The following is a 72,089-nucleotide window of genomic DNA, read 5'->3' on the forward strand; positions in this document are numbered from 1 at the left end:
AGGTCAAGCACAGAGAAAATTTCAACTTAAAGAGCATTTAAACAAGTATCCACTAGAGGATTGAGAAGCCATCCTTATACTACATTTGCAAGACAGAAACTTCGCATTTTTTTTCCTTAAGAAAGATTAAACAATAATCCGCTACATGCTGAACTGACTCTGAGTGCCTTTAAAGAAAAAAAATACGTAATTTGACTATATTTTATTATCAGTGAGATGGCTGAGGAAAGGGAGACAAATACCATATAGAGTACAGTCTTATGAACTTTCTCACAATATGATTTAGATTATGTCATCACTAATTAAAACAGAATTCAGAGACAGAGACTGTGACATTGTGGAGCTTCAGTCAGCAAGAACAAAAAAATAGCATTAAAATGTTAAAAACTGAATGAATATAATTTTCATTAACTGCTGATCTAATCTGATAGGTTCCTTTCATTCACTAGTGGTTGGCATGAATCTCAGCATGTAACTTGGGTGTAGAAGACAGATCCCTTTATTTTCTATAACCACTTAATTTCTGACTTTGAGTTTCAATGGGCTACTGGAAAATGTTAACTTCAATTACTCTTGGGGCTCTTTCTCTTCCCCAGGGTTGGGCCACAACCCAGTTTTTTTTTTTTGTTTTTTGGTTTTTTTTGTTTTTTTTTTTTTCAACGTTTATTCATTTTTTGGGACAGAGAGAGACAGAGCATGAATGGGGGAGGGGCAGAGAGAGAGACACAGAATCGGAAACAGGCTCCAGGCTCTGAGCTGTCAGCACAGAGCCCGACGCGGGGCTCGAACTCACGGACTGCGAGATCGTGACCTGGTTGAAGTCGGACGCTTAACCGACTGCGCCACCCAGGTGCCCCTCACAACCCAGTTTTTGAGGCTTTATGCTTTGCCTCTAGTTCTAGGTCACCAGATCATCCTGGGGGTTACTCGGTGTCCATTCTTCTGGTTTGCATGTGTTTGTTCCCGTTTGCTGACAGGATAAAAGACTCTTGGCTACTTCTACTTCCAGAGGAGAGAGGAAGTAAGGAGAGAGACTGAGGAACCCAGTCTAACTGAATGACCTGTGTGAAGTCCTTGAGAAAGGAGGCTTACATCCCTGTTGAGAAACTGAAAGATCAAGATGCCTAGAGCACAGAGAATAAGGGGGAGATGGACAGAATCACAGCTAGATCTGCCACTGGGCCTGTCTTCTTACTCATCTTGCTGATTCTGCCTGCTATTTCTATTGCCAGGACACCAAAGTTGATCCTGAGTTTCAGAGAACCACAGCCCAGAAAAATTTGTTTCTAGGAATGATGGGAAGGGTTAAACTCCCATCCACCCCTTGCTTCTCCAAGACACACTTTCTACTGTCAAGAATCTCCCATTTCTTTTTTTCATAATCATTAAAATATTTTTCTAAGGATTTAGATGTACCATGTACCTTCTCAGAGTGCATCTAATGGAGATCCATTCTAGCTGAATGGCAGGAAGGGAAAGGGATAAAACTTTAAGAAAAAACTATATGTCACTATCTCCACATATTGTCCATACTCATTTAACAGCAATAATTTAGTACTAACAATGTGTCAGGTACTACACTGTGAATTCAGAGATAAACAAGGCATTTACCATGACTTGGGCTTTCTCATGGTCTTGTGGGAGAATATAAAGAAAAAAAGGACCATAACAGGGAATGAATTTATATTCAGAGTGTATTTTTTGTAGCCTCATTTTAGATTTGTGAATTTTAGGGACTAAATAGAGTCAAACTATTAGAAACCCCTCAGATCCTAATTTCACAAAATCTGAAATTCCAAATGGGATTGGATTTCAGAGGTTCCTTGATCTACTCTAAATGCCCTCAACATCACCCCTAAGTGATCATATAATCATTGCTTGAAGATTTTCAGATTTGGATAAGTCCATTCAATTTTTAACAGTTCTATTCCTTAGAAATGTCTTTCTAATGAAATAAAAATTGTACTTCTTATAATTCTACTCACTGGCCCTTACTCTGCCCTCTGGAACCAAACAAAATAAGTTTAATCAGTCTGACACTGTAAAAGTCTTATAATTAATTATGGGGCTATGTTTGACACTAACATATTTCTCAAAAATTGGGTGCTTAACAAGATGGCCCCCAAATGCAGAAATTCATCATGATGATTTGCCTAGTAATGCCTCATAATTAATGTTTAGGAAATTGGATGTAATTTATTATTCTTTTTTGCATTTTACTACATCAATATAAAATGCATTATGATGGATGTTCTGAATTAATATCATTAACATAGTCACATGCAATGGAACAGCTTTATTTGTAGCCAGAGATTCACCATCATATTTGTAATATTTATGCTTTTCAAAACCCAACTATGTTTTGTTTACCAAATTGGGATGTATACAGACTCTAATATGTTTTCAAACATTTTTAAGAGAAAATGCACTGAACTGTGTCATTTTTTAAAGAGCTAAAGAAAGGGGTCAACTAAACTGCTAAGTCAGGGACTCTTAAGGTGGTGATAAACCTGGTATGGTCATCAGGGCATAGGACATAGGGTGTGGCCTTAAACTTTGCTGTGCTAGAAATACAAATTTCTTATTTAATGTAAAATTGAATAGCACTTGGAAATGGACTTTCATTAACCAAACTCTCAATACGTGCAATGAGGTATGTATGGTTCAGAAACCATAGTTCAGGAAAATTTGTTTCAAGAAATGATGGGATTGCTTAAGCTCCCCCTTAGCCCTTTGCTTCTCTAAGACATATGCTTTTCTATTCCCAAGAAACCCCCTTTTCCTCTTTACTTCCTCCACAACCTTTAAAATAGATTTGTAAGGGCCTACATGTTTTCACATACCTCCTCGGAGTCGATGTAATAGAAATTCAGTTTCTAGTTAAATGGCAGAAAAGATGGAAATTAGATTTTTGTAATGTTAGAGAAACTTAATGCCTAGAGTTCAGGGTACTGAATTTTCTCTCTCAGGGCACTTAGAAGGCCAAAAAATAACCAGAATGCAGCTTTATTCAAGAAAACCAGTTATTCATAATCTTACCAGCTATTTGCTAAAAACTAAGGTTAACACTCGGGGCGCCTGGGTGGCTCAGTCGGTTAAGCCTCTGGTTTGGCTCAGGTCATGATCTCGTGGTTTACGGGTTCCAGCCCCGTGTTGGGCTCTGTGTTTGACAGCTCAGGCACAGAGCCCGGAGCCTGCTTCGGATTCTGTGTCTCCCTCTCTCTCTGCCCCTCCCCTTCACGCTCTGTCTCTCTCTCTCTCCTTCAAAAATAAATATACATCAAAAACAAAAACTAAGGTTAACACTTATGAATTCTACTTGTGATTTATTAAATTATTCCTCTCTAGTGCTTTATGTCTACCAGATCCATTCACCCTACTCTCTGGACAATGCTGGATTATACATCAATACATTATTACCATTCAATTATTAATTTTTGTGTTCTTCATGAGAACTGCCTCCCTACTTTAACTCATCATCATATTAAGCAGGCAACAACACAGCTTCCTCCTTCCTTTCTCCTTGCTGAGTCTCATTAATACCCCTTTCAGATACCATCTTATAGATGACAGAACCTATTCATTTTATATCGGTTTTATTAGGTTATATATCAAAGATTGAGCTTTCTGACCTGACCTTGTCTCTAAATTAAACATACAATTGCACAGTCTTTCTGGAAATTCTAGTAAGAATCAACAACAAATGTTAAAAACCTAGCTGATCATTGAAAAATTTCTGAAGTCAGTGAAGCTTATATTTAGCCTAATCAGACTTAATTATTCCCATTCTTTCTTTATGTTTTCTCTTGAAATCTCATCAAAGATTAATGTAATTATTTATCTTGAAATTCACATAACAAATGAAGTAGTAATAATCAACATTTTAAAAGTGACATGATTAAGATTATCAAACACTTTAATATACATTATTTCCTTTGATCATCACAGCACTGGTAGATGACGACAGGTAGTGACTTTTAGACTAGAGTAGTGGTTCTTGGAAAGTGGTGCTTATACCAGCAGCATCAATGTCACCTGGGAACTGAAAACGCTGATGCTATCCAGAGGTGCTGAATCAGAAAGTCTGTTTCTGTTTGTTTGTTTTGAAATATAAATGCTTTTCCTCAACATGAGGCATTCAAATCTTTGAGGCAGAGTGGTGGGAGGTTCCCCATTAAGGTGCCTTCCCATATACACAGGACATTTATTATATTTGCTACTCAGCATTCATTTGCCATCTACTTGCCTCTATTTCCTTCTGTGAGATACCCCTATCCTCATTTGTTTTAGTGAGCTACATTCTATAACACTCCTGACCATTGGCTTTGGAGTCAGCATTTTTCTTTCTTTCTTTCTTTCTTTCTTTCTTTCTTTCTTTCTTTCTTTCTTTCTTTCTTTCTTTTTTGAGAGAGAGTGTATGTGAGTGGGGGAGGGGCAGAGAGCGATTGGGAAAGAGAATCCCAAGCAGGTTCCACCCTGTCAGCATAGAGCCCAATGTGGGGCATGAACTGTGAGATCAGGACCTGAGCTGAAATCAAGTCTGAGGCTTAACCAACTGAGCCACCCAGGCGCCCCAGGCATGAGCATTTATCTAACTTGAATTAATTAGTCCATTATATTCCCCCAATGCAGTCAGTGATTGGTACATGCATGGGGGTATATGGACAAATAAAATCCAATGCATAAGGAATTTTGCTGGATTATGATCCTAAGTATATATGCCAGGAAAATTTTCTTACAGATCTACAAAAAGCCATGTATAAGGATATTTTTTGCAGCAATGTCTGTTTTATTCACTGATGTGTCTCATATGGTTAAAACAGTGATTGGTGAATGGTAAGGGTCCTTAATACAAGTAAAACCTTGGTTTGTGAGCATAATTCCTTCCAGAAACATGCTTGTAATCCAAAGCATTTGTATATCAAAGCAAATTTCAAGAACCATTGGCTCAGTTGTGATCACGTGACATTCAGCATCATGTACTACTCCTATTGTAAGATATCGCTTGTTTATCAAGTTAACATTTGTTAGAACTGTTTGCGCATCATACAGAACACTCGCAGAACAAGTTACTTGCAATCCAAGGTTCACTGTATTCGTGAATAAATAAGTCATTTGTGGCATAAGTTATTTGGGAGCAACCTGAACATCTGTTACTGAGAGAGATAAGGAAAATATGGTAAACAAAGACACGATTTATTATAAGCAGATAGGCTAAATGGGTACGTGCACAATAGCAACATAACTGGAACTTAAAAACATAGTGATAAGTAAAAAATAGGATACCTAACATCCATTTATTTCAGTTAAAACAAAATTATACAAAATAGTACATGTTTTGCAAAAACACAATAAAATAAAAAGTATACATTAAACAAATTGAAAAGGTTTTCATAGGGTAACAGAATGGGATTGGCGCATAGTGATACGAATACATTGATAAATACATAAATATATGCTTAGAGCAAATTGCCTTGCAAGGGCCAATGTTGATGTGTCATGAATTCAAAGTCATGAGTCACGAATGAGTCTCAACCCTAGGCACTTGATTTAAAAAAATGTTTACTGAGAATTCTGAGAAAGTGATTCTCCTTTTTCTTCTGCATGGAATCCAGGAAGGCTATATCTGCAGGAGCTATATGGAAAGAAAAAAACCTGGAACCTCATCACCTCTCTCAAAGACCCTGGATCTAGCCTTACCTGAAATGTGTTTGCCAGCCGGATATATTCACTTACCAATCCTCACCCCTATTTTTAAAAAAAATTTTAATTTTTTTTGTCATCGTTTAAGATAATTTGAATCATGTTTTTTTCACTTGTTAACCAAGAAAATCCTGACCGATAGATATACCATCTCTTTCTTTGCCTCCCCTAGCCACTTTGTGAGAAGATGAATCTACGTTTGCTGCTTTCGTTTTACCACGAACGCACTCCTCACACCACCAAGCCCTCTGATGCCGCCGATCCTCCGGCTTTTATTGAAACTGCTTTTACTGCTACCGAGAATCCCCTAATTGGCACTTTATGCTTGACACCTTCTTAAAATGCGCTTCTTTGGCTACTCTCTTTTTACTAATTGTTCATCCTAAGACCTCCTTCTAAAATATAAGATTTTTAGTCCATAGTAGCTGAAGATAAATATCTAATCAACAGTATGTCCCTGTGAATCAGAGTGGATGCACCAGTGAGAACAGCCACCGGCCTGGAAACAATAGGAATGGCCTTACTGAGTAGTGCCGGCTGGGCGTCAGATTGAGTGTTATTCTTATTATTACCAGCAGTATTACTCTCCAAGTTACTCTGTTAGCTTTCTGTGATTCACATCTTCTTCCTCAACTAAAGTATCCAAAGAAATAAATGACTTTAACATCACTTCAAAGCTAAGAACTTCTAAATCTGTATTTGACTCCCCTGAGCTCCAAACCTGAACTTCCTGCTAACACAAAGGCTGAACACTTTAACTCTTACATCCACTGAAAATCTCTCCTATGCAGGTCTCCTCTCTGGAAATGGCATTATCAAGGATTCAGTTCCAGCAGTTGTATATCCTAATCATTTTTCATTTTTCCATCTTCAACCTTCTATACCTCCTCTCACCTGAGCAAATGTCTCAGTAGACTGGTTCTAAAGATTCTATTCTATTCTATTTCTTTACGATTCTGTCCTTTGTCCACATTCACTACCATTATACTAATTTAAGCTTCACATTTTTTTTGTCTTAATTACTGCTTTAGTCGACTAACAATCTTTCCCTGTTTATAATCCCCTAGTTTTCTGATTCATCCTTTGCATTGCTATTGGGATACATTTTTTCCCCTAAATCACAGGTTGGATCATATCACATGTCACTTGTAGTCTCAAGTGATATTCAGTGGTTCCCTGCTGTCTACAGAACTCTGTACACACTCATGTAGTATTCCTGCAATTACATTTCCTATACTGGCCCAAAAGGAAACTCACCTTCTACTGCCTCCTTTCATGAACTATGGAATTCAATCATATTAAGTTTATTGTCATCCTAAAAGAGGTAATGAAAGTCTAAGACTACAACTTTTTAAAATACTATTTCCTGAGCCTGGATTGTTGCTCTTTCCTTTATTTATAGAAAGCCCCTTACTCTTCAAGGTCCAAATAAGTTTACTGTTTCCTTTATGGCTTCTCCAAACCATCCAGTCACAAAAAATAACTTCTTCACTTACAATCCTATAGCACCTCCCTTCTGCTTCCCTTAGCACTTACTCAAGTTGACCTTGTAACATGGCTTCTCTTCTTCACATATAAACTTACCCCAGCCTCATGAGAACCAGGTTCTATGATACTTTATGGTAAAGATTCTGTCTTACATATCTTTACATTCCAATTCCAAGAACAGTACTTGGCAAATAGATGTCCTATAAATATTGAATTAAATTTAACATTTATACATGTTGGTTAGGCTTTCCTGGATCATGGGCCCAATTGAGATTATGAAAACAGCTACAAGCCTATACTCTCCAAAAAACAAATGCATAGGCATATACACAGAATGTTGCATATAATTTAATAAGATTTGTGGTGAACATTCAGACTAGCATACCCAACATTTATTCCAAATCCATCCCAGTGTACAGAGGCTAGAAAACTTAAAATTATTTTCTGAAGGCTCCTTTGAAGTTTTTCATCTCTGGTTTTAGAATTCCATTTTCCAAAATATACTACCTACTATCCCTTCTTCTTGTAGCCATCCTCCAATGATACTGGCATTACTTCAAGATTTTATCTTCTGGTTATCATGTCATTCCTTCTAACACAACACATTTTGTAACTAATAGTGATTTCAATATCTGTGGAGGTTCTTCCTTCATATGTTTGGTTTCTCTACTTCTTAGCCTTCTGTTCTCCAGTGATGTTCTCCTTGGCCTTGCCTCAGTCCCTTATTATTAAGGTCATACCCCAGACTGCTTCACCAGCAAAAAGATATACTAACTCTATGTTCTTAATTTCAAACAACTCACTCTCTCCACTACCTCCTATATTTGCAGCTCACTGCTTCTATTATCCCAGTTGCAAGAATGTTATTATGACAGAGACATAAAATTCAATGATCCTATCAACTTACTATTATTATTACATGGTTCTTCTTTCTGAGCACACCCCTGCTTGTGACTTCAACTGTCTTGCTTCTGTTTCTCTTTCACACTCACTTGGAAAAGGACTAGTGCTGCTTAAGTCCAGCTCTCCTCATACTCTGCCACCACTTGAGCAGTAAAAATGGTTGCAGACAATTAAACAACAACGCTGATTAGTCTTACTTAAATTCATGACCATCATCGCCAACTGTGCTCTTCTTGCTGCCTTGCAATTCTACATTTCACCATCTGTTGACTCTTTTCCTAACCTAGATGGGGCATTATATGACTTCTTTTCTCAAACCTCAAAAACAATACCACCTTTGCCCACTCCTGTCCTTACTCTTCATTCACTGAGAAATATAGGAAATGAAAAAAGATTTTCCAAACAGTACCACTATTACTCTTGTTGTCTCCTTTAGTTTGAATAAATTTTACTTGCATTCTATGACTGTTTGACTTCTTAATGATATTCATTTGCTTTTGTTCCCCACCCCTTACCTTTACTTTCACCAGTGTTTTACTCTCTACCGAATCATTACATCAGATTGTATACATGCCACAATATCTCCTATTTTAAACTCATAACATCTCCTATTTAAAAAAAAACCCCATATCCCTTTGAGCTACAGCCCCTTGATAGAGTTCTCTATACTTATTGTATCCTATTTCCTTTCCTTTTGTTCTCCCTTGAACTTGCTCTAATCAAGCTCTCATTTTTATAATTCTCCTAACTCGGTTGTCAAGTTACCAGTGATTTCAACATAGCTATATCTAATGGTCAGTTCCATGTTCTTGTTTTATTTGACTTGTCAACAGCATATCATGCATGTCTTCTTGAAACATGTTCTTTACTTAGTGTTCAGAAAATTACTCACTCTTAGAGTCATCTTTTATCTCATTTGCTAAATTCTCCTCCATTCCTATAGCACTAAGCCTTATAGTATCTTGGAGTCCACCTCCTGGATCTCTTCTCTATCTACATGTACTCCTGGGGAATATTATCTAGTTCATATCTTTAAAAACTTTCCATATGGTGATAAATTTCAAATTTATGTCTCACCATCTTTCTTGAACTCCAAAAGTACATCCAACCACCAACTCTACCTTTCCACTGTATGTCTGCTAAGCTTCTCAAATTTAACATGTCAAAATGGAACTCAGTATTTCCTGTATACCAAACATATTCTACCTCCTGTCTTCATTATCTCAATTATTGGCAATTTTATTCTTTTAGTTTTTCAAGTTGAAAATGTTGGTGTCATCCTTGGCTTATCTTTCTCTTACATTTGACAGCAAATCCTATAGACTTTACCTTTAAAACACACCTGAAACTTGACATTTCACTGCTTTCATAACCACTATCCTGGTCCAATGCATCATAACTTTTTGACTGGATTATCCTAGCCTTTTCACTTGTTCCATTCCTTTCTTGACCCTGCTTCTATATTCTCCACAAAGCAGAAAGAATTATTATTCAAAACACTGTCAAATCATGTCACTCCTTTACTTAGAGTCCCCCAATGTCTTTCTATTTCATGCAGAAGGACAGTATAAATTCTTAGAATGGTTTAAAAGGCACTTACTTAATCCAGACCACCCATCCCACTCAAACCTCATGCTCTTTCACTCACTTCAACCCTCATCAACTATTTCTTAAACATTCCAGGATCCTGCCTCAGAGCCTTTGAACACATTCTTCTCTCTTCCTAGAATCTTCTTCTCCCACATATCTTTATGACTTATTCCCTTACTTGTTTCAGATGTCTCTGATCAAGGTTACCATAATTACCATACATTATTGAAGCTTTCCCCAATAGAGGCACATAGAATAATAATCTCTGCTTTTTAAACACTATCCTTTCCCTTTTTACTACTTTACTTTTTTCAAAATCATTTATTACTATATGGCATAGTATATAAAGAAATTTCTCTTTATTAATTTCTTGCCTATATAAGAAAGAGATTTGCTCATATTGTTCACTGCTATATCCCTAGCACCCTGCATAGTGACTAACCATATGGGAGGTGTTTAGGAAGAAATGAATGAATGAATGAATGAATGAGATGCAATCTCCAAAAATTTTAATCAGGAACTATGTCATGTTAAGAGAGGAAGAAGATGTGGCATCCTTTGTTTTTTTGTTTTTTTTTTTTCTGACCTGTATCATGGCAGAAGTGATGTGGTTTTATAGTCATAGCAGCAACAGCATTCAGAGTCTTCAAACTTTTTTAGCAGTGTTGTTGTGTTGGAGGATTCCAGAGTATGAGATGTGCTCTCCAGAACTTGGTCTAGAGCCTGTTTCTACAATTTTGCATTCATCTAATTTCCTCTATTAAACCCCTCCTGCTTGGACTGACTAAAATGAATTCTTTTGTCTGTCTGCTAGTGAAATTTAAGTGGTAGAATAATTGGTCATTGAAGTGGTTGCAGGTAATCCACATTCAAAAAATACAAATCTTTGCTTGGCTATGTGACCAAGGTCCAGTTATCATTAGAAGATGGGGTATATTTCCATGACCAGTGATATATTCCCATAAGCAGTGGTAAAGGTTATTTAAATGATCTTTTAGATTGATCCTAGAATGAAGTCCTATTAAAGACAAAGCTATCCAGATTGAGTGTTTGGATAATCCATTAATGTTGGTTTAAGATTAAAAGGACTGTGTGAATGGAATGGCTAACTCTAACTGGATTGTACAGCTTTGAATGACTAAAAATATCACCAGGGAACCAAAGACTTTTTATGGCTGCTTTAAGATAAACTTTTATCTTTCATATCAGCAAAGTTGAAGCAGCAAAACATCAGAAGCTTTCTGTTTTCCCAATGTTATGTATATGAGCCAAAGATGGCCTCTGTATATTGGCCCTATGCTGTTTACTTGTTTGTTAGCAAGAATAATGAGTCCTGTTAGCTCAAAAGCCTACCATCACCAATATCAAATTATTACACAACTGATTGTTTTCGTCATAGCTCAAGTGAACATATATTTAGCTATAGAAAACCTGCCTGCTTTCCATAGTCATGAAACGACATCCAACACCTGTTAGCCATAGACAAGTCTTGTAGGTATAAAAGATGCCAAGCTACTACTGCCCTTCACAGCACTCTGACTGAGACTCCCAGTTGGACTGTAGAGTGAAATTACCTAAACACACAAACCACCTCCTCTGATCTGTCTTTCCCTTGGGAGTTCTCTTACTCTCCCATCTTTCTGAAAAGTGGTCCCTGTGCCATAACCTCTAGACAGTTTCATGTTGTGAGGAACTTTTCCCACATGCAAGTCTGCCAAAGTGTTATTCAGATAAGGCTCATTGTGTGTTACTGTCACTTTATTATTGCTTCTTTTCATCAACCCCCACACCCCTTATGCTCACCACACCAGGATAGCTGAGCTGCACTGTAGATAGAATTCATAGCCAGACCAGGTATCTTTAGTGAAAATTAAGGCAATGCTTGGAAATGAGAAGAACTTGGATTGTTGATCAGAGACATTTGGTGAAGTGAATAACCAGGAGTTTCTTGAACCCCTTGACTAATTTGCCTACTGGGCCAGCAGAAGCAACCTCTCCTTCTCTGGCTAATGTGTCTGGTTGTTTTTTGCATGATAGCCCAGCAAATGCCTAACATGAAATAGTTATCTTGCAAGGAGATGCCAATTCTTCTCATTTCAATATATCTACTTCCACTCTTTGTTTAAGTTCTATAAGTGGAGGTGGGTTTCGATATGCCACAGGGAGCCAATTACAAAGTAAACCAAGAGGAATAAGGCCTCCACCTCAAAATAATTGCAAGATACTTTATATGCAAAGCAAAAATAGGGGAATATTTATGGAAGCAGACTCTGAGATTCTAGACAAGAATGGGAAGAATACCATTTTTTAGATAGGCTTGATATTGTTAATATGGGTTTATATAACTAGAGTTTACTTGATTTAGAATTCTAGTTTGAGCAGCTGGGAATGCTTCTAAATATTTTCTCACTGAATTGATTAAAACCTGGACTCAATATTGGGCTATGATGAAATAAATTGGGATGTCAGAATTTCCTTAATATAACATAGAAAACAAATTCCAGAGTCCTAGAGAAATGGGACTGTGGAAATGGATTATTTTTATAGGCAACCAGTTGTCACCTCTTAATAATGTCTTCTGAGAGGGCCTAGTTTATACTCCCCTCACCACAGAATTGAGAAATATATCAATGCAAATACATTAGCCATAACCCTGTAGTGTCTGTTCTTTGTAGGACACACATGAAGGTGGGTAGTGGTGACATTGAAATAGACTGTCTGATTTCAGTGGGGTTATGGAATCCCTGGGCGACAAAAGCAAGGTAGCAGCACTTAATAAAAAGGGACGAGATTGTAATAGCTACTCTAATAGGCAGTAGAGCCACGGTGGTAATAAAAGTGCTTTGATCTTCAGTTATTTTTGGTGGTAACTAATTGTACATGGCATTTCTAAAACTGAAATAGATGAGCAGTCCATTAATTCCTTACTTGATCTATTTTACCAGAGGGGAGCAAAATTTATCTATGTTAGGAAGGTCAAAGTGGAAGGCTTTGCAAGTGGAGAGATTGTCAGAAATAGATGTCTAGAGTGATTCATAAACAGGGAAGAATTTCTTGGGCCAGACGGACAGGTATTTGGAGAGAAGGTTCTAAGATTGGTGACAAGAAGCTTCAGAGAGGAGATTGTGGATGGAACTTGAAATGGAACCAGATGGAAGACTATTTGTTTTCCATGCAAATCACCAACAATGGACTCCTCTTCTGATTATACCCACTCACGTAAACCATGATTCACACTCTGGATTTCACTATCTTTCTTTAACTATTCTAGTTCATGCCCATTGGGCTCACGAGCAAAGTAAGCATAGTAGCAGGGACTCAAAATTTCCTCTTACTGAATTTTTTATCTGACTGCTTACACTGTAGTGTGCCAAAAATAGCATTAATAGAGAACAATGGTGAGGCCCTAATATAGCAGCATATTTTAGGGGGACCAGCTAGCCATCTGGGGGAAGGTGAACCCACTTAATTATATAAAGGGTAGACATTTTTCACCCTAGAATTGACTCATATTCTACAAATGGAGGGAACCACTGAATGCATCTGTTGAATACCATAAAGCATTCAAAAAATTACCATATGACAATAATTTATATTGCCCCACAAATCTAACAGGCATTATTGTATGGGTCTAAGCTATCACTTTAACATCAAATCAAAGTCTAAGAATGAAAATGAATGGAGGTTGAAAGTTGCATGAAGCATTGGAAAATGCTTGCTGAGGACTATCCTTTAATTCTTCGTAATGAAGTTTGGTATATGTAATAGTCAGAATAGTGTGGGTTATGCTGCCATAGAATACAACCCCATATCTTAGTGCCTTAAAATAGAGGTTTACTTCTTGCCCATGCTACTTGACAATTGCACATTGCCAGGTACTCATCATGGGTACATAGGTACACAGGGTAAATTGAACAGTCAACACTTTGAATATTGTCTATTGTGCCAGAGGGAAAAGACCACTCTGGAGAGTCTCCTGCAGTCCAGAAGTGACATACTTCACATATTATTTGGCAGACTTGTTACAAGGCCCCAGACAACCATAAACAGGAAGTACAATCCTGTAATGAACCTGGGGCAAGGAGGACCAGAACAGTGCTGCTGACTAACAAAGTATCCATACAGGAATTCTATCAAACTATTCTCAAGGCATTAATATTATTCTGGGAAGATATCTAGTGGACAGCTTTCAAATTTTGAGGACTGACATATTCATTTCTTCTATATTCTAAAGATTTTCTTAAAGCTTTACAGCCTTACTTGATTTTCCTTTGTTTTCTTTTTCTTTTTCTTTATTTTCCTTTTCTACTTTGTCTTTGGCAGGCATTCCAAGAATAACAAATTCAATGCAAAAGCACAGGCTGACTCACTATAGGCAAAGGAAATGTTTCTATTGGGAAAGGTCAAGGGCTTAAAGAAGATGATTCTTCAGTGTATTTATTGGAGAATGAAGAGCATTGCTTAAAATTTAATTCTATTCCAGCTCTCTCAAAGTACTTCAAGAATAATGAATTAGAAGATGTGGTAATAGAGTGACTGTGGGGGAAAATGTGGCCTCCATTATCCACTTAGCAATAGTTCAAACGGAGATGTGGATATTAGAACCTGGTTTTGTATATTGCATTACAAAATGCTAGCCAGGCCACCTCAGTTATTTCAAAGTGCCATGGATCTCTTTGCTTCCATCTGACATCCAGATGGACAGGAAGGACTGTGCAGATGGGGCGGTAAATGAGGATTATTTTATAGTCTGTTTCTTTGGGGGTGAAGAAGGGGACAGTGTCCTAAGGAATACAATCCTGCCATAGATGCTAGAATGCCTAGCTACCATAAAGCTAACTAGATTAAGGACATTTTACCTACATATAACTTCATTAATTTTAATGTTCCTAATGATACTATTGTTTAAAAAGCCTCCAACTTAACGTTATATCTAATTGATGACTTAACTGGTATTTATTATTTGTTATACATGTAGCATACTGCAATGGTCACATGTTTCAGCTTGAGGTACATGTTCTCCATAAACTTCATCAAATCTAAGAACTTCGTAGAAGTGCTGCAGAGGTGTAAGATGTACTTACGGAGTTAGTGTAACAAAGAAATAGTCTAGATGTGTTTTCGCTATTAAGCAAAGAACAATGGGAATTAGAAGAGGAATGCAAAGCTATACATGAGGCAGGTTTGAAGTGAATGACATTATTTTCCCAAGAGATCTTAAAAGCACTGGATTCCAAACTGTTAAAATAGGTTATTCTTCACTGAATATGTATACCACATGGAATCTTAACATTTTTTTAATGTTTATTTATCTTGATGTGGGGAGGGGCAGAGAGAGTGAGGGACAGAGGATCTGAAGCGGGCTCTGACCTGACAGCAGAGAGCCTGATGCAGGCCTCAAACTTCCAAACCATGAGATCATGACCTTAGCTAAAGTTGGATGCTTAACTGACTGAGCCACCCAGGAGTTTCCCAGATGGAATCTTGAAGCCCTGAACCCTGTCATGACTCAATCACATACTTCTAGGCCTACACAGCATCTTGCATCTAATGAACTCAAGCTCATCCTTTTTCTTAATGTTTACTCACAATATTCTCAGGAACCACAAAGGGAGACATCTAATCTTCAACTCAAAGACAGAAGCTGAGACCACATAAGAGCTAGTGACATGCCCAAGATCATGAGAGCACCACCTGAATTTGGAATAGAATTAACTTCTGTCTTCCCAACCAGCAATCTTTTCTTAGATCACGTTGTCTCTACAGTTCCCAAGTGACTCACCCTGTTGATAAACTGAAATAATGCTGAATTCCATATAATTATGCTAACAAAGCAAGATTTAATGACCGTGTGATACTGTCCCTCCAGGGATGTGACAGACATGTCATTAATGTTCTTTAGCAAATTAAGAAGCGACAATTCAAAGAGCATAACTCGAAATGCCATACTTTAGAGTTGATATTATAAATTCTGTAGTACAATTTTCACTTTCTGCTCCTCAGAAGAAAACCAACATGAGAAAGAAAAGAGTTGCCAAAATAATCTGCAAACTGATTAAAACAACAGTTCTAATGCAAAAAATCTGAAATCAAAATTGACTCTTAAAGTTAAAGCCAAACTAATGCTCAAGCCAGTAAGTAAAAACAACTTGTAATTAGTGCTTTTTGTGGCATGCACTGAATATCATACTCTTAACGAAGGTAGAAAATTTGTTTCCCTTGCTAGACTCTGAATTGTTTCTACATAAACTACCTGTTTGATAGTGAGAAATAGAAGTATTTGAACTTTCACCCACATGAGGTCACAGAAATAGGTTTAGTGAATGGCCTGATCATCAGACAATATAACTGGACACATTTGGATAGATTTTAAATTACCAGTAGTTTGTGATTATGCAGTAAGGTTAGAATTATAGTAAACAGACACATGAAATTCCACCATTTACTGGTGATCTTAATTCAATGACAAAAGTCATTAAACCTGGAATGGTTTTTAAGGAATCTACACAGAAAACGGACATTCATTGTCACAAACGTAAAATCCAAGCTTCTGCCAATTTCAAATGTACTATGGTGTACAAATAAATATTTTATAATTATCATACCACTAAAAGGAAGCTGGTGAGTGCTTCAGAATGTGGGTGACATCTCTAAGCCTGTAAAAGTACATGTAGATTAGTAAACTCTAAGCCCAAACTAAGGAACCTTAAGCCAAAATTAGTAATTTTATGTTTTCACAGAAAGATTAAAAATTACCCATGCCCTTTTAATGGCAGCAAAATGCATGAAAGGTGACATAGTGAAACAGAAAGAATACAGAAATAGAAGACAGGAAACTGGATTTCTACTTGGCTGGACAGGTGACCTTTGATTTTAATTATCATACATATTTCCCCCATGTATAAAATCTTGATAAGGAGGGGTGCCTGTGTGGCTCAGTTGGTTAGACATCCCACTCTTGATTTCAACTCAGGTCATGATCTCACGATTCGCGGGTTCGAGCCCCACATTGGGATCTGCGCTGACAGCACAGAGCCTGTTGGTATTCTCTCTCTTCCTCTATCTCTGCTCCCCCCACCCCACATGCATGCTCTCTCTCTCAAAATAAATAAATAACAACTTTAAAGAATGTTGATAACGAGTATACAATTGTAAGTGAAAATAATGTATAAAAGTGAAAAAATGTATAAAATGCTATGCATACCTAAAACATGCATACCTAAAACATATGTCAGCAAAATTTACATGTGCCAATGAGACATTAGCATGTAGTTTTTCATAATTTTCTGGATTAATGTTTATTCTTCTTTTTCTTTGAACTACAATTACAATTATTTTATCTGTTTTCAAAAATATTCTCCAAAAGAAACATACTGTTTTCCAAAAGTTGATGTATTTATATCCATCTACCTCAAAAGACATTGTTTGAATGATATGATTGTTGGATGAGTTAGTTGTACTCATCCACATTTTCCAGATAGAGCACGATGAGGTGTTACTCCTAGCACAAGTACTAGCAAACATATCAATTTGTTGCTTGGTGAAAAACACTGTTTGGTAAGGGCAAACTTTTGCATCTCTTAGGCATATCATCTTACAGTACAATGGGAATTTGGACTGGCGTTGAGTAAATTGTTCCCAATAAGTGTTTTTAAATTTTCAATTATAAATAAAAGTTTCTGATTGATGAAGCACGAGTATGTAGTCATGCGATTTATGGGTCACGTCACTTATTCATATATCTGGAAGTGACTGATTTATTCAGCCAAGGAGTTGTTTCCAAGCCATGCAACTGTTTTGAGAACATGACTGATTTACAATCTCAGGAAATGGTGAATGGTTCATGCACTTGATTTATAAGAGGCATTATTGACTTATAATTCCTCTCGCTAAGGCAGAAGTCAGTGCCTTATACTTGGGATATAAATATCTGTTTTTTAAATAAAACAAGACTGATTTATTTTACTTATTTGTGTACACAGACTTTAAATTCTAGCTATAGTCATGCTTTAAATCGCTTTGATTCTCAAACGGGTCTCTTCTCGAAGGTACAGATTGTGTAATTACAGGTTAGTTTATGGAAACATCTATTGGATGTGACACTACATTCTTTCAGAACAAGCTCTGACCAAGATGAATTCTTTGCTTATTCCTTTTTCTTTTTAGGGCCCAATACCCAAGTCTTTGCCTGTTTTGCCTGTCACTTTATTATGTGTTTTCATCATTTTTCTTTTTCTAACACATACAACCTCAGCTGGCACTTTGGAGCCTTAGATGCCACTTCAGGAATCAAAGGCTTTATGGTGGCCTTGTGAGTGTCACTGCTGCATGTTGGGCTGTCTCATGAAGGAAGCGCTTCCAGTCCCTTGGGAGACCCATGGCTGGCAACTGGTACAGACCAAGCTGAAAATGGCTGGGTCAGGGACACAGTAAAGTGACCTGGCTGCAGACACTCACCCTGAAGAGGGAAATGGGAGTCTGGGCCAAGACTTTATAAGGACACAAGTCTGAATTTTGTTTCCAAAATTTTTGGAACTGAGAGTATCTCAATGTATGATGTAAGCATTGCATATGTAGCAGCTTAGAATGTATATTGTGATCAGATCACTGGAAGCCAGGTGTTGACGATTCTGAGAAGTAACAATAAAGGTTAATATTTGTCAAGTGCTTACTGTATGCCAGACACTGTTTTAAGTGCTATACATATATAAACTCAATTGTCACAACAAGCTTTTGTGGTACATACTAATAAGACCATTTGTAGAGAAGGACAGAGACCTGGGAACCCAAGTTCACACAGAGAGAAAGTGACAGAGCCAGGAATCAAATGCAGCCTGTTCTCCGCTGTCTCTCCTAAGGACAGAGAAGGTGGGGAGCTGGCCTCAGATCCAGAAAAGAGAAGTTGAAAGAAAGAACAAGAATAAGAGTTTCAGAATATGAGAATTTCAGCAAAATGCACTGCTCTTTAAGGTGGAGGTTAATTCTTTGGTGAGGATGGTGAACAGCTTGAATTGTGCTCCGGATAACTAGTTAGAACGAAGGGAAAGAATAGCAGACTGCTACCAAGATGTGGAAAATTGGCAGTGGGCTAGGAGTGAGAGGGCTAGAGAAGAATTTCAGTATCAGAGTTCGTTCAGAAGATCACTGTCTCCTGTATTAAACAGCACTGTGCGTGGAGTAGAACTGACTCAGTAAAACTTTATTGAATAAACACTGTTGAAAGAAAAAGGGAGAGAGACTACAATGTATTCCGGGTATTTTGAAGTCCCATGAAATTTGTTGAATGGAAGCTATTTGTATACCTGTGAATTGGCCGAGGAGCTAGGAAAAGTAGAGGAAATGAGTTAGGTCAAATATTTACCATAAAAATTTTGAAAAATACACATGTTATAATGTTCTTGTCATAAACCCATTAGATAAATGTTAGCTTTTTAAATTGATCATTTAAATTATGAAATCAGTTTCTTAGTATGGTGAAATTAAATGTCAGTGTTTAAATACAGAACTTTCCTCTTTCCATCACAGAATAGTTGGGCTTGGACTTAACCTCTCATCATAAATAATTAGAAAATGACCAAATATATGAAACATCTGTTTTCAAACATTGGCCATCAGGGAAAACAGATCTCTGGTCACTGTGAGAAGGGAAACATATGTGAGTTCAACTTTCTGTCTGAAGTCGCTGTCTAGATCTCAAACAAAGTACAGTGTCCCTGTGGAATTGCAGAGACAGAGATTGCAGAGATACCTTGAAATTGAGGACAAATTAAAGGACAGGTGGGAGATAGGCAGAGAAAGAATTCCAGAAATCTGCATACGAATCACTTTGATTCTTTGCCCAAATTCTGTGTGAGCACAGGTAGAGGTTGGATGATGCTTAAGATCTGTAACCAAAATTGACACAAAACAAAATAAATCAAAATCAAGAACAGTGGAACATGAGGGTTGCCTCCTCAATAAGCAGCCATGATCCTTTTACTTTGTAAAGAATACCTGAGCCAGTTTTCAGATCCAGAACCCACTGAGGGAAGAGATAGTTTGGTCTCTGGGAAGAACGACCGTGCAAAACCAGGGCAAATGTACACCACCACAGTCCCTCTGATCCCTCCTGAAAGGGATCTATTGCCATTTACCTGGATGCGAGTCCACTTTGAAAGGACCATTGGGCAAAATCCAGTTGACATTGATACCCAGAGATTAAAAGCATCATCACAGTATCCCTTCAGAGTGAGGGCCAATGGGAGCCAGACAATAAATAGAATCATGATTCAAGTCCAGCTGCAGTGGACCCACTACAATTATTTCCCTAGTTCCTGAGCACATATCGGAATTTGTATATTTGGCAGCTGAAGTTATACCAATATCATGTCCCTGGTGACTGGGGTAAATTCTATCATAGTGCGGAAGGCATAGCTGTGATCATGGCTACTTCATGTTCAGTTAAGAGATAGTCTACAGTCACTTCCCAGGATCTATCTGTTTTTTTCAGGGGCCACACTGGCAAATTAAATAGAGATATGATTGGGGCCACCAGTCCTGCCTCCTTTCATTGTTAGTGGTGATACCAATCTCTGCCACAACTCCACCCTCACCCTGGGATACAATATTATTTTTGAGAGTACATTACATAGGCATGATGCTGACTGGACAGGAAAAGTAAGAGATGGTTAGTATGCTAGTAGCTTTGGTAAGACACTCCAGAGCATGGGAGATAAGTCCTACATAGATTCAGGGAACAGCCACCTCAGTGAAGATTTTAAGGGCTATGTTGGAATATCCCTTCTAAAGTAAAAGACATGCATCTTGTATTCCCTACTACAAAATAGCCTCGTAGGCTTCTTTGGGTTCTGGAAGCAACATATTCCATACCTGGAAGTATTAATCCAACTCATATACTGGGTGGCATGGAAAGCTACCAGATTTGTGGGGGCCACAAGTAGGTGCAGGCTACAGTGCAATCCATAGTGTTCATGTGTATAAGACCCTTGTAGACAGAGATACTTGACTAGGGAAAATGAAATTACATATTGTTAAACGAGTCTCCATAGGTCTCTTGCATTTCTGCATATTAAAGCAGATGCACCAACTATCTTTGCTCTGGATTATCTTTTCAAGGATTTTTTATAGCGAAGAGCCTTGGAAAATAGAGAGTGCTCTTTCTTTCTCTCTTTCTCACATACAAAAGATAGATTTGCTTATTGTCTAGTATAAGGAAGGTAATATTTCCTTTAAAGGCAAATTTCAGGCAGAATCACTACTCATTACAAAATGTTTAGATGGTTCAAGCTCAGAATCCCTCTCCAGGAATGTAATCCACTGTTATATGCAGGTGTGACCTGGCCTTCTTCACATTTCCCTGTGAAAACTGGGGTTCAGGAAGCCAGCACAGATGTTGATACTCTGGCTACTTATATTTCTGTAAAAATAGCCTTGGCCTCTTACCCAGGAATCTCATGTATTTTGCCAGAATCTCACGTTATCTGTGGCAGGATAACTTGTTAGTACACATGTAGAAGAAAATCTCATTTTCTCCCCAGTTTCTGACAACCTTGACATCTAAGTACTCATTTGTTGTTTATTCTGAGTACATTATTTAATGTTGACTCATAATGTATGTTTCAAGTCTTAGGGATCTCTGTGGTTTTTATGAAGCACTCATGTTTAACCAGGCCACCTTTTAGGGCACAAGACCTTCAAACTCATGTCATCTTGAGGGTAGAGATTTTTATGTTACCTTTTCACCCATCTCTTACTTACATTCCTTCCTCTCCCTGCCAAGAACTGTAACAAGTAAGGTTTCACACCATATAGGTCATGGAAATGTGTCACCAAGACTCTAGAAAGCTGGGAGAGGTTCCTTTCTCTCACTCTGGGGCAGATCTTTTCTGTTCAGGGCTTGCACAACCCCGAGTTTCATTTTTGTTCTGTGATTCCTGCCAAATGAAGAATTCACGAAAGATGTAAATTAATGTAATCGGTGTCTCTTAGGTTTGGATTTTGTTGAGAATTTTAGCAAAGCTATTTTGCTGAACACTTACTGGAAAAGAACAGATAATTTGGAAATACTATCTCATGTTTTATGAATCTTAATCATATACTGTATATGTATTATATCTAATTCTATTTTATCTTAATATGTATTGATGCAAATTGGAGCATAGATATTAAGGAAGGAATAGTGAGAGTAGAGAACAGAGTTCTCAGGCAGAAAAAAGTAGACAAAGCAATACAAACTTCAGAGGAATACTTAAAACTGAAATACCTTTGTTATTTACCAAAGAGAATTGAAATATATGGTCTCAAAAACACTTCATATGAGTGTTTGTAGCTGCATTATTCATAATAGCCACAAATTAGAAATGATCAATTATCTGTCAATAGGTGAATGGGTAAACAAATTGCAGTATGTCCATACAAAGGAATAGCATCATCAGTAAAGCAAAATAAAATACTTACACATGCAACAACATGGAAAAATATCAGAAATATTGCACTGCATGAAAGAAGGCAGATAAAAAGATATGTACAGTATTATTTCATTTGTGTGAATTTCTAGAACAGGCAGAACTAATCTGTGATGACTAAAAACAGACCAATAATTGTCTACGGATTTGGAGCGGTAATTGCAAAGGGACAAGAGAGACCTTTCTGAAATGATGTGAGTGTTCTGTAATCTGATTGTGACAGTTGTCACAAGTTTATCCATGCTTTTCAAATCCTCAAACTATATACTCAAAGTAGATGCGTTTCATTGTGTGTAAATTATACCTCAATAAAACTCTTCCAGAAGAAAACCCCTAGGATTATAAAAAAAATAATTGATGTTAACTGCCTTTATTCAAAATGTTATACACTTGGAATTAGAAATACATTTTGTATTATGCAAGAAAAAGTTCTGAGATGGGCGATGGACAGAACTGTGGTAAGTGATGAAAATAAGGAGGTAGGTCTACAGCAACTGAATGTCAATGAACTGAACTGTGAGCCTAAGGACCCAGAATATTTAGTGATACAAACAGCATCTATAGATGTGTTGCTTATACTTTGTAAATATATTACATTTTTCCTATTAAAATGTTTGTTTTACATTAAAAGTGTTAGTACCAGTATTTCATGAAAGAATATTGTCACCTAGGTTCACACAGGTTGTGCATTGCACGAGTCCAGGGAGTACCATTCATCACAATGTCATTTTGCCACAATTTTACTTGGTCTTAAAAGTCCTTTCCAAATACCTTTAAGATAAAGACTATCTCTGTTATTTCCTTAGGGCACCTTGAAGCCAAATGCTTTTATAGGCTTTCCTAAAGTATGGCCCTAGACTTTTCGTAAGAAAGCTCTCAGCTTCTTACCTGAGGAGCATTCCACTTGCTCTTCTAATGTCTGGTGTTTCTTTTTTGTCATTACTAAAATGATAAAAAAGAGAGGTATTACAAGAAAAGCCATGCAGTTGATTTATTTCTTAACTTCTATTGCAATTTTGACAACATGGTGGGAGAGATGTTACTTCATTGCATGTGACTTGTTTATTTTAAAGTCCTTCACTGCTCTCTGATCAATAACTCAATTCTGTATATAATGTTTAAATTCATTAGATACTAAGTAGCTGTAGATTCCCTGAGCCTTTTATGGCTGGGTCTCTGAGGGAGACCATAGTCAATGTTCTTTTCCCAGTAGACATACTAATTCAATCTTATGTTAGTACAAAGGGATAAAGGCAATTTTCCCACATATATATTAATGTAAAGCAAACCAAAACATATTTTTGGAATTTCAAGATTTCATATGATAATCAGTTCCCCTAGTAGTGCCTCAAACAGTAATGGAAAATGTTAAATACTTTATGTTTTGTTTTTTATAAATAGTTGGTCATGGCTTAGCAAAGTTCTTCTTAAAGGGCTAGTGTTTTAAGCTTGGGGGCCATATGGGTCTCTGTTTCAACTAATCAAATCTGTCACCACAGGTGGAAGTGGAAGTGTCCAAATTCTAATAAAACTTTATTCACAAAAACACATGGTTGACCCATGGGCCATAGTTTGCAGACCACTTAGTTAAATAATATTTAAATTCTCCTAACAGTCTAGCATGTTTGGTCTATACTTTAATGAAATAGTAAATATTATAGAAAAGTGCTATCTGGTATGATAACAAAAGTTTCTTGTCAGAAAACTGAAACTATAAACCTGTAAGCTAAGATTTTTCATGACAGATAATTTAGCAAGTTAAGATTGTTTTAGAGGCAAAAATTTCAATATCTTATCTCTATCACTATGTGCACTTTCAGGAAATGTATTAAACATGTTTCTTTGATAGGAATTAAGAATGGGTATATTCAGATTAAATGAGCTTGAAGTGAAAGGTGTATTTTAAGAAGCCTTTGATCAAGAGCCACGTTATGTTATAAAGGTAAGATGCTATCATGAGTAATTTAGGAAACAAGAATTTAATACTCAAGCATGTCAAATTTAGGGCATAACCCACTTGACATTGTCACAGCATATAAGTAACCTTTCCGGGGTGGTATTTCCTTGATAAAGTATTATGAAAATATATTCTGTTCCTTATAAAATGCAAATTCATTTCAAAGTACACTAAACTTGAATAAATAAATTTTTAATGAAACAGAGAGTTGTTTTTGAAATTCACTGTTCTCCAACAGACTCTAAATGGCTTCATTTCTCTGTGCTTATCCTCTCTTCATAAGGTCTAGGACTACTATTCTATGATTATTAAATTCTGGGCAGCTTCTTGCATCTCTCACGGAGTTTGAAAAAGGAATTAACGAGCAACAAGCCTGCAAGCTACTTGCTCAACCTCTCCTCCTAAGACAACTCATCAGAGATCACTCACAAACAGCTGTGTTCTCTAAGTCAGAAATGGAAGGTCATGTGTGGTGACTAAAGTATGACTCTCACTCAGTATTCATGAAGAGTTACTCGTCAAGAGTGATATTTTCACTATGTGAAAAGTTATTTTAAATAAAGGGCTCCATCATAGCTGAGTTATCTGAACCCGATGTAGCCACTGCCAATTTTTAAAATGACACATGGACAGGAGCTCATTTACTCCTTCAAGTCACAGGATGATCCGTAAGCCAAACCAGGGCTCCAGGGCATCTGTCCCTTAAGCTCTTTCCTTTTCTTCCTAAAGGTATCGCCTTATAAATTTCATCCAAAGTTCTGATAGTGTCAGCAACCAGAAGCAGAGCACCACCCCCTTTCTCCACCCCAATCTTCATTAATCTTTGATTTAATGTAAGTAGATCCATCCTGCCTGAAACCGTATCTCAGGAGACTTAGAGTTTTCGATGGCAATGATGCTTGGCAAAATAATACTGTAAAACTGGTTTGGAAGGCTCAAGGGGGCACTCATTCACATTTAAGACTTCTGCTACTTCCTGGTTCCAGTCAGAACTGAAACACCCACAAACATGAACACTTTTCCAAATTGTGTTTTGGCACATGTTTTTCCAGTTCCAGCTGGATTCCGGAAATGTGCCAGAAGAAAAAAAAAAACATAATAATGTATTATGAGCAAGATTTTCTTTCTTTGCTTTTTCTTTTCTCTTAAAGAATCTTCAGGACACCATCAATACGCTCAAACAGAGAGGCACGATTACTTTTCCTTGGCACACATCACATTTTTAGAATTACACTCTCCGTGCCTTCGATGCAATCCAGAGTCAGGATGTCAGGATGATGCATACTGGCAGGATGTGTGTACATGGCAGAAGTTCTGGGACTTAGAGCCATGAGTTGGGGGATGGGTGTTTGTAAATGGTAGCTGGCAGGCAATGTTGTCCCACCTTCATTTCATCCTAACCGTGTCTTCAAAGTACAAAGCATAAGGCCAGATCAGAAAATAACGGCTATATACGCTTTCACATGTGATCTGTGGTTTTCCTTCCCATCAAATCTGCGCATCCTGTTTTCTCCTTAAACTGTCATATACCATCTGCAGGACCTTTGTCTGGTCAAAGGTTCTCCATGAAGATGGGATGTCAGCATTGTAAGAAAATAAAATTTAGGCAGAATTTCAGAAAAATAGAATGGCAGTTTCTTGTAACAAGAAAACATACACTCATCCTATGACCCATTAATCCCGTTTGTAGGTGTTTTACCCAAGACAAATGAAAACATGGGTCCACTAAAAATCCTGGGCATAAGTGTTTATAGTAGCTTTAACCATTATAGTATGAACTGAACATAAACCAAATGACTGTCATTTAATGAATAGATAAACTGTCATATCTCCAGACAATAAAATAGCACTCAGCAAAATAAATAAGTTATAAAATAAGATAAATTAAAAATGACATAAAATACGGATACATGCAACAACATGGATGAATCTCAAAAGCATTATGCCAAGTGGAGTAAAGCCAGGCTCAGAAGTCTACGTATTGTTTGGTTTCATTTATATGACAGTCTAGAAAAGTCAAAACAGCAGTGGCAACGAGCAGATCAGGAGGGACAGTGGAAGGAGATTGAAAACGGGCAATGAGGGAAATTTTGGAGGCCATGGAAGTGTTTTCCATCACGACTGCAGTGGTTACACCTCTTTGTGCTGGTCAAAAATCATAGCGCTCTACGCTAAAAAGGATGAATTCTTGCAGTATGTAAATTATATCTCAATAAACATGACAAAAGAATTAGGGCTCCACTGCAGTACTGAGAAACTCATGTACATTTCCTGTTCTCTTTTGGTTTCCTTTCTTTAAAATCAGCCTTCTTCCTCCCCTCCCCACTCAAACCAGCAATCCTGCTCCCCCACCTGGTATGACAGGCAGGCTACGTAGAACATTAACTGTTATTGACCACTGCTTAATTTAATGCTTTCTGACATCTTTTAAGTCTCCACTTAATCTCTCTAATCACCTTGTTTTCTTTTCTTTAGCAACCCTGCTTTCTCTGTAATACCCCACCTTCTGAGAATTAGCAAAGGACTTACTTTGTTTTGGCTGTCATTTAAAGGCTCTAGAAAAGGTGGATGGGACCCAAAATAATCCTCTATGGCTTCACAGCAGCTGTGAAATGCAGATATGGCCTATTCATTTATCAGTCACTCAACAAATACATACTGATGACACACTGGGTGCCAGATGCTGCTAAGCACAGGTGGTCCCCATTGTGAAAGGGGGCAGGTCACTGCCTTTGTGCTGTCCCTGCCTAGCATTAAAGAATTGTAGAGACAATGATGAGGCATTCCAGGAAGAGAAAAGGGCAATGCAAGTCGTTAGAGCAGGGTTCACAGTATTTTTTCTGCTAAGGCACAGTATTCAGTGTGATAGTGTACGATAGTATACGATTGGCTGAGATCAACAGAGGCTGGAGAAGATTAACACCTCCGCTTATCAGCAGCTCTTGTTAGGCTGTAGCGAGTGGTAGGAAAGCTCTGGTTTCAAGAACTCCCCTTGTCTAGGATGAGAGATAAGACTGAGACCTGAAGGACAAGTCTCAGCCATAATGGTGGTGGTGGTCTTGGTGGTAATGATGGTTATAATATAGTGACAGTAGTAGGAGGTAGCAGGAGGTAGGTAGAGGAGGAGAGGTAGTAGTCACGGAGGGTGGCGATGTAGGGTTAGCATTCAGTCACAAAGTAGTAAGTGGGGGCTGTCCTGAGGTGAGTCAATAGTATTATAATAAAAAAAATCATGACAGAGGGGCATGCTATATAAAAATTAATGCATAAATATGTACATCTTTAACAATTAGAAAAGTGTTGGCTAGATTGGATTTTGTACTGACAATTCTTTTCTTTTTACTCAAATCAAGATATTATATATATGACAACTTGCATGTTTTGTATAGACACTTCCTGCCATTAAGGCATTATCCATCTACTGGGAAAAATAGACACACACACACACACACACACACACACACACACACAAAGAAACAAATTACAAAATAGGGTAAGGCAGATAATGTAAATAGGAAAGCATTAACTAGATGAGAAGGGCCAAGAATGGCTCTGTGGTGGAAGGCAGGATGAAGGCTGTGAGAGCTGAATCTACCTGGCTAGGTGAGGTGGAATGTGGGCCTTTCTAGTCACAGGGCTCTCCCAGAGCAAACCTGGAGATGCAAGGAAGAGAAATTTATAAGGGAAAGCAGAGACATATTTGTTGAAATCCTTAAGATAAATTACTTGTCTGCTCTTTCAGAGTGGATTTGTCCCAAACACCATGCTCCATTCCCTTTAGAATCAGTATGCTGCTTCTCATCATTAGCTCTTGCTCCATTGGGGGAAAAATAGCATTATTCTCCCCTTATGATTGCTCTTTATCATCTCACCATAAAAAGTGCTGCATGTTCTAATGTAAATAGCAAGATTAACAGCAGTAACAATAAAAGGTACATTAGCATATTTGCACTTGTAACATCTTTCTGCTCAGACCTCCTGTGAGGAACACACATCTGAGAGGTGTTTTGTCCTGGGCTGTTCAGTATTTTTTTTCTCATTCTGCACAAAGAAGATTGGAAGCCTCTCTAGGAATCTTGCCTGAATCTTGGGGATGGATGTTTCTATGTCCAAGCTAAGCTCAGTGTTGATGGTCTTTAGAACTTTTAGTCTTCAGGCATGAGACTCAGGAAGTGCAGGGAAAGGGTAAAGCTGGTATTTCAGTGAATCTAGAGTTTGTGGTCAAGGTCAGAAATCATTTTCAAAGAGTTAACAAAGTCAACATCAGAACTCAAAGCACCAATAATGAGAAAAACACCTCTGTGACTGAATGCTCCCTTGATGAATTCATTGAATAGTAAATTTCTGATTTTTCCAAGTACATGGATTTCTTCTCAAGACTATGACTGGGATCCTCTTAGCAAAGTAGCCTTACCTAGTTGGTCACTATGCAGAACTACCACACTGAGTGAACGTTAAAAATACAAAGAATATAAAAATACATAATAACAAGGCCAGTCCAAATTTAGTCTGGTTTGGCAAATGTTAACCTATAACTTAGACTCTTGATACCTTATAACCCTCCTTAATTCACGTTTATTTCAACCTCAGCCCTAATGAAGTTCTCATAGGTCTAGTATAAAATCTTTTTCTGGGGCGCCTGGGTGGCTGGGTCAGTTAAGTGTCCGACTTCAGCTCAGGTCATGATCTCACGGTCCATGAGTTCGAGCTCCGCGTCGGGCTCTGTGCTGACAGCTCAGAGCCTGGAGCCTGCTTCAGATTCTGTGTCTCCCTCTCTCTCTGCCCCTCCCCTGTTCATGCTCTGTCTCTGTCTCAAAAATAAAATAAAAAGGTTAAAAAAATTAAAAAAAAAAAAAGGGAGGGGGCACCTGGGTAGCTCAGTTAATTAAGTGTTAGTCTTCAGCACAGGTCATGATCTCACGGTTTGTGAATTTGAGCCCCAAGTTGGGCTCTGTGCTGACAGCTCAGAGCCTGGAGCCTGCTTCAGATTCTGTGTCTCCCTCTCTCTCTGCCCCTCCCCTGTTCATGCTCTCTCTGTCTCAAAAATAAACGTTAAAAAAATATTTAAAAATAACTAATGAAAAAAATAAAATCTCTTTCTAAAAATCATTGATTTCAATTCCTTCTTAAAATTTTTTTTTAATGTTTATTTTAATTTTTTGAGAGAGAGAGAGAGACAGAGCGTGAGCAGGGTAGGAGCAGAGGGAGGGAGACCCAGAATGCGAAGCAGGCGCCCGGCTCTAGGCTGTCAGCACAGAGCCCAACGTGGGGGCTTGAGCCCACAGACCTCGAGATCATAACCTGAGCCAAAGTTGGATGCCCAAACTACTGAGCCACCCAGGCACCCCTTCAATTCCTTCTTAATTGCAGGTTGCATTTTTTCCTTCTCGCAGGCTTCTGAATACTTGATCACATTTAGTATATCTTTCTTTTATTAAGTTTATTTACTTTTTTTTTTCTTCTGTAATCTCTGCACCCAGTGTGGGGCTGGAACTCACAAACCCAAGATCAAGAGTCAGGTGCTCTTCTGACTGGGCCAGCTAGCTGTCCGCCCCCCTCCCCCTCCACCCCTCCCCCCCACGCCATGTATTTCAATTCAGTTCACTTTGCTTGATTTCAGCTCAGCAAAACTGTATTGGATACCTACCATGACCTTGGCACTTGAGGATTACAGAGATGACTGATTCTCTTTGCCTTCTACAAAGTAGGACAAATCTTTTGCTTTACACTTTTAAGTTTGTGTCTTGAGTGCCTGCAAATTAAATTGACAAAAGATAAATTAGCAAGAGAAAAGACAGATTTTTTTTTTTCACCTAAGTACACAGGAGAGTTCACAGAAAAATGTGATTCAGTGAGGTGTTTAGAATTTAGGGCTTATATACCATCTTAATAGCAGAAGAACAGGGAGAAAAGCTCTTAATGGGAAAACAAATGACTTCTTAATAGGGGAAGGGGGGGAGGAGGGAAAGGGCACTTATGGAAAAATAAATGACTTTTAGAAAAGATAAATGGGCTCTTAGGAGAGTAATGGAAGGAAGATGGTTTGGTGACCATGTTTGTTTAGGTGTGGCCTGAGGACTTCTCTCTGGTAATAAGAATCAATGATTCCTGGTTGCTCTGGGGGTGGGAGGGGTGGCGGGCTGGGGATTTAAGTCAATGGAGTTCTTTTGGGGGGCTCTACTTTTAGGCAGATAGATTTCAGAAACTCAAATATCTTCTCAAAACAGGTTTTATGCCCAGGTGCTGTATTCTGGACCCCTTTACTTCAATCTGGTGGTGGAGAAATACACAGACCATTGTGTCACAAGAAAGCCACAAGTGCGGTGTGAGAAGAGAGGGGGAAAAGATGAATTCTGGCTGAGTTTTGGAATACCTTGTGAGGGTCATGGGATTTCTGAGCAGCCTCTAAAATACTGGGTAGAATAGAGGAAGTTGAGGACATGAGTCAAAAGGGAGAACAAGAGGGTAGGGAGTCTGGTGGCTTCCTTGGATTAAGAATTTTGAAATATACTATTTCTCTGGTGCTACTTTGCATCACTATTTGTATTTAATCCCTTTGGTTTTATCTATTTTTGTTGTTGTCTTATCCTCATTTATAATTCACTCTATCAAATCCAGTTTTCTTCTCAATTCTCCTTTCTTTGTAGTAACAATGGACCTGTCTGCCACTTTCTTTTCATGTGAACTTAAGCAATCCTCTCAAACTGTGGATCAATTAATAGCATAATGTCTCCCACAGAGCATGAAGAGTATCAGAAACTAAAAATTCACTGCCACTCACATCCACATTGAAATGTCTGATTCCCTTTGTGAATATCTACATATCTGATAATATTTCATTTACACTATGATTTGTCTCAATTCCAACTGATTTCAATATACTTTGTGTTAAAAATATGAGCTTTTGTAGCCAGTCAGATAGGATGAGAAACCAGAAAAACAATTAAGTTGATGGGGTCCAAATTAACTGTGAGGAGAATGGGAGACTGGTGAGGGAGTGTGTGGGGCGCTGAGGGTACTTTTGAACATGGCCCTGCAGGCCACCTCCTTTGCTAAGAGGAAGTCGGTCAGCAGTCCCAGCATTTGGATGAGACTGTTCTAAAAGCATAAACCACAGATTCTTCTAACCCAGGCATTGACCTGCAATCAAATACTCAGTACACAGGGATTTAGAGTTTGGAAAACCACTCCAGTCTCATCGTGCTCTAATTTCCCAGTTCATTGACTAACTGACTTTTACCCCAACGTCTAGGTGGAGAGGTTAAAGTCTTAAACTTATCTGGGGAGAAATTTTGAATATGGCTCAGAAAGAATATAATTCTTTGGAACCTAGACAATACTTAGTTATTTCTTGTGTAGAATAGTACAATTGCCTTTACACAGTTTTTTTGTTTGTTTGTTTTTTCTTTTCTTTTTTTTTTTTAACCTAGGAATTGCTTTTCCTAGATGAGAGGAGTTTTTGTTCCAGAATTGCCTTTCACTCCAGAAGCAGGATACCCCTGCCTGCATGGGCATGAATAGAAAGAGGAAATGAGTACAATTGGCATTGTGCTGCTTTTTGGTCACCTTAATATACCCTATGAAAATAACATCCATATACTAGCAGTGTTTGCTCAGGGACCACGTCCTTGAGTTAAAACATAGCTTCATAAGTCAATTCAAATGTTTTAATGTGCCACCTTTCCCTTAGTACATATTCAAAATATTTAAAACTGTATTGTCTACCTACCACGTATAAGCTCAATTTACCACTTTTCTGCTTAAATATATTTAAATATTCATATGTTGAACCTTCACACAATGACAAGTGGTCAAGCTGATAATTTTTCCCCTCTTGAAGTTAATTGATATTGCTAAGAACCCTTTACACATGTTTTCCACTAAGTAAAACAGTGCATATGAGTTAGAACAACAAAAAGAAGGAGGATAAGAACAGAAATTTATTCGCCGAGGAAAAGAAGATAAGAAGATAAGGACAGTTGAAGGTGGGGGTGGGGGTGGGGCACTAGGTATAAAGACTATTCATTGTGCTTCTGTTTGATGTAGCTGGGTAGGACCTTAGCCCCATCTGGTCCAAATAGTGCCAATTCAAACCACGAGTTGGTGACAGTTCTTCATCCAACATGCTTAATGCTTTGCCCACTTGCGTTATCTTCTCTTTTCATTTGGCAATATGCAATCCTTTTCATACACATATTTTTAGCTGAATAGAGGTTGCCTAAAGCTCATAGGATGTAGATACCAGCAGAATTGGGACCTGATCTGACCCTTTAGTCAAAATAATAAAACAAGTTTATTCTTTCATTAAAAAGAAATGTTTTTTATTCATTAAGAAGACTCCTTTTTTTCCCCAACAAGTCTTTCTCATATTTACATTATTTGCACCTACTCTAGAGTCTACCATTGAACTAAAGACATTTGTTGAACTAAAAGTAAAAGGAAGAAAGACTGAATGTTTTGTGAAGAATCTACACAGTACAAGCCAGGGGAAGAGAGGCAAAAATGTGTGTGTATGTGTATGAGTGGGTGTGCATGGTACACACACAAATGTATGTGTATGTGTGTAGGAAGAAGGATGGATTAAAACAGGCTATGATTAGAGCTCCCTGTTCTTCCTTATGGTATAAAACAGTGAAAGCAGATCTTTCTTCTTCCCATTTTAACAATGAATATTAAGAGAGGAACTTGTACAGTACATTGTAAAAGTAGTGCTAATACGTTTTAACCATAAAACTATTATGAAACACCAACCGGGATACACATTGTGGTTAAGGCTCAGCTATCAATTTAGATCCTGCCTCTACCATCTATTTTTTTGTGGACACTGTACCAATCACTTTCTTCTTTTGAGTCTTGTATCTGTATGATGGAAGTAATAATAATACCTATTCCTTGGAGTAATAATGAGATTAAGTGTGATGATTCATACACAGCACATCACATAGCCCCAGCACATTGTACGTCCTTGATAAATGTTAGACTAATTTTTGTGTGTGTGAAATAAATCAGGCAAATTAATTACTCTTGGTTTTCATTTCACTTGCATAAGATGCCTACTTCCTGGATACTAAAGAGATTCCAAATACTTTTTAGATACTAGAGTATCAGGAAGAGCATCAATATTATTAGAGTTCTATGAAACCTTTCTTAAATTCTTTATTTTTTTTTTATCTGAGAATTTCCTGAGGATAACCTGGCCTTAGAACCGGTGCTGACTTACCCATTAGGTATAGCAAGCCCAGTGTCTGCCCATTGTACCTTTAAAGGATCACAAAAATATTTCAATCTCTTTTAAAATCATAAGAAATAGGGGCACTTGGGTGGCTCAGTCACTTAAGCATCCAACTTTGGTTCAGGTCATGATCTCATGGTTCATGAGTTCAAACCCCACACTGGCAGCCCGGAGCCCACTTTGGATCCTCAGTCTCCATGTCTCTGCTCCTCCCCCACTTGTATTCTTTATTTCTCTCAAAAATAAATAAACGAAAAAAACCATAAGAAATATATAAACTTATAGGTAAAACATGTTTTAATATATAATATCGATATATTCATCTTTATACCAGTGCAGTCATAAAATAACATTTACAATATTTTTAAAATTTTTTTTAATGTTTATTGATTTTTGAAAGACAGAGAGACAGAGCGCAAGCAGGAGTGGGGTGGAGAGAGAGGGAGACACAGAATCTGAAACAGACTCCAGTCTCCGAGCTGTCAGCTCAGAGCCCCACGCGGGGCTCGAATTCACAAACCACGAGGTCATGACCTGAGCCAAAGTCAGATGCTCGACCGACTGAGCCACCCTGGCGCCCTACAATATATATATTTTTTTAATTCATGAAGGGGCCCAAGAAGGCAACACTACTGAAGGCCTATGAAAATCATAACTCAGCCCTGCTTAAAAGGTAATACCAGAAAGCAGGTAATAGAATTTTCCTTAGGTGATCTAGTGAGTCAGCTGCAAAAGGGAACAGTGGTTTCCCTTGTTATTTTTCTGCTTAATTGTGGATGGAGAGGGGTGGGATATGGCGGTGGCTAGGTAGGGTGGTGGACTTGTCTTGCTAGAGTGTACCAGGCATGTTTTTCTCAGACCGATATTGACACACATCATCACAGGAACATTGACATCTGGAAGGACAAAGTAGAAAGAAATGTAGGTGAATGAGGCCAGGGTAAGTAATTCAGGAAACAGGGAAAGAGGAATGGAGACAGAAATGAGTCTTACTGTTCTTCAGATATGAGGAACAGCACCTCATTTAAAATCATACAAATAATTTTTAAAACCCACTGGAGAACTGAAATATAAAGTCATAGAAATATGTGCTGCTACAAATATTACAAGAGTCCCTGTGCTCAAGAGGAACTAAGTTATATTTAAAACATGCTGACATGCAAGTACAATGTCTGAACAAAAAGAATCTGAACTTGTTGTTAAGGCAAGCCCGGCGCTTAATCCTTTGGTGTAGTTATTTGAGTTTAGTATGTGATGTCTCATAAGATAATTTTGGACATATCAGGACATGTTATACTTAACTAACAGTCAGGAGGAGTCTTTCTTGTTGCTTGGTTTTGTGGTATTGCACAAAATTAGATTTACAAATTGCTTTCAATACTAGTTTGGAGTTATTTAACAAGTTATGAAGGGCTAGGATCTCTGAAATAAAAAGTGTAAAACAATAATTTCTCAGGAGACCGAGATTTAAAAATCACTGGTATCTACCATATGCCCCAAACACACATTTTTATTGTAGTCTATAACATGAAGCGTTTAAGCAATCTTGAGGATACTATTTTGAATAAATTGCATAACACTCAGTTTAGAGAATCCTACTCATAGCCTGCAATGAAAGATTGAACACCCACAGTGTAGGTGACACTGTATTAGGCCCTGCAAATTTTGATCAGTCCTGCCAAGTATAGTACAGCTGAAAGAGCTCCAAATTACTTGAGGAAATAATTTCACTTCTCTTAACCTCAGTTTCCTTATTTGTGCACCAGAGGTGGTAGTTCCTGCTTTATAAATCTATTGTGAGGCTCAAGTCAAACAATGCCTATAAATGTGCTTTGGAAATTGCAAGGAACTATGAAAATATAAGATATGGTTATTACTATCCTTTGGGCTCAGTTTTGATACCATGCCAATTAATTATGATTATTTTATGAGTGGTATGGGATATGGGACTGATCTGTGTGCTTAAAAATAAATGTGCGTGTAATTTAAGATTTAGTCCAATGGTGATTTCTCTCAGGAACAGCAAAAGCAAACACCCTTAACCAGCAGCAGCCTCAGTTGCTCTTTGTTGCCTACTCAGCCATTCTGCAAGATGACTTGGTTTTGCTTTTGGCAAACGTGTTTGCTCTCAGAGTATCTACTGAAAAATTGTCGATGGAAATAATGAATGTGCACTGACAACACATTTATTCAGAATCTCTGACTTCAGTGACAAATCAGTAGCAAATCCATCCCGATTCAATTTGAATGCCTCCCTTTGAAGCCATGATTTAGGACCTTCACATCTAAAATACATTCCTAAAATTGATAACCAGATGTCTAATTTTGTAGTAATAGGACCTAAATTATTTATGCACATTAGCTTTGTGAAATTTGTAGACAACAAAGGCAAAACTAAGCAGATAGCTTTGGAAATGCCTTGTAGCTCCAACTTTCACCTGTTTTTTTTTTTTTATTTCAACCTTTCAACTCACCTTTATTGAGTATCTACTATATTTACAGTGCTACTATGTACATCATTTCGTGTAACTTTCATAGAAACTCCACTTTAAAAACTGAGGAAACCAAGCTTCGTAGAACTTAAAAACCTGTCCAAGATGACACAGCCATAAGTGATGACTCCTCCTACTAAGTCCAAGAACAGCATTCTTTCAAAAACAACACAATTTATCACCCAGATCTATATACGAGGCAGAGAATGTTCTCATATTCTCTCTGTCCTTCTAATCAAAACTCGATCTCAGGAAAGAATTTGACAAACGGATTCACAATAAGGTGGTAGTACATAAATGATTCATAAGGCTTAAATTCATATCAACACAAGAAGATATATATTTTACCGGGGGAAAAACTATTTGTCATCATATGTCAAATGCTTGAAACTCTTCCTGAAGTTTCAGACATCAGCGTGCAAGTAGGTTAAAGGAACTAATCTGTACTCTGAAATCGTATCACATAAGTGATTCTTCCCCATTCAGTAAGTGGCACCCAGAGCTGGAACGGTCACAGAGGACTGATGCTTTTTTCTTTCATTTTAAGCTTGTGTTTAGGTTTGTAACTGCTTCTGATGGCCTTCGCTCATCAGAAAAAAAGTCACCTGTGCTGAGATTGCTGTTATGTAAAATTGCTCTCCTGCTCCTCCTCCAAAAATCACCATAAAGATAGACAATATATCACTTTTTTTTTTTAAAACATGGCTACAACCAAAAGCAAGATAAACGTATCTGAAGACCAGAAGCAGAATAAAAACATGTAACAGTAACTGTAGTTTCGTTCACAGCTCTTTTGAATTCTAGGACAAGAAACAATCAGAAGCAGTCATGTATTCAGCTCCTGAAGATCAAAATGGCTGGGAGAATAGGGCCATGTTCAGAAATAGCAAGGTAGACCAGAGCACCCATGGCCATAGGCAAATACTCAGCTTTGCTTAGAGGGTGGAGAGGAAGCACAAATAGCTATTGCAGCAAAGCTGGGCCATGCTCCAACCAGCGTAGTAATATACCTATACTCTATCCTTGCGTTAAGAAACTCTGGTTGCCGATAAAAGAGCAAGGCAGGTAGAGACAACTGTGAAATGGTCACACACGAAGAGGTGAGGGGAGAGAAATTAAACAGAAACATCGGGAAAGGCACATTGGAGAAAACACACCTAAATTTCAAAGCCTACGCAGAGAAAAAATTAACCATGAAAGATAGTCATCAAACAGGTATCGATCTGGTAACATAATTACGTTTTGGTAATTTGAACAAGTAAGATCTTAAAATGCATGAAGGAAGGAAAGAAGAAATGATTTTGGAACCAAAAAGATAGTCAAGAATCAAAAATAAGTTATGAAAAGAAATATACTGAAAAGAAATCTTAGAAACGAAAAATGTAGCCCTTGAAATTAAATAACAATAACCCAAAACCCTGAGTAAACTGGGTGAACAGCAGGTTGTCAGAACTGGAGAGGATATTAATGAATTAGAAAGAGTACTGAGAAATTCACCTAGAACACTTAAGAGAAAGAGAAAGAAATGGAAACTGTGACATCAAAATTATAAGAGATTTGGAGAATGGTCTGATTTAAATTACTTTTCCCCATAAAATTTTCAAAAGAAGTGAACGTGTCAATATTTAAAGAGATAGTAACTTAGAAATTGCCAGGCTGAAGGACCAAATAAATCTTCATTTACAAAATACAGATTAACAAGACGAAATTCAACAATTCTCCACCTTGACAAACACAGCAAAACTGTAAAATATCACAGCTAAAAAGAAAATTTTAATATTTCCCTGTGGGAAAAGCAGACTCCCACTGATAATTCAAATGAGAAAAGCCATTTCTTGAGAAGTAGACAATAGAGAGGCCAGAAGACAAACTTCAAAGTGCTGTGGAGGAAAGGCACCCAGTCACAATCAGGTGCAACCCTAGACTGTCATTCAAGAGTGAGGATGCTAGCAAAACATTTTGAACATCAAAAAAAAAAAAAGAGTAATGGGTTTTTTTACCCATAGACTTTGGCTGAAGAGATTCTGAAGCATTTACTGTAGCGAAAAGAAAAGTTTACCTGGATAGAGGGGTAGGATACAGAGGAAATGGGAGGGGGAAAAATTACAATAATTGTTTGTACATTTGAATAAAAATAAATAATTTTGTGGAATTTTTTGTTATTGTTTTCTTTTTTAAAAAGTGGAAACTAAAACTCTGGATAGAAATAATATAGATGAGGTCTTGGGCACCTGGGTGACTCAGTCGGTTGAACATCGGGTTCTTGGTTTCAGCTCAGGTCATGACCTCATGGTTCCTGAGTTCAAGAACCGCATCAGGCTCCAGGCTGTCAGTGCGGAGCCTGCTTGGGATTCTCTCCCTGGCCCTCCTCTGCTTGTATTCTCTCTCTCTTAAAATAAATAAACTTAAATATATATACACATATATATATTTATATATGTGTAGATGAGGTCTTGTGGGAGAGGAGGAAAAGAGATATTCAACTGCTGTATGTTAGAAAAACTTAAAGTTTAGAATATATAGGCTCAACTTCATTTCAAGTAGTTCATTTGCTGGAAATGGGCTTCACTTGCTGCTTAGTGACACAGGCCAATTCAAGTTCTCTGACTTTCCCTGTTTTCTGCCAAAATCAAATAATTAAAATAAAATAGATGTTGATGATAGTAAAGGAAAAAGTAAGCTCAGGAAAACATTTGAAAAATTGCCACCTGGTAATTATGTATCTAAATACATATCTAAAACATGTAACCAGTAAAATAACAGAAATGCAATTAAGTCCATACAAGCAAAACACAGAGTTTAAAACATTTTATCATTCCAGAAAAAGGTAAGAAAAGAAGGAAAAGAACCTAGGAAAATCAAAGAGAAAAGGGAACTCAACATGCCAGATATGGGGTAAGATCAATAATCCATTCATCTATTAAAATACAGAATCTATCAAAATGTATTTTAAAATATCCATATGAAATGCTTTTTTAAGAGATACAAATAAAGCCAGATAATACAGGAAGTTTGAAATAAAAGGACATAAAGTGAAATGTGAATAAAAATGATATGCTTATGTATTATGCTAATCAAAAGAAAGCTGATACACTATCATTAAATAATGAAACTATTAACTAGAAGTTAAAGCAAAAACCTCAACACGGATGAGACTCTCCATAATATTGGCGTGTCAACCAATGCACATAGATATTATAAATTGTGATATTCTAACAATATGCAATTAAAGTACAGAAAGTTATAATTAACAGGATTGTAAGAAGAAATGAACAAATCTACAATCATAGTGGGGAACTTTAAAATATTCTGCAAAGGGCTTGTTAAGCAAAGAAATATTATCAAGGCTCAGAGACAAACTGAAAATCAGACTCCTCTTATGTATAGAGAACAAACTGATGGTTACCAAAGGGGAGGTAGAGAGGAGGATGAGTGGAATAAACGGAGATGAGGTACACACTTGTGTTGATGAGCACGGTAATGGGCACTGGTAGGTCACTGTGTTGGACACCAGAAACTAATATAGTGCTCTATGTTAGCTATACTGGCATTTCTTAATGAAAACATATATATTATCAAGGCTGTATAAAATGTAAGCAATGTAGTGAACAGCATTATTACCTGCCTATCTCTATTCACCTTCCTACCTGTCAAACTCTACATCCAAGAAAGATATTGTACATCTTTCCAGTACACATGAAACCAATAAAAAAATTGATCAGCATAAGCCATAGGGGAAGTCTCAAACCAAACAAAACAAAACAACTGTTTGTATTATCTGATCACAAAGCGATACAAAGAAAATAATAAAATAACAAAAAAGATAGTAAACACTCAAACAATCATATACATGGGAAAAATAAACACACACATACACACTATAAATCACTATTAAGTTAAAGAAGAAATCACAACGAAAAGTCCAAAGTATTTAAGAATGAATAGAAGCAAAAATAAATTTAAATCAATAAATCAATAAAAATGAACAACAAGCAAAAAAGTTACATATCAAAAAGTATGGAATATGGTTAGAGTCATAATTAGCAGAACATTTGTTGGCATACATTCGTACATTAGAGAAAAAGAAAATTTAAAATATATGAACTATGTGGTTATCTTAAGATTAGGTGAAGTAAAAATAAAGGAAATATATTTAATGTTTATTTATTTTTGAGACAGAGAGAGACAGAGCATGAATGGGGGAGGGTCAGAGAGAAAGGGAGACACAGAATCCGAAACAGGCTCCAGGCTCTGAGCTGTCAGCATAGAGCCCGACGTGGGACCTGAACTCAGGGACCGCGAGATCATGAACTGAGCTGAAGTCGGACGCTTAACGGACTGAGCCACCCAGGCGCCCCAAGGAAATATATTTAGTAAATAGAAGGAAAGAAGTTATCCTTTTTAATTTTTAAAACAATTTTATTTTAGAGAGAGAGAGAGAGAGACAACATGTGCATGAGGGAGAGGAGCAGAGGGAAAGAATCCCAAGCAGGCTCCTCAGCTCAAGGTTCCATCTCAATCAAGATTTATGAGTTCAAGCCTCACATTGGGCTCTCTGCTGTCAGCACAGAGCCTGCTTTGGACCCTCTGTCCCCTTCTCTCTCCTCCGTCCTCCTCTTTCCCCCTTTCTCTCTGCCCCTCCTCTCTCCGTTCTCTATGTCTCAAAATAAATAAATAAACTGAGAAAAGACTCAAAAGGAAAAATCTAAACAACTTAATGCCAAAAGGAAAATGTTGTGAAAATATTTATATTACAAACATGAAGAAACAGAAAATGTGCAGACAATAAGCTCATCAAAAAGTTGATTCACCCTCTCCCCTTTCCCTTCTCACCCACAGTAAAAGGAAAAGATGCCAAGCCCGGAAGGTTATATAGGTAAGCTTGTCAACTAATCTCTACCTAATGAAACCTGTTCTAAAACTTAAAAAAGTGAAAACTACATAAATGATTTTATAAGAGCAATATAATCTTAGTAGAAAAATCAGACATGAAAGTAGGAGAAAACAAACTCACCAACCTCGTGGATGAAATGGATAAGATACTAACAAATGAACCCAAACTATGCATTAAATATTGACATGTCCTGATAAATTGGGATCATTTCAGAACAATGCTAATATAATCTATTAAAGAATAAAAAAAAAATAACAGTGGATAAAATTTAACACAGGTTCAAGATTTTAAAATCTTAGCAGATTTGTGTAGATTCTTATTTCATGGCAGGTAACAACAAATAAATTATTCAAACATCATACTTACTTTTAAATATTTAGAAATTTCTTTTTCTAAAGTCAGTTTTGTCTTTAAAGTTGTATACAATATGATTGGGTTGATAGAAACTCAAGGAAATCCACAGAAAAACTCTTAAAATGAATTAACATATCTTACTGATTTGGTATTAAAATCAATAATATTTCTATGTATTAGCCAAAGCAATTAGAAAATGTAATAAAAACAGGGACGCCTGGGTGGCTCAGGTCATGATCTCACCGTTACTGAGTTCAAGCCCTGCGACGTACTCTGTGCTAACAGCTCAGAGCCTGGAGCCTGTTTCAGATTCTGTGTCTCCCCCGTCTCTGCCCCTTCCCTGCTCACACTCTGTCTCTGTCTCTGTCTCTCAAAAATAAATAAACATTAAAAAATATATAACAAAAACAAAAATATATGATTCAGAATAAGTCTGAAATAGAATATTTATTTTATAAAGAAAATTAAAAAATAATAAAAAATATAAAAAGTAGTGAATAAAGGAGACTATATCATGTCACTCAATAAGAAACTTACATCTTAATCTCTTCAACCAATTAATCTACATAGTCATTGTAATTGGCAAAGTCTTAGATTCTGACAAAAATTATTTTAAGTCAATTTTTTTTAAAGTGGGAAAACAAAGAGGAAGGACTTGATTCACCCCTATCATATTTTAAAGCCATAATATTAAATAAGATTTAATTGGGAAAAGAGTCAGCAAAAAAGGCCTGGAAACAGACCCAAACCCATATGGAACGCAATGTGTGATAGAGGTGGTAATACAAAAAAAACATTGAAAGATCAGTTCTGCAGGTTTGGTGCTAGGTCAGCTGACTTTACATACGGTAAGAACATTACATGATTCTCTGTCACAAACCATACCCACCAAAATAATCATGTGGATCCACAGCCTAAACATGAGCAGCAAAGCTAAAAACTTTTAGGAGAATATGTATGAGATTATTTTTCTTATAATGTGGAAGGGAAGAACTTCTTAAATAAGATGAAAAGTCATGAAGGAAGTACAGATAAATTCAACACACAAAGATATGAAAAGAGAATTTTTTACTTATGTAACTAAGGTTAGATAACTATAATGTTAAAAAGAACTCATAAAAGTGAACAGTAAAAAAGAACAACCAATCTGGTAGATTAGTAGACAACATGCATGGAAAGTAATTCAGAGAAGAGCAAACTTGAATGTTTAAATTTTTTTTAAAATAATGCTCAGTTTCATAACTAATCAAGGGAATATGATTTAGATAAGATAATGTACTTTGACACTAATAAGAATAGAAAAAAAATTAAAATTTGACCCTTCTAGATATAATTTAGAATGTGGGTAAATCAAAGCTCACATACCCGGGAAAGTCTACGGCCTAAGGACCAATTTTCAGATTGGCAAAATGTATCATAAAGTTGAAGATGTTTCTACCAGCACCTTAGCATTTCTCTTCAGACCTGTACACACCAGTAGCTTCCTGCACATCTTATGAGGATATCAGTAAGGATGTTTACTCTAAAATAATTTGTAATAGTGAAATATCAGAAACTGAAAAATCAGTATCAAAAGGGAGTGACGTGTCGACACGACTAGATCTGAAAAGGATAATATTGAATGAAAAAGAAAAATAAGTTGCGAATGTTAGCACACAATGATAACATTTATGGAAGTTTAAAATATACAATGTTTTGAAAGTGACAACATATACAATAGTCCTCCCTTATCTGCAGGAGATACATTTCAATACCCCCAGTGGATGCCTGAAACCATGGATGTACTGGACCCTATGTATACTATGTTTTTTCCTATACATACATACCTATGATAAAATTTATTTGTAAATTAGGCATAGTAAGAGATTAACAACAATAATAAAATATAACAATTATAACAATATATTGCAATAAAAGTTATGTGAATGTGCTCCTTCTCCCACTCAAAAAAACTTATTGTACTGTACTCAGCCTTCTTGTGATGAGGTGAAATGACAAACTGCCTATGTGATGAGATCAAGTGAGGTGAATGACATAGGAATTGTGATGTGGTGCTAGGCTACTGTTGACCTTCTGACCATATGTCAGAAGGAGGATCATCTGCTTTTGGACTGTGGTTGACCACGGGGAAACTGAAATGCAGAAGCAAAACCACGGATAAGGGAGGGGGGCGGGGGAACTACAGTATATGAGATAAAAGTGGAAAAGGACCAACTGCCTGAATCACAAGATTACAATGGCTGTGGCTTCTGGAGAGTTCCAAATAAGTAGAATGATGGAGCACAGCCAAGGAGACCAACTTTATTCATAATAATTGCATGAATTTTATGAAAACATGTCTGAAGCTAATATGAAGAAGAGTAAATATTTGTCATCTTGGGTAGTGGATACATGTATGTGTTATTTGCTTAACTTTTCTGGATTAAAAATTTTTTTCTTCTTTTATTTATTTTTTTAAAAATTTTTTTTTCAACGTTTATTTATTTTTGGAACAGAGAGAGACAGAGCATGAACGGGGGAGGGGCAGAGAGAGAGGGAGACACAGAATCAGAAACAGGCTCCAGGCTCTGAGCCATCAGCCCAGAGCCTGACGCGGGGCTCGAACTCACCGACCGCGAGATCGTGACCTGGCTGAAGTCGGACGCTTAACTGACTGCGCCACCCAGGCGCCCCTCTTCTTTTATTTTTAATTTTAGAGACAGAAAGAAAGTGTGAGTGAGGGAGAGGGGCAATGGGAGAGGGAGAGAAACAGAGAGAGAGAGACAGAGAGAAGAGAGAGAATCTCAAGCAGTTTCCACACTCAGCCTGGAGCCCGACCTGGGGCTCAATCCACAACCCTGGGATCACTACCTGAGCTGAAATAGAGTCAGGCACTCAACGGACTGAGCCACCCAGGAATCCCTCAATTTGTGTCAAAAGATGAAATAATAAACTAAACCTACCAGTGTGTGTGCAAATGGTGTGCCAGAGCACTCTTTAGTGGGATCACATGTCTTCCTTGAGAGATATATTTTATTTTATTAGAGGAAAATATATGTTTTTCTTTATTCCTTTGGTTTTGAAGACGAGGAATTTTCCCTAAACATTCCTGTTTTTTTGGTCCCAACCTTACTATATCTCATTTGATTGTAACTGAACTCCTGTCTGTCTTTGGAGCCAGTGGCTTGCCTGTGAAAATGCGTTATATGCTCTCCCTACGTTTATTTTCTGTTTTATACATTGTTAAAGCTGCCTTTACATTTTTATCCTACATAAAAATATTTCCTTTCAGGCCTATTATCAGAAATTTTATATTAACAAGGGAAGATGGTAGTACAATGGCTATTTGATTTCATATTTCCTTTAACTCTCAGACAATAGGTGTTTTTCGGCCTGAACAGAATCTGAGTGTTGCACCTAAAATAAAGAAAATAGCCACACATTTATGAAGGCATATAAGGATACTTGTTCTAAACATAATTTGTATTCAGTTATAAAAAGAATCTTTTTTCTAATTTTTTTAAATGTTTATTATTTTTGAAAGAAGAGAGACAGAGACAGAGACAGAGACAGAGACAGAGAGCAAGCAGGGGAGGGGAAGAGAGAGAGGGAGACACAGAATCAGAAGCAGTCTCCACACTCTGAGCTGCCAGCACAGAGTCTGATGCGGGGCTCAAACTCCCAGACTGTGAGATCATGACCTGAGCTTAAGTTGGACGCTTAACCAACTGAGCCACCCAGGCGCCCCTCAGTTATAAATAGAATCTTAATGCAACTAGGAAGGGAGAAAGGTTTCCTGGATCGATCGATCAATCTATCATCTATCTAAATATTATATATTTATAAAAATTATATAAATATATATAATAATATACCTTTTTCTCAGATCTGCAGGGTTTTGAAGATTGTAGCAACTCATGTTTCTATGCATTTTGATTAGCACAAGTTGAGATAGTGAAGATTTATGTAATAATAACACCCCATGCACTATGCACTATATGGAATTACTTTTTCTTTTAAAAAAAAAAGGCATTTTACTTTGTAATGTTCTTTTAAAAAGTGAAAAAAGTGGCAATTAGAAAGAATATTTTCTAGCAACTAGATTTGATCTAAGTTTTTCAATACACCAGCTTCTGATATGATATTTTGAGATATTTTGATAAATGCACAAGATTTTTGTCATTTTTTGTCTCTTTATGGTAATGTAAGAAACGTCTAAAGCAATGGAATTGTTTTAAAAACAGAATTCATTCCAGAAAATTAAAGATCTCTTTCTATTTAAAAACTCTACTCCTGGGATAATATCATTTGGGCATTTCCATATTCATTTCCCCCCCACCCCATTAACAAAAATAGAGCCTATAGCTTTCACAGTTTCATTCATGCAGAAATAATTAGATAAACTACCAGAATTCTTAGCCATGCAATATGGAGGATCAGCGTATAAGTAGAACTCATAGTTCTTTCTTTTTCCTCAACTATTGCTCTTTTCTGAAAGACAGCAACATGTAATAAACCCGTGGTGTTTTTGAACTGTGACATAAACAAATGTTAATGTTGATGAAAAGAAATACGAACATGTGGTGTATTCTCAACCACCCCCTGTCCCCTCCTCCCAGAGTCTCCTGGCAAGACTGCTTTCCTGTGCTTCAATAATGTCTGAGAAGCACTGTATTGAGTGCTCCCAGGGCGTTTTCTACTGCTTATCCACATGGGCCAGGTTATGGACATGACTGAGGAGCAGACACATAGGGCTCTGCTTGGCACGGCAAGAGCCATCCATTCCTTACTCCTGAATCCTCCCTAAGTGGGGTCTAAATCTTCACTCCCATGAAGCTATGTACATCTCCTACTCTAGCACCATCTTATACCCTTCCCAACCCTGTCAACCCTTCAACTTTGTTCCCTGAAACTCGAGTCAGTTATCATCAACTTACCCTTCACATTCAGCCTGTTGTAAAGTCTTCATTCTTTTATTTATCTTAACACAAAAATGCCCCACCACTGGAGACACTGCTTTCCCTGCAACTCTCTCAAGTAATGATTGTCCGTTTCTTTTTTTCATCTCCTTCATGACTTTTCCAGAACATTTGCTCTTCATTCTTCCTAAAAATTACCAACATCTTTGAAGATTGTATCAAATAATGCCATTCCTCTTATTATAGCCACCCTCAATCTTTAAGGATTTAACTTAACTACCTGTATTGCGGTCTTAGTTGCTTTTGCTTCAACATTACTCCTGGACCACACTTCTGCCTCCTTTCCTGGTGCCCTTGCCAAGCTTCCAATTTGGCTGGAGTCCAAGTTGACCAGCAGGGCCTGCGTATTTCACCAACTGTATATACTCTGACCTATCACTACCCTACTGCCTCCCCTTCCAGATGTGGATGGATTGCTGCTGTATTTAATAATACATATTGGGGGGGGGGTACCTGGATGGCTCAGTTGGTTAAGCATCCAACTCCTAGTTTTGGCAGTTCATGGGTTCAAGCCCTGCATTGGGCTTCACATTGGCAGTCAGGAAGCTGCTTGGGATTCTTTCTCCCTCCCACTCTCTCTGCCCCTTCCCTGTTCTCTCTCTCTCTCTCTCTCTCTCTCTCTCTCTCTCTCCCCCCCCCAAATAAATAAATAAATAAATAAATAAATAAATAAATAAAACTTAAAAAAAATAATACTGTTGAAATTTTGGGGTCAGCTCCCTATGATATGAACCTTGACCAGTGGGATAAGGGAGATGAAAGAGAACAGGGTCCATTAATAACCCTGTATCTCTCCCTTCCACAGACTGTTCGAGTTTATGTTTGCTCTTTGCAAACTTTCCAGGGAAGCCCCACCTACTAAGTGTGGGCTACCTTGTCTCTTTATAAGGTACACTTCTTAGCACTGCTTCTCACTATATAACTTACATTTTTCCTTCCCTCACCTCTCTTATGTTCTTCATCTTCATTGCACTTTTACCTACTAATAAAGTATAAGTGCTCTCATCTTTGTCTCATGTTCTATTTTCTGAAAGCCTAGAGCAAAGACAAACAGTTAATATCTGTGAATATATTCTGTAGAGACCAGAAAGAAACCAATAAGAAATTTCCAAGGTGAAAAGAAGATTTATCCGTGGGTCCTTCATTCTTGATTATGAATTTAAGAAAAATGATGCTCAGTGCTTAATGAGCCACAAGACAATATCTTTTCTCTGGTTCTTTTACCAGTGGGCTTTTTCTGTTTGTCACCTGAGATTACATTTTGTTATTTGTTATTTTCTTAATAAAAATAGAGTAGCAGTCTCACATGAAGTGGATCAATGTAAGGCTGTTTACTGGGGTCCTTTTGTTTCTTGCTGCCAAACCAGCATAGATTTTGATACAGCCATTTAATGATCAAAAGCTTCATTTTCTTTCAGTCATGGAATCTGCTCTACCTTATGTACTCTAGGCCAGCGATGTCCAGTAGAAATTTTGTTGGTGTGGGGAGCCTGCATGGCTCAGTCGGTTGAGCGTCCGACTTCGGCTCAGGTCATGATCTCGTGGTTTGTGAGTTCGAGCCCCGCATTGGGCTCTGTGCTGACAGCTCAGAGCCTGGAGCCTGTTTCGGATTCTGTGCCTCCCTCTCTCTCTGCCCCTCTGCTGCCGTTCATGGTTCATGCTCTGTCTCTCTCTGTCTCAAAAATAAACGTTAAAAAAAAAATATATATATATATATATGAAATTTTGTTGGTGATGGATACGCTATGTTCAACACAGAAGCCACTGGCCAAAGGTGGCTATTGAACATTTCAAATGTGGCTAGTAAGACTGAGGAATGAAATGTTTAACTTTTATAAAAATGTAACTCAAATATAAATAGCCATATTTAGCTGGTGGTTATCCTATTGAGCCAAATAGTTCTAAACTGGCAGAAGTGATGCTTTAGTAGCCTGAGAAATGCATCCTAAAGTCACCTATTCCCAGACCAACTCTGAAGAAAGCCTCTTTTTGGTATACAGCATGCACGGAACAACAACTGAATAATGGCAAAGATCTCTAAGAGAGGTGGGGAAAAGTGATTATGATAAAGCCTTATAAACTTAACCCTCATAATAAAATAAAGCTATTTTGTAGACATTTTCTGCATCAAAAGTTGCTGCCAAATTAGTGTTGAGTACCTGCAATTACTTAATGATCTTGGGAAATACCAGTTTTTAAGGTGTCCTGATTGTTATGCTTTCTACTATGCAAATTAAAATAATACAACTAATCAAAATCTCCTAAACAATAGTCAGTGTTTGTATTTCCCAACATTAGTGTCAAAGTCGTGTTCCTAGGAAAGGCTTATGTGGAAACTCCTCCCTCTTCTTTTTGAGCCAGGAACCTTTTTTTTTTTGTTTTAACATGCTATCACAGTATCATGTTCATTTCATTCAATTCACTTGTATTTTTATAATTGCACATTCTCTACTGTAATTATTTGGTTACAATCTGTCTTTTCTACTAGATTCTAAGTGCTGTATAAGTAGGAGCATGGCTCTTTTACTCACCTGCCCCAGTGTCTGACATGTAATACATGCTCAATAAAGTGTTGAATGTGTGATCAAAGCTTAACTTCTCTTCCAGTATGTAAAATTCTCTGAATGCCTCCCAATGATTCTTTTCAATAATATTCATTGCCGGTTAACTATGTTTGCATTTGTACCCTATTTTTCCCTCTTACCTTATATAACAGGTAAACTAACCTTCTTCAAATTCACTGATAATTAATGGGAAACTTAAGAAATACCATGTAGATTAATTAAAAGGTTTAAAGTAGTTCTGTTTAGAAACATTAATGATTATTAAGCATTAGTTTTTATAAAAATTGGTCACTAGCTTCAGAACTTTGAAATTTCATAATAGTTTCTTGGTGTTGTAATTCTTGTGACTTTAATCTACCCACTCATGCTGGAAAGGGACCATGGACTAGATTAATATTTTGTGAACTTCCCCTTTGTCCCTTAATCTACCCACTCATGCTGGGAAGGGACCACTGACTAGATTAATATTTTGTGAACTTTCCCTTTGTCCATTTATACCTCCTTGCTTTATCATATTATATAGTATTTGTCATTGAAATATATTGAAGTATGAGTACAAGTTCTTCCCAAATGGGAAAGTTTCTAAATTCTGTTAGAATGAGTTACTGACTATATATACTTTCATAGCCAAGATTACTCATTTTTTTTCCTTCCTCATAATATTTTTTTCTAATTCTCTCAGAGGCTGAATAAGCCTAAATATACTTCAGATCAATAATATCAATATCAGCTAAGAATACTCAACATTTCCGGGCTGTAATTGTACAAATCTTCAAAACTGAGGCCAAACTAGACTGCTTAGGTTGAGATCTATTTTCTTTCAAGTGCTGGCTGCTAGTCTTCTGTCGAAATAGGCATATATATTCACTTATCTCTTACTGTATCAAATGCATTCTTCATTTAATTTTTAATGATTTCCTACTATGCCAAGCTGTGTGTTGTCCACATGAGATAAAGAGATAAATAGGAAACAATCTATTAGCTTATAGGAAGGGACAATGGCACGGACTGTTAGGGGCAACCCAATATTCATTTTGCCTTCATTTGATCGTAATTGAACAATCATTTGTACCATAAACTACCAAGTAAAATATGATATTTTCCAGCCTTACTTGTAGCTAAAAATGGCCATGTGATTATTTTTTGGCCAATGTCATGCATGCAAAAATATCTTCTAAGACTACCTGAAATGTTCTGCACAGAAGCATGGGAGAAATGTCTATTACCATCACCATTTTCTCTCTTTCTATAACCAGAAAAACAGACATAATAAGTAGAGCTCCAGCTAACTTCTTACACCAACAGGTGACACTGATGATGAAAGCCACACTGAAGAAGTCAGAATAGAAAAATGAAAGACTTACTGATTTACTGGAGACTTCTGAAGCCATTATACAGCCTTAAATGCTTATCCTAAGAAACACGTTTTTGTTCAATTCCATGTTTTAAAGTTTTTCTCTTATATGTAAGTTGAGATAATATTAATTGGTGTATATTAGAAAATTGTAGATAAGTACTTTTAGAGCCGTATAAAGAAAATGTTAAGGAGGATGCCTGGATGGCTCAGTCAGTTGAGCATCGACTCTTGATTTCAGCCCAGGTCATTATCCCAGTGTCATGGGATCAAGACCCAGAACAGGCTCTGTGCTGAGTGTGGGGTCTGCCTAAGATTTTTTTCTCTCTCCCTCTGCCCCTCTTCCACTCAGATAGATAGATAGATAGATAGATAGATAGATAAATAAATAAATAATAAAGTTGGGGAGAGAGTAATTACATCTCTTTCATGAGGTCAGGGGTAGCTATTCAGAAGCATAACTATTTGAATTCAGTCTTAAAGGCTGACTAGGAGTTTACCAGGTAGAGAAGAGAAGAAAGGGAATTACAAAAGGGGGAAAGAGCACATGGTAAAACACATAAATTAAAAAAATTTTTTTTATCATTTTAATAGCTATATGTAGTTTAATAATATTTGGCTGAATAATCCATTTGCATAGCTAAGTTAGGTCAATCGATGATGTTGCACACTAAGGAATTTTATATCTGGGTTATGAATAATTTTTAAATCAGAAGAGTGACATGATTAGTTTGGGATTTTATAATGATGGATTAGAGGTATATTAAGCCAGGAACTAGGATAATCCTTCGATGACTATTAGGGTGCAAATACTAGGTAAATAAACTAGGAGAAATTATGACATCTGAATTAATGTATCATCCATGTAAATGGAGAGTGAGGTTGAAAGAAATATTTAAATCAATAAACCACTTACTTTAGAGGTTGTCAAGTGTCAGAGATGAAGGAATGGGTTTCAATATTCATCCATTTTATATCTATAAGGCATCAATAAATAATTGGAAAATAAAATGTAAAATGTCAGTATTTTTAATAACCAAAAATAACATAAAATCTCAAGAAAAAATATAACAAAATATGTGTATAAGACTTTTTCATGAAAAATAACTAAAGTTTATGGATAGTTTGAAGAAGATATTGAAAAGATGTCAATTTTCCCTAGGTTAATTTATGGATTCAATACAATTGCAGTAAAAAATCCCAACTTTTTTTTAATTGATGTTGATTCCAAAATTATTTAATACAATAAAAAAAAATTAGTCTCCATACCCAGTGCAGAGCCCAATGCAGGGCTTGAACTGATCTTGAGATCAAGACCTGAGCTGAGATCAAGAGTCAGTCACTTGGGGTGCCTGGGTGGCTCAGTCAGTTAAGTGTTAATTCTTGATTCCCACTCGGGTCATGATCTCATGATCATGAGATCAAGTCCTGAGTCAGCCTCCACTCTGAGCATGGAGCCTGCTTGATATTCTCTCTCTCTCTCTCTCTCTCTCTCTCTCTCTCTCTCTCTTTCTCTCTGTCTCTGCCCCTCTACTGCTCTCTCTCTCTCAAAAAAAAAAAAAAAAAGTCAGACTCTTAACTGACTGAGTCACCCAGGCACCTAATAGAATGTTTAATAAAATTTTATACTATGAGATATCAAGATGTATTATAAAGTAAGACTAAGTAATATATTATGTTATTGGCAGAAAGGGGAGACAAATAAACCATAATAGAGATAAAACAGGTTGCACATTACAAAAACTGACACAAACACATTGTTACATGATCATCACAAGTAGGATGTTCTGGTACAGTGGAGGAAATAACAGTCTTTTCAAAAATGGTGCTGGGTCAATTAGATATCCATATGAAGAAAAATTATTCTTGATCCCTACCCTTGTACCACACAAAAAGATCAAATATATAAGTAAAATCGTCATCATCATCATCATCATCATCAAACATTCTAGAAGATAATATAGGAAAATACCTTCATAAACTTGAGGTACTTAAAGACTTCTTAAAAAGAGGACAAAGCATTAACTGTAAAGACAAAGACAGATAAACCAGATCACATTAAAAGTGAGAACTTATATTAATCAAAAGAGTAAAAGGACAAGCTATGAGAGGGAAAAGATATTTATGATGTAAAATATACATAGTTCACAAAGGGCTTATATCCAAAATATATGAATATCTCCTACACATAATAAAAAGGAAGAAAATTCAATATTGGCAAAAGATACAAGTAGGCACTTCCCAAAAGTGTCTAATACACCAAAAGTGTCTAATGTGATAATACGGATTGTTGGTATGGATCTGGAACAGTGGAAACTCTGAACCTCTGCGGCTGAGAGTATAAAATTATAGAAAATGGCAGTTATCTACAATTAAACATATACTGATCCCATGATCCAGCAACTCCAGGAATAGGTATATACCCAATCAAAATATGTACAAATGTGCACAGAAAGACATATCCAAGAATTTTCACAACCATATTTTTGTAAGCTCCCAAACTAGAAACAAAGAAGACATTTAATTTTTAAAATTTTTAACAAATATTTCATTTTTAGGTAATCTCTTCACCCAATGTGGGGCTCAAATTCCCAACCCTGAGATCAAGAGTCACGTGCTCTACTGCCAGCTAGCCAGGCTCCCCTAAGCATTTAATTTATATAGAAGAGGTTAAAAAAATTACCAAATAATGAAGTACATCAATGAAAATGAATAGATTGTTGCCATACACAACAATACATATACCATTTACAAATATAATGCTGAGACAAAAGTAAAAAATTCTGAAATGATTCCATCTATATACACTTCAAAAGCACTCCAAACAGATCTATGCTGTTAGAAATTAGAATAGTGCTTACTTCTGGAGCAAGATGGTGACTGAGGGGACAAAAGGAAGGTCATCTGGGGCTCTAGAAATATTTTAATTTTTCTCTGTGGTATGGTTAAACATGTATGTTCACATTATTAAAATTCTTTGAGCTTCACATTTGTCTTCATATTTGTCTTTGTCATTTTTTTCATAAAAGAAAACTAACTCTACTTTATTTTAGATATTTAAAATGCATGTTTCCTGGGACACCAGAGTGGCTCAGTCGGTTAAACATACAACTCTTGATTTTGGCTCAGGTCATGATCTCACGGTTCATGAGATGGAACCCCACATAGTATTCTGCGCTGAGCACAGAACCTGCTTGGGATTCTGTCTTCTCTCTCGCTCTCAAAATAAACTTAAAAAAATTAAAATAAAATAAAATAAAATGGATATTTCCCCATGGTGGAACTGATTTGGAGTCAAAAGTAAAATGCAACTAAGATAGAAACAATTTAAGAATTAATATGGGAACAAATGCTTAAAATGCTTTGGATTCTTACATATAGTATTTTCTTTTCCCCTTTAGATTTGCTACACCCAAGAGTGCTATATTGTTAAACAATATAGTAGCACTGTTTTATTTTTTTCTCAACATGATAAAAGTCCCACTGCTTAATATAAAGGTATTGAGTATTGCAATGGCTAGTCCAATGTAGCAATGGATTATTTTTTCACTCACACTTTATCACTTCTTTATGTTAAAAATGAGAGAGGAAGAATAATGTAAATGTACATTCTTCTTTTATAATAGGGTCATACTATTGTCTTAACCAAGTATGTGTAGAAGTACAACGTTGAAAGTCTTATGTGAATTCAGTATTTTCCACATTTTATGTTAGATTACTAATTCCTAGGTTGTTAAATGCAAACACTTCTAGAAGGATTAAATAAAAATCTTGTTATGAATTACAGTAGATAACAATTTTCCTATTTGTGGGATTCTTCTTTACGGAATTGCATTGTTACTAATGCTTTTACCTCTCTAGTTCACAAAAACTCTTACTGAACATCAAGTAACCAAAATAAAATTTTCAACTAATACATGAAGGTAGGGTGGAGTGAATGGTTAGTTCTATAGCTTTCTTTCACCAAATATATAAAAAGTTGCCTCCCAGCTGTTACAATGACTGAGACTTATTAATCATTGATTAAATTGTACAAATAGGCATAGACTAAGACCCTACCAGATGACACTCCTGTAGAAAATAAATATGAACCAGACAATACAAAAAGCAACACTCTGAGGTACAACTATCTGAAAGAGGGTGAACAGAATAAAAATATTCTGCTGGGATGTACAAGTTCACAGGGAAGAGGGAGGTCTAAAGTAAATTTCTCTCTCTAAGGCTTTCACTTTAAGCCTGGCACTAAGTGCAGTCCATGTGGTGAGCAGAATTGGGGCTGGGCACACGTGAAAAAAAAACAACAACCTATCTGGTTGGGGAACCAGAAATCTGAAGCTTAGAAGTTGTGAATGTTGAAGAGAGTAGGGGAATCCCAGAACAGAATGAGTCAAATAGTGAATTCCCAAGTTCTGCTCACCCCATTTCTTTGACCTCTGAACTATGTATGTGTAGGACAGAGGTAAGTGGTTCCACTGAATAAAAAAAAAAAAGAAATCCAAACAGAAGGGAGTTTCTGCCCAAGAAATCAAGTTGGCAGTTCAAGCTAAGTCAAAAATATTTACTACTAAAACAAAAGAAACAACACATCAATAAAAAATAACAGAATTCAGAATCTCTAAAATTTAACATTGACAATGTCCAGGACACAATGCAAAATTATCCAACATAAGCAAAGCCAAAAAAAAATCACAGTCTCAAGAAGAAATGGATCAAGCCAAACCTCAAAATGAAACAGATGTTAGAACTAACCGACAAGGTTTTCAAAATGGCTATTATAACTATCCTCAATAAAGTAAAAGCTAGACATATTTATAATGAATGAAAACGCCTGAAATGGAAATTTTACAACTAAAGAATGTATTTTCTGAAATAAGAAACAAAATTCTCTGGATGGATTTAAAAGCCAAATTGACATGATGGATTAAATTTGAAAAAAAAAGAAAAAATATTCAAAATTAAACAACAACAATACATAGAGAAAAAGAGTTTTAAAAATGTAAATAAAGTCTCAAAGACCTATGTCAGAAGTCAGCAAGCTATGGCCCATGGGTCAAATCAGCCTGCAAACTAAGAATGGCTGTTACATTTTTAAAATGCTGGGTTTTTTTGAAAAAGAAAAAAACCATTCATGGTCATAGGGCCATTATTCACAATAGCCGTAGGTAGAAGCAAACCATGTATCTGTCAATGGATGGATGGATTAAAAAAAAAAATGTGACATGCATAGAGTAGAATATTATTCAGCCTTAAAAAGAAAGGAAATTCTGATATGTGCCACAATATGGATGAAAGGTGAGGACATCAAAGGACTTTTAGAGATAGATGGTGGTGATGGTTGCACAACAATTTGAATGTACTTAACACCACTGAACTAGACATTTTAAAATGATTCAGATGGTAATTTTTTTTGTTTATTTATTTATTTTGAGAGAGAGAGAGAGAGAGAGAGAAACTGTGCCCATGAGTACAAATGAGGGGGGGAGGGACAGAGAGAGAGGAGAGAATTCCAAGCAGCCTGTGCATGCTGTCAGTACAAAGCCCAAAGTAAGGCTTGAACTCGTGAACCGCGAGATCGTGACCTGAGCTGAAATCAACAGTAGGACACTTAGTTGACTGAACCACGCAGGTGCCCCCAGATGGCAAATTTTACCACAATTAAAAACTAAAGAAGAAAAAGAAAAACATGTAACAGATAGGTGGCCTGCAAATTCAACATTATTTATTATCTGGCTCTATACAAAAAGAGTTTGCTGGTCTCTGATGGTCAAATACATTAATTTGGTTCCAGAAAGAGAGGAAAAAGACAATGAAGGGGAAAATATTTGAAGAAATAATGTGTAAAAATTTCCCAATTTGAATAAGAAAGCAAAATTTGCAGCTCCAAGATGCTAGAAGAAAACCAAGCAGGATAAACACAAATAAGCCCAGCTAAGACACATCTTAGTCAAACTGTTGAAAGCCAAAAATGAAGACCGACTCTAACAAGTAGCAAGAGAAAAATGGCATGTTACGTAAGGGGCAACAAATGCCTAATTTTTTAATTAGACCATGGAGACCAGAAGAAAGCAGAACATCTTTGAAATGCTGAAAGAAAGAAAACAGTACAGAATTCTATGTCAAAATCACTCAAAAATGCAAATGAAATAAAGACATTTTTAGATAAAATCAAACTAGAAGCCGTGGATCTCTACCACAAGGAATAATAAAGGAAGAGGAAGTTCTTCAAGGTGAAGCACAGACATGAGAATGGAAAACTTAGAACTTTGGAAAAGAAAGATGAACATTGGAAATGCTATCTATCTGGATAAATGCAAAAATCTTTTTGTTTCTTTTTGCCATCTTTGTCCATTTCTTTACAAACTATGTACCTGTTTAAAAACATTATAACATTTTGGGGTTTATAATAGTACATATAATAATTATGACACAGAGGACAAGAAGAATACAGCCCTATATGGTTGTTAGATTTCCATATTTTGCCTGAAATAGCACATTGTAAGGAGTATATTGTAATACCTAGAGCAACCACTACCACAACCAATAACAATGACAACAAACACAAGAAAATGACTTTAGCCAATGGGAAAATTGACATGAAATTTAAAAATTATTCACATAGGTTTAAGAAGTGAAAAGAAAAAAAACAAACAAAAAACAAAGGTGATAATTGTATTGTCCTTCTCTCCTCTCATCCCTCTCACTGTAGCTGGGAAAGTTTCTCACTTTTAAAAACAAATGTGATCAGGTTGGGTCTACCCAGATAATCCAGGATAATCTGATCCCAAGGTATTTAAACTTTAATTAATTAATTTATTTATTTATTTATTTATTTAGAGAGAAAAAGGATGAGCAGGGAAGGGGAAGACGGAGGGAGAGAGAGAATCCCAAGCAGGCTCTGCACTGTCAGCACAAAGCCCGAACTCATGAACAGTGAGATCATGACCTGAGCCTAAGTTGACTCTTAACCAACTGAGCCACCCAGGCATCTCTGCCCCTTGCAAGGTCCTTAACCTTAATCACATTTGCAAAGTTCTCCTTTGCAATGGAAAATAACAAAATCATGGTTCTGGGGATTCGAAAATGGACATCTTTAGTAGCCATTACTCTGCCCTACCACAGTGTCCTCCAACTTCCAAATATTCAGGTCAACCTGATGTGCAAAATAGTCATCTCATCCCAAGATCTCCCAAACTCTGAAACCATTATCAGATCCAACATCAATTCAAAATCTAAATTCTGATCTAAATCTCATCTTAAAAACCTCAAATGTTATCATCTGAAACATCTAAATTACATATGAGTGAGATTTTGGTTATAATCCACCCTAGGACACAATTTCTCTCCTTCCTTGGGACCTTCAGCATTCAGGCTCAGTTTCTGTTCCTTCAGAAATCCTTGACCTAACCCACTGTTTTGGTTAATCTTAAATGTCAGCTTAACTGGGCCATATGGTCCCCAGACATTTTGTTAAACATTTTCCCCGGTGTGTCTGTGAGGGTGTTTCTGGATGACATTAACATTTGAATGGGCAGAGCAGAGTAAAGCAGATTGCCATCCAGAATGTGAGTGCATCTCATCCAATCAAGTGAAGACCTGAATAGAACAAAAAGACTGATTAAGGTTGGGGGTGGGGGGGGGACCTCTTTGGCCTGATGGATTGAACTGAGACATTGGTCTTCTGCCCTTAGACTGCAGATACTTCATTGGATCTCCTGGGTTCCAGCTTGCCAACTGCAGATTTTAGGATTTCTTAGCCTTCCTAACCATGTGAGCTAATTCCTTATAATAAAGGTATTTTGTTCTCTTTGTCTTTCTTTCTCTCTCTCTCCCTCTCTCTCTGTATCTCTATACACAGATCTATATCTATTTATGTCTTTATCTATCATCTCCTATTGGTTCTGTTTCTTTAGAGAACTCTGACTAATACCCTTATTGTTTCTAGGGTAGGTTCTTCTGTGAATTTATGCCCTTAGCTCCCTCTCCATCTCTCTATTGAGCATATCATTTTATATTATAACTCTCCCTCAGTTCTAAGTTGAGAAAGAAATAATTGCCTTTCTTCCACACTTTTTATACATAGTCCTCAGGATAGTGCCTGACACCTGGCATATAATGAATATTTGTTGAGCAAATGAAAAATTAGGTCAAGTTTCCAATTAGAGAAATATCTAGATTGCTTTCATCATGTAAGCCATGTCTTTATGTATTTTAACTATAATTGGCCCATAGATGACTTGTGCTTGGGTAGACATCACTCAATGTGATTCTTAAGTCATTCAACCCTTCAGTCTATGTAGGCAGCAATTTATTGTTTTTGGTTTGCCTCTTCAGGTTAAAATCTCTGAAGGAAATCGCTTTTTGATACACAATACTCTTTTTTTTTCAAGTTTATTTATTTTGAGAGAGAGTAGGAGTGGGGGAGGGGCGGAGAGGGAGGGAGAGAGAGAACCCCAAGCAGGCTCTGCACCGTTAGCACAGAGCCCAACATGGGGGTCGAACCCACAAACTGCGAGATCATGACCTGAGGTGAAACAAAGAGTCTGATGCTTAACACACCGAGCCACCCATGAGTCCCAATACACACTACTCTTAAAAAAAAAACAAAACAAAGAACAAAAAACTAGATATTCCAGTGGATTTCCTCATTTCCACTCCTAGTTTTGTATAAAAACAATCAGGGCCCAAATATGGAAAAGGACCATCACATGGACAGGAAATGTTCCTTCTTCCAATCTCCTCAGCCACTTCAAAGTGAGACAATCATCTTCCCATAATAATTAAAGGCAGGGAAGGCTATAGCTAAATAATTATCATGGTTGAAAATTCCCGATCTTAAAATAATTTCAATTAGAGCTCTTTCATAATTGCATTCATTGCCCTAGAGAAAATAATAAACTTAAGTTAGGAAACGTTTTGGCATGTAGACATACATCAAGATTTTTTTCTTTTGTTGGGGTATGTGTATTAAGAACAGAATGGAATTTTTTTAAAAGTAGGTCAATGATGGTTAAAATTACTGTTTGCTTCTCTATTCCTCCTGTTAAAAAATTTTTTAAACAACACTTAAAACCAAATGTCTAGGTTTGTACACATCAATAGAAAATACAAGCAAGAAATAGAAAGAACACAGAGACCACTATTGATCCCTCTACACACAAAAGGAGTTATTTTCTTTGGTATTGGCTTTAAAAAGCGGTGTTTCCCCCTCCTCCCCACACCCCTTCAATAAAGAAGCCAACAATTCATTCTGTGTGAGCTGGAGCTGCAAGGATTATTGAAAAAGAAAAAAAGAGAAAAAAACAACATCATACCATTATACCAAAGAGAGAAACACATTTCGAGGCTGACTTAGCTACTCTCTTGGATTTAGGTGTTTGCATCTTTTACTGTGTACTGAACGGGTGAGGGTGAATACAAGCCTGTTGATGGTGCCTTGCGTCCAACCACGTTACTCAAATCCCTTTTCTATAGAATTTGCTGTGTTCCTTCTCTTTTATTCCCTGCATTGTTGTACCATAAATACCTAGTTTAAACTAACATGCAATGCCATTTTAGTGAGCCTCTGAAAAGCCATTCATTCAAGTACATGATACAGCAAGGGGAACAGGTGGCACCCATTATACTAGCATACTTGTCCATGTAAACAATGACATATTCCTGTCAACAGTGGATAGTCACGATTCTAAGTTTTAAACTAGATTTGTAAGAAATAAGCTGTCCTTTTTCCCCCCAAAGACTAATACAGTGTGTCCTACTTGCATATGAAAATATCATTAATGCATTTTTCTAAAAAAGTTACTTATGGTACATATTTATCACAACGTGATTAGAGTTTTTTTTTTTAATTGTTTTTAATGTTTACTTATTTTTGAGAGGGGGACAGAGAGACAGAGCACGAGCTGGGGAGAGGCAGAGAGACAGGGAGACACAGAATCTAAAGCGGGCTCTGGGCTCTGAGCTGTTAGCACAGAGCCCAATGAAGGGCTCGAACCCACGAACAGTGAGATGATCACTTGAGCTGAAGTTGGACGCTTAACCGACTGAGCCACCAAGGCACCCTTCCTTCAAGTTTTTTTTAAAGCTCGGTCCTCCCAACTAGTACTTGTTTCTATTTTCCTACCTTGTCTATTTTAAATAGAGACAGTTTTATAGTCAGTCTTCTTTGCTTACCATAGTATCATAAACATTTAACTCTGCTGTTACATGCTTTTCTTAATATCCCACTGCAAAGATGTGCATAATTACCATAATCATTCCAGCTAGTTACATTTTTTTCTGTTATAAATCATACTGTAATAAACCTATTTGTATATGTAAATTTTCATAATTTAAGTAAGATAAATTCTTAGGAATAGAATGCTCTTTTAATGACCTTCTTTCCTGAATGTAAAAAAAATTTAATCAGGATCCCAAATTTAATCACTTCCTTTCCAGAATGGATAAATAAGAATCCAAGCCTCCTTTTACACAATTACAAAACAGGCTAATAATTCAGACTTGGGGTTAGTAGGCCCAGGTCTCAATTCTATCTCTAATACTTACATGAGCTTTAGGAAGAGACTTCCCTCCTACAGTTCTTAGTTCTCTCATCCTGAAATGGGAACAGTGACTTCTTCTTTCTGGTCCAGCACAGTAAAGAGCTAGAAGTCCTCGTTCCATCCTAAGAACCAGAGAAAGCTGAAGAAAGGGAAAAGTCAACTTTTCTTACATTTGTCAGAAAAGTGATGGCACATGGCAGCTGTTGCCCCCAAACTGGAGAGTCAGAGAGGAGGATACAGAGAATCACAGCTTACCAGAGCAGAAACCCAGAAGCACCGTGGGCACCAGTACTGGGTGGGAAAACGTGAGCTATAAAGTGATGAATTGCTGACAGCTTGGTGTGCACGAGTCTGAGAGTTAAAAACTCCAGGGAGACCCCATCATTGTGGGGGAGGAGCTCACTCTTGTGAGTTTTACCTTCAACAGCTCCACCAGATCCATATGACAAAAATGTGAGAAAAACCCCCTCCGTCTTCGGCAGGAGGAGAGGAAATGGAACCATTTTGAAATCCACCAGAACATTCTGTCCTTAACAAAGACTGCCTTCAGGAGAAATTATTTTAGCAGAGCCTAATCTGGTTCGACTGTTCTAAAACTCTAAAAATGTGTTGAGAAGATTCTTAGAGCAGTGGAAAATCCTCTGATACTGTAATGTTGGATACGTGTCCCACAGAGTGAACCCTAATGACAACTGCGGACTCAGGGTGATAATGATGTGTCAATATAGGCTCATCGATTGCCATAAATGTACCTGTCTGGTGGAGGATGTTGATGATATGGAAGGTTGTGTTTGTGCGGAGACTAGGGTACATGGCAACTTTCTGCTCGGCTTTGCTGTGAAGCTGAAACTGCTCTAGGAAATAAAGTTAATATATTAATTATTGAAGAGTTGGGAATAGTAATGCTTATTTGTCCATAGAGGTGATTATGTATATTAGAAAATGTGATCTCAGTGTTGCTATGTATTCAAGGAGATTGTACTATTTCACTAGTTAGTCAGCACTTAAGTAATGTAGAAATAAAAGACAATTCATGACAGGAGAGAATGTTAATGCAACTGGATTTCATCTAAAACTAGCTAAAAACAAGATGATCACGTGCTGGTGATAGTTATACAGTTGTTCTGGATGAAAAACAACTGGAGTTTTTATGAACTATTTCTAAGTTTTGGAAAACTGATGCTTCCAATTTGAAGAAAGTATTAGTAGAAAAAGATGTCAATAAACAAACTGCTCACTGATCTCTAAATTGTGTTTTCAGCCACCCTTGGCAATAGTTTCTGAAACTTTGACGTCCCAGGTTTTGCTTTATGGATTTGGAATATCTCTGGAAGCACCAAGAATCAGGAGCATTTTGGAAAGCTGAAGGGCTGTAGCCTTTGCCTTTAAGGCAGATCTCTCTCCTAATTACTTTTCCTTTCTCCCCTAACTTGAAATGCAACCAGTTTCCAACACTTAAAATACATATACAGTTCTCTCTGTTGCAAGACTATGTTAAACACAAATAATCTTTTTTTTCAGTGAAAGCTTCTACTGGATCTTTTTTTTTTTTCACATTTAATGGTTCAACTTTATTATTTCAAAGGATTTTCATCTTGAGAATTAGCGATTAATGAACAATCATTTAGAATATGTTTTATGATAATTAGACATCCTACAGCTGACACAGTATTTATATCAATGTGCCTTTCCATATAAAGTTTGCATTTCTATTTTATTGTCTGGAATACCTGCTTATTTTAATTAAAATAAATTGACTCACTGATAAGTGGCCAAAGGAGGTATTCCGAGGAGGTTGAGGTGAGTGGGGGATGGGAGGTTTGGATAATAATGACTTAATGGCCTGACTATACTACCTTGGTGGAATAAAGGCCATTTAACTTGGTTTTTACTTTGGCAACGATACTAATTGAGTTCCCACTGTTCAAAGATAAAATGAGCCGTTGTTAAAAATGGTAAGAGTTTAGTTGAGCAAAATCTAGCTGATTGGGCAGCACCAAACCAGAAGTGGTTAGGAGTGCTCCCTGGCAGGAGATAGGGAGAGACTTTGATAGAGAAAAGGTAGAAAAGGAAAGCAAAGGAACTAACTGAGTGGTTGTAGCTTAAAGCCCAGGTGGCTCTTTGTGGTTGGTGGTGCTTAGGTTTTTGGTGTCGTAACCTTGAAGCATTTACGGGCTTAGATTTTGGTTTGCTTATGGAGTCCTCCACAACAACGGAGCCACCTCTCTCTAATGCCCTTGATTGTGGGTTATTTTCAGTTTCAGGTTTCAAGTCTGAGACATCAACAGATAATTTTAGAGTTAACAGAATCCTTCTGTTGTTCACACATAAGCTGACATAAGAAAGATGAGTGAAAAATGGAAATGTGTTTGAGAAAAAATATGTGAATAAAAAGTGATTGCCGATTTGGTTAGAAGGATAGGTAATATTAGGATTGTTGTTTAAACAAAAGGGAGTGTAGATGACATCAGAAGAGACTGCTGCTGTATGGATTCTTCCTCTACTTATGGGTAATCATCTATACAACTAGCAAAGAGTCCAGAGGACTGAAATGAAGGCTGTAATTGGGCTGTAAGGCTGTAGGATATGGCTACTTAGGAATTCAGAGATGATAGCAGGTGTTTTGGAACCCTATTTTCATGAGTATCTCATTGGCTTCCTGGGAGCATGGAGAAAGATTTGGTGCCAAATAATCAGGTGTCTCAGGACTTTAGAGAGAAGAAATGGCTGTGACAAGGTTATATAGAAGCGTGTCCTGAGGTCAGACTGCTGTGGGGATTTTTCAGCCTGTTTTTGGCCTGAGACACTAGCCTTGTGATCAATATGAAAAACATGCGACGTTGGGTTGTACCCTTTAATTCTCTTTGACCTTATTTCTAGAGAGAACTCTTTTTATTACTTAATAAGCAAGATTATAAAACTAAAACTTCAGGCAGCAATCTGTAAACCTAAAGAGCTAAAGGGCTGAAAAGAAAAGCAAGTTATTTCCCCACTTTGGGGCAGCAGCTGTAGCCCAAGGAATGAGAAAAGTAAGCTGAATTAGTGGGGTAGTATCTGTGTATCGAAAGTGTTAACTTTAAAGAAATAAAGCTGTCAGTTTTTTCATAACAGGGAGAAATTTACCGTGTCTGACTCCATATTGCTTCTATTTCCCTTGCTGCTATGACCTAGCCCTTAGAAACTTCTGCTTAGCCCTGCACATAGGCATGCTACAGCTAAGATTTGCAAAAAGTGCTTTTTACTGAAAACCTACCTCACCCAAGGAGATAAGAAAGTACAATAGGAATGACTCTGCTATGTTTAAGATTCACAGGAAGGAACCAACCAGGTTTTTGTATGCAAAGATCAACTGACCGCGGACAAAGATGTCCTTGGATCATCTTTTGTCCTTGGATGTCCACAGACATCAGTCACCTTTTGTCTGCAACCCTCTCCCACTTCCACCTTTTGCAAACATAAAACCAGCTCAACTTTCATGCTGAGGGAGGGGAGGTGGTTTTGGTTTACCCCACCAACTTGCCTCTCAACTTATTGGCCTGCTGGGCAGTGTGTAGAACAAGGTTGAGCTCAGTTACAATTCTGCCAGCAAAAAGATGAGTTTAGTTGGAAATAACAGAGAATTGCAATCAGGGACAAGCAAGTTATGGCAAAGCCATAGGCCAGTCCAGAGAACAAAGGAGAGGTGCACTGTTTTACAGAGGAAGTGTAAGTTGGGAAGGCTGTAATAAACCAAAAGTCTACTGGAGTAAACTGGGAATTGGAAGTATAGTGACTTCTCATTGGCTGAGTTGTGACAGTCTCTCATTGGCTGAGCTGTTGCTGAGGGAGGAGTTAAGCCTTTCTTCCTCTTGCCAGGATAGTAAGTAGCATCCACCTGCAGGGTTGGTCTCTTCCTGTTTGCTTTGCAAATGATGATGAGAAGTAGGCCTAAGAACTCCCCTGCCAAACGTCCCAACTCCCTTTTAGTGAGGTTTCCCTTTATGAATTTTTACAAGAGCAGTAAGAGAACACCACACAGGCTCCTTAGGTAGTCAGCCTAAGAAACAAAGAGCTAGAGGGCTCAGAGGCCCTGCCATAACAGTAAGGGAAAGGCTCATAAAGAAACAGCACAGCTCTAAGCAACAAAAAAAAACATGTACTGGAAAATTATCAAACATTTGATGAATTGAATTAAAATAAGAAGATAAGGGGAGCCTGGGTGGCTCAGTTGATGAAGCGTCTGACTCTTGATTTCAGCTCTGGTCATGATATCATGGTTCATGAATTTGCGCCTCACGTCAGGCTTCATGCTGATGCTATGGAACCTGCTTGGGATTCTCTCTCTCCCTACCCCCTCCTCTGCCCCTCCGCTGCTCACTCTCTCTCTCAAAATAACTAAACTAAACTAAACTAAACTACATAGTGAAAGTGATCACGATGAGGGTTAGAATTGTTCTTTTAACTTTTAATCTGGTAAATTAAAATTTATTGTTACACAGTGCCATGACTTATCCTTCACGTTTAGAAGCAGGATATCTAATATGTCAACAGGCCTACAGCTTGGTAGGGATCATCTGGCTGGCGCCCAGGACCTTCTTTCAGTTGATATTGCCCCAAATCATCTCAGAGGAGCCAATGTACAGTCCCATAGGATAAGGGGAGGGAGCTATTCACTCTACATACCATACTAATAAACCTCCTCAAACACACCTGAAAGATGAAGGGGATGAGGGCATGGGGGGTTGTTTTCATTGTTTTGGAGAGGCCATGGTGACAATGTGAAACCAGCAATAATTTCTCTCCATGATAACCACCCAAATGCACAATGCTGTGATCATTTTCTGGGCTTCATTTTGCGTAGTTCTTTAAAAAGAGGCAAATATCTGAATACCATTATTAGATGATTTCGTGCTAACCTACAGAGGCATTTGGTTTTGAATTTTTACATATCTACCCTGAAATCTTAGCCAGTTTTCCCCCAAGGTCTGTTGGCAAATAAAACCCCCACTATCTCTACTAATATCCTCCACTTCCTACAAAATTAACATTTTTATGGTAAATACTATCAGATGCTATATGCTTGGGGTAGTTTTTAATAAATCAGTTTCCATTATGATACTTTCTAAACATGGAAATGCAAAGCATTGCTTGCTGGCAAAGGTCGTCCACCATATCATTAAAACTCAAAGGGGTCTTAAAAGGGATGTCACTGGTTCATCAACATTTGAAGTTCTGATTTTATTCCTGTAATATTTAATGATTACACAAGAATGAAGGATTGGATGGAAAGAGGAAAGTTTTATCTCAAGTTGCCCAGGTGTGCACCCCTTAGAGAGGCTGTATAGATTTGTGTGTATGCGGAGGTGACATGGGGGAAGGTTGTAGTGTGATTCTCTTTAAAACAAACCGAACTGGGTTTTATCTTTATGGCCAGAAAGAGATTAAAGAGTCTGTGTGAGAGGGAAAAGTCCCCAGGAAGAGTTAAGTTGCAGACCTCTCACTTCAAGGAATGTCATCTAATCAGGGTTGCAGCAAACCGGTCATATCAGATCTGAGGCTTGTCTTACAGAGGGACTCTTCAAAGACTTGCCTTCAAACCTCCGGGGCTCTTCAGATCATTTGCTCCCTGAGCAACTCCTTTGGCATCGATATTACTGCCCTCTGTTCCTGCTGGGTGCCATTCACAGCCCTGCAGTGGTGCGGAAACAACAGAAAATTACACTCTCTAGAAGAACCACCTCTCCATTCAAAACAGCAGAATCAAAATGCATACAAAAATGCATTTAGCATCCCCGCGCAGTTTTATTGAGATATAACTGACATAGAACACTGTGTAAGTTTAAGCTGCATGATGTGTTGACTTGATACACATACGTTGTGAAATGACGACGACCAAAGCATTAGCTAACGCTTCCATCATGCCTCATAATTACCGTTTCTTTTTTGCAGTGAGAACGTTTAAGATTTACTCTCAGCAACTTTCAAGTATAGAAAACAGTATACAGATCTTTAACTATAATCAACATGTTGTTTTCTGCTAATGGGACACCTTCTGCTTGATCATCTGTTGATGGGGAGCTCATGGACGTGAAACAAATCTCAATTTTGAATAATTACTGAATGTCAGAATATGCTTCCTGATATTGAAATGAAGTTTCTTTCTAAACTTCCATACATCAAGATATTCTCTAATGTTACCAATTATAAAGCAATTCTGTCATGGCTTTTACAAGAGCTTTCTTCTAATATTTTAGGGCAACCTTCACATCCTCACTACATATTTTCAATTCCAGAATTAATATCTGTGATTTTTCTGGTATTTTCTTACATAATATAGCTAGGTCACTTTTTAGTCTACCCACCACTGTGAAATTTGTCTACAGCTTTATCACATTTTAAAACATCATAACCATAGATAAATATAATACACTGCATGTGATCTGACCAAGACAGTACAATATTCTAAATATGGTCTTTCTTCTTTTCTCCATAGATTAGGATTTTATGAGCATTTTTGGCCACTTGTTATACAGGTTGGTTTATATTGAGCTTTAGTTAACTAAAGAGGTTATTTTTTCCAAATGAACTCTTTAATTGACTTACTTGAAATACAATGCAGATTTTTTTATTCATCCTGACCAGATTTTACCTTGATAGTTTTTTTTTTCTCACATTAAAAAAAAACCTATTTATTTTGAGAGAAAAAAGGGGAGAGGGTGAGTGGGATAGGGGCAGAGAGAGAATCCTCAGCAGGCTCCATACTTTCACTGCAGATCCCCATGCAGGGCTCGAACTTACAAACCATGAGATCATGACCTAAGCCTAAATCAAGAGTTGGATGCTTAACCAACTAAGCCACCCAGGTGCTCCTTTACCTCGATAGTTTTGACCTGAATCTTGATTCTTATGATTTTGATTCTTTATAATGTATGTATCTATATGGGAATAAAACAGGGTGAAATAGTGAGTCTTTTGCTGTCCCATTAGAGTATGACTTATGGGTTGTTGCTAATCATTTTTGCTGAGATTATTCAACTGGCTACAAATTTATGTAACTGTAACTGTTGTTCTAGCTTATCTTTAGGGAAGAATCTTCCCAATGCCTGTTGAAAAGACTTTCGTGAACCATTTGGCTTCCTGGTAGGCCCCAGCATTTTTTGTTAAATATTAACATGTCATGTACTTAAACATCTACCCTAATATTTCCAAGTATGTATGTCAAATTTTTGGAATCTTTATCTAGAATTCAAATTCATCATTGAGAATACAGCAACAAAATACATTTTAAAAAATAACCTTAGTCAAACTATCATCAGTGGCTTTTCCACAATGCCATAGCCAAATTCCTTTCCATATCCAATGTAAGTTGCATAAGGCTTCCAGACTCTGAATTTTAATATAGGAGTTTAAATTTGACTGGGGTCATTCAGAATGTGTGTGACCTTATTCAGGGTATTCTTGAGGCCTTGGTTTGTGAGGATGATGAATATGAAAACACTGGTAACTATAGCCATCGGTCTTGGAGTACAACTCCTGTTAATGACATATAATATACTCATATTCATTCTTTTTCTTAAATTCTCACAGATAATTTTATGAATACTGCTCATTAGTATTTCTTTTATCCTCCATTCCCCGTACCCTTGGGAATGTCTACTATTAGCCACACGACTGAAATGTTTAATTAAAGGAAAATACTATTTAAATTATCAAAAATTAGCAGCACCATCTGCACATAGACTCAAAATTCCTGGAGAAATTCAATCTGCAAGTCAATAGACTTCACTGACACCAATGGTATATACTTTTTCTCATGCAGTTTAGTGAGGATTGATCATACCTTTATTTCTTCATTCAGTCTCTCAGCACTTCCTAGAATTTTAGTGCATGTGCTAAACTCATGAATTTTCTTTTGAATTCACCTCAGTTGAATCCAGTTCATTTCTCTTTTGGCATTGGCCCCAGATCATTGTTTCTTTAGATTATCATCTCTTCTCTTGCCAAAGGTCACCCACTACTGGGGGCTATCTATACTAATTCTAAACCTGCAGCAGTTTTGTCTGCAAAAGTCCTTTCTAAATCATCAGAGAGAGTGGACCTTAACTCTTTCAATGGCAATTGCCATCATCTTTCTGATATTTCCATAGCTTTTTCTATTGGGAGAGAGGAAATCAGTCCTTCAACATAACATTTTAGAGTTTAGCTACAAATCCTTTTCACCGTCCACCATTTTAGAGTTGTGTATTATGTTTTGGTAGTGTTAAAAAGGAAGGAAGCATGGCTGATGTTAGGATTGGTGAAGGGTTGGACAATATAGCTAAAAGTAATTCTTCTAAGAATGTCATTTATTATTCTCATATTGTCCTCTCCCAAGCCACCAACTCCACAATTTTGCCAATCATCTTTTTCTTCCCTCTTGATATCTCTAGGTGCTCATTTGCAACACATAGAAGGGAATGTTTTGAAGAACAAAAATCCATATTCAGCTCATAATTTTGGCTTGCTTTGCCTATAGTTTTTTCCTCAGAATTGTGCAGTCTTTGGGTTGTTTCAAAAAATATAAAAATGATCATTGTCAATTTAGGGTTTTGTTCAAGATGCTTCAAGGTTTTGAATCACAATACTGCTCTTGATCAAGTTTTGCATGTAAACTTCACTGGGGTAGAGAAATATATAGGTAAGGAAACATGTCAATGGCCTTCTATCTTACATCAGAAAGAAGAAAGATTGTTTTGTTATTTTCTCCAAAGTGAAAAATTTTTAAGTTGATCGAACTAGGGATTATTGGTGTTAAGAGGGATACTATGAAGTGTGTGTCTTCAATAAAAGCCTAAACCTTTGTAATAAAATATTATTTCAGCAAATTGAACCAGGGATTATTGGTTATATGAAGGGCACAGTAAAGTTTTGTCTCTGTTATAAACCTAAATCTTTCTTAATAAAGTGTTTGGGCCATTATGTTTTCATATTTACTTTTGAATAGGTGATGACTACCAATCACACTATTTTATGGTAAGTTTTCAGCATGATCCATAAAAGCACTTGTGTTAAAATGCGAGAATGAGTGGGAGTCATCTGTACCTTTAACTATTATTGTCATTAGCAGTAAATGATTCCTCTTAACACTTTTTACTTGAGTGGCTATTATAAAATTATAATTTTTCAAGTGGAGATTTTTTAAAAATCACAGAAAAAAAGAGATGGGGTGTACAAAGGTGGAAACTACTTATGCAGGAAGTGCTTTTCCTGTCGTTGGAGCTCTCCAATTTTCTGGGAAATATTGCCATAAAACACTTGATATTTTTAGAATACGTTTACCGTCAAAAAATCTGCTACATTTTAACACTTCCTCTCTCTTCTTTAATTGCAAAAAGCAAACTACAAGCTTCATGTGTTTTAAATAAATGATTGCCTTCACCCTCCTCTTCTCCTGACTCCCATTTCTCCAAGCTTGATATTATCTGGCTCTTTGGCCTCTTTTGGAGCATGAAGTTGTACCTGGCATAAGCGAACTGGAGGGCCATTAAGTCACAGATACTGAATGAGGTCACCTCAGCTGGTGATGTTGATCAAGCAAGCACATATGATTGATCCTGGCTTTTAAATTCTATGAAGACATTCCAAATTTACGTCTTTCCTGTATGTATGAAAAAAAAAATTTTCAAAGAAAGGACACTCAACTTTAAAATAGGGGCCTTAAAATCAGCGTCATTATGATTATTGCAAATATCATTGTTTAAAAATGCAATATCAAGGTCAAGAGCAAATGGGGATTTTTGGATTCTGAGAATGGAAACCCATATGGCCGGAGACAAGGTCTCTAGGGACAGTGTATGTAGATCAAAACAGTGAGAGTGGAATTTTCCCGAGTTTTACTTCTATAAATAATTAACTGAATGTCCTTATATAAATAAATATTTCCCTCTGGGAATTACGGCATCATTAGGAATTTCTGAGTACTATTCTAGCTTTGGCATCTATTCTCCATCCTCATTTTTAGCATCTTTCTGTCTGCTTGTCTTTTAAGAAGATATATCCTATTTTTGAAAGGAAACAAAAGAGGAATCGCAGAATAGTCACAACTAATGTGAATCCTTAAGAGCAAAAAGGGATTATTTTAAGGGGAGGCAGGACAAAGAGCAGGGGAAGCTTTTTCACAATTAAAACTCTCTAAATGTGTCATGATCTTTCTCATCTCGGTCCTTTATTCCGTTTCTCTTTTCTTAGTGAGGGAACGTTACTAAACCCCTAAAGGTGGTTCACATCGGTCATAATCCCTTCATTTTCCTAATTAGTTACTGTTGTTTTTAGCGTGGTATAGAAGTTAACCTACAACCCAACTCTCAAGTACGCAAGTGTTCATCTCTCTTATTTTTAAGTCATGACATCCCCCTATTTCTTCTTCATATGATTCAACACATGAAAAAGATAAATCGTTGCTAAACATGAAATTCCATAAACAAAGCACTTAGCTAAAACAAATAAACAGAAAGACTATACCATTTGGGGAGCAAGGCATCTAAAATAGGTCATAAACTAGAAGATACTTTGATACACGTGAGATTTTAAAGGCATGAGCAGTACTTTCTATGTGTCCCAAATCATTTATAGCAATTTTATAGCTTCATTAAGGGGCTACTTTGTAAAGAAGTTCTGTGTGAATTCTTTTGCAATGTGAATAGTCACCTCTTCATTCATCCATTATGGATGTCAAAATTTGGCAGGTCATATTTCCTTAAATCATGGAATTATCCACATTATAAAAGAGTGATATTTCCCTGAATATCTTCCTCAGCTACTACTGGGGACCAAGTTGGGAAATGGAGGTAGATTGTTGGAAAGTACTACTTAATGAAATAACTTTTGCACATCTGGATCAAGGAGCTGTATGTCCATGCATTAGTCTGCATAGGGAAGCTGACCCCGTGGACTTATCAAAGGCTTCGTTGCTCTCTGGCTTCTTATCAACACTGATAGAAAATCAGTGGGTGGAAAGAGAAAGTGAGTACTGTATTTATTTGGCTGGGTCCTTCCCTCTAAAGTTACTGGATGTTGTCTCACATGTCCCAGATCCTGTCAGGCTCTACCCCCTTACAGTTACCCTCAAGGGATGACCCTGTACTGTTACTCACCCCTGGTGCTGCTCCATATCTTGTTGGTTTCCTTAAACCATGGCTTTGCCCATTGTCCTTTATTAACCTCTTAAGAAGTATTCAGGTGGACATCCTTGGTTCTTGACCACATAAAGATTTGTGATGTGGTAAAGATTAATTTTCAGTATCAACTCCAGAGATTTTTCCTGCTAAAAATCATTCTGCCTTCCACATCTCTCTTCAGTACCTCAGTCCTCAAGTATCTTGGGCTGTAGGGGAAAATTTACCTGCTAGGCTAAAGAATGCTGATCCCTTTCTACAAACCAAAGTAAATAGGAGTTTCAAGTAGTGTCTTCCCAAAGAATTTCTCAGAGCTTCAAGAATAGGAATGAGAGACAGAGCTGGATGGTTACATTGCCATGCTCAGGTTTAAAAGATAGATAAAAATACACTCTGATTGGCAATAAAACCACAGGGAGGAATGGACCTAGCAATACAGACCCTAAATCATGGGACACAAAGAGAC

The 72,089-nt window shown here is 37.1% G+C and overlaps 1 long non-coding RNA gene across 2 annotated transcripts; it reads right to left on the reverse strand.

The window, feature by feature from the left end:
• Window positions 1-18,868: 18,868 nt before the first annotated feature.
• LOC123379938 lies at window positions 18,869-51,985 on the reverse strand. 2 transcript variants are annotated; one of them, XR_006585019.1, is made up of 7 exons: window positions 51,926-51,985; window positions 50,870-50,930; window positions 29,753-29,857; window positions 27,701-27,758; window positions 23,037-23,090; window positions 21,442-21,617; window positions 18,869-19,568 (listed from the first exon to the last, which is right to left on the reverse strand). It is a non-coding gene; the product is annotated as an uncharacterized LOC123379938 (long non-coding RNA). The 2 variants fall into 2 exon arrangements; XR_006585018.1 differs by lacking the exon at window positions 27,701-27,758.
• Window positions 51,986-72,089: the final 20,104 nt, after the last annotated feature.

Source organism: Felis catus, chromosome C2 (assembly GCF_018350175.1).
Source record: "Felis catus isolate Fca126 chromosome C2, F.catus_Fca126_mat1.0, whole genome shotgun sequence".
NCBI lineage: Eukaryota > Metazoa > Chordata > Mammalia > Carnivora > Felidae > Felis > Felis catus.